At 36.3% G+C, this 55203-nt stretch overlaps 7 protein-coding genes and 2 pseudogenes across 8 annotated transcripts; 6 read left to right on the top strand and 3 right to left on the bottom strand.

Moving 5' to 3' along the window:
• Nucleotides 1-818: 818 nt before the first annotated feature.
• Nucleotides 819-2454, bottom strand: LOC114738468 (probable purple acid phosphatase 20). The gene is given in 7 exon segments (XM_028926527.1): nucleotides 819-1116; nucleotides 1119-1216; nucleotides 1321-1409; nucleotides 1516-1545; nucleotides 1547-1642; nucleotides 1644-2092; nucleotides 2166-2454. Coding segments are annotated over 7 exon segments (1110 nt in total). The 5' UTR covers nucleotides 2431-2454; the 3' UTR covers nucleotides 819-1033.
• A 3166-nt stretch (nucleotides 2455-5620) lies between these two features.
• Nucleotides 5621-8288, bottom strand: LOC114738467 (probable purple acid phosphatase 20). Its single transcript, XM_028926526.1, has 5 exons — nucleotides 8157-8288; nucleotides 7043-7331; nucleotides 6377-6951; nucleotides 6199-6287; nucleotides 5621-6047 (listed from the first exon to the last, which is right to left on the bottom strand). The coding sequence occupies exons 1-5, from the start codon at nucleotides 8286-8288 to the stop codon at nucleotides 5861-5863; spliced, it is 1272 nt and encodes a 423-aa protein (XP_028782359.1). The 3' UTR covers nucleotides 5621-5860.
• A 6518-nt stretch (nucleotides 8289-14806) lies between these two features.
• LOC114738469 (purple acid phosphatase 22-like) lies at nucleotides 14807-17884 on the top strand. Its single transcript, XM_028926528.1, has 5 exons — nucleotides 14807-14888; nucleotides 14995-15286; nucleotides 16804-17372; nucleotides 17480-17568; nucleotides 17654-17884. Exons 2-5 carry the CDS (start codon nucleotides 15025-15027, stop codon nucleotides 17865-17867), a joined length of 1134 nt encoding a protein of 377 aa, XP_028782361.1. The 5' UTR covers nucleotides 14807-14888; nucleotides 14995-15024; the 3' UTR covers nucleotides 17868-17884.
• Nucleotides 17885-19213: 1329 nt separating this feature from the next.
• Nucleotides 19214-20726, bottom strand: LOC114738461 (zinc finger A20 and AN1 domain-containing stress-associated protein 4). Its single transcript, XM_028926520.1, has 2 exons — nucleotides 20430-20726; nucleotides 19214-20130 (listed from the first exon to the last, which is right to left on the bottom strand). Exon 2 carries the CDS (start codon nucleotides 20011-20013, stop codon nucleotides 19513-19515), a length of 501 nt encoding a protein of 166 aa, XP_028782353.1. The 5' UTR covers nucleotides 20014-20130; nucleotides 20430-20726; the 3' UTR covers nucleotides 19214-19512.
• Nucleotides 20727-25186: 4460 nt separating this feature from the next.
• Nucleotides 25187-28476, top strand: LOC114738464 (transcription initiation factor TFIID subunit 12-like). The gene is made up of 4 exons (XM_028926524.1): nucleotides 25187-25744; nucleotides 25972-26124; nucleotides 26542-27030; nucleotides 28369-28476. The coding sequence occupies exons 1-4, from the start codon at nucleotides 25187-25189 to the stop codon at nucleotides 28459-28461; spliced, it is 1293 nt and encodes a 430-aa protein (XP_028782357.1). The 3' UTR covers nucleotides 28462-28476.
• A 9649-nt stretch (nucleotides 28477-38125) lies between these two features.
• LOC114738463 (uridine nucleosidase 1) lies at nucleotides 38126-42231 on the top strand. Of its 2 annotated transcripts, XM_028926521.1 has the most exons (9): nucleotides 38126-38447; nucleotides 39514-39629; nucleotides 39755-39814; nucleotides 40373-40555; nucleotides 40669-40773; nucleotides 41116-41212; nucleotides 41316-41423; nucleotides 41537-41672; nucleotides 41801-42231. In XM_028926521.1, the coding sequence occupies exons 1-9, from the start codon at nucleotides 38354-38356 to the stop codon at nucleotides 41907-41909; spliced, it is 1008 nt and encodes a 335-aa protein (XP_028782354.1). In that variant the 5' UTR covers nucleotides 38126-38353; the 3' UTR covers nucleotides 41910-42231. The 2 variants fall into 2 exon arrangements, with proteins under 2 accessions (XP_028782354.1, XP_028782355.1); XM_028926522.1 differs by lacking the exon at nucleotides 41801-42231 and having other exon boundaries at nucleotides 41562-41614.
• A 4215-nt stretch (nucleotides 42232-46446) lies between these two features.
• Nucleotides 46447-47160, top strand: LOC114738466 (uncharacterized). Its single transcript, XM_028926525.1, has one exon. It carries the CDS (start codon nucleotides 46500-46502, stop codon nucleotides 46812-46814), a length of 315 nt encoding a protein of 104 aa, XP_028782358.1. The 5' UTR covers nucleotides 46447-46499; the 3' UTR covers nucleotides 46815-47160.
• A 3826-nt stretch (nucleotides 47161-50986) lies between these two features.
• On the top strand, nucleotides 50987-53592 carry LOC114738465 (GDSL esterase/lipase At5g03610-like; annotated as a pseudogene).
• A 659-nt stretch (nucleotides 53593-54251) lies between these two features.
• LOC114738462 (GDSL esterase/lipase At5g03610-like) lies at nucleotides 54252-55188 on the top strand (annotated as a pseudogene).
• The last annotated feature ends 15 nt before the right edge of the window (nucleotides 55189-55203 follow it).

The raw sequence follows: 55203 nt of genomic DNA, 5'->3' as shown, positions 1-55203 counted from the left end.
CACAACTCGACGGACCACGGTACCATACTGCTATCATTGGAGAGAGTGACAGTTTCCGGTAAATAAAGAAACAAAGTATTTTAGCCTAGTAACATGCAGGGTGCGGGTTCAATTTTACTAGTAACCTTATCTAATTATTATGTACCATTTTAATTTAAAAAAAATAAAATAAGTGAAGCAGCAGAGAAGGAAAGTCAGTTGACATCAATGGCATTTTCCTACTTCAGAACTTTTCTTTTTCAGAAGAGGAAAAAAAAGCCAGAAAGCAAGTGTCATTGGAAGACACGAAGCTTTGTGATGGGAATTTGGAATTTGGAAAGCCAGAAAGCTCTACTTTCAGAGGAAGAGCAAAGCAAAGAATGTGATGATTTGTTGGACGAAGTTGCATTGAGGCTCCAAATTAAACTGATTCACAGTTATTTTACCCTTTTGGTCCACAACAACTTCACAGGAACCGTTTGGTCTGCGGTTTACATTCTGTTATACAATAACAGGTAGTTGCTGTAAAACAAAACTATATTTTAACTGAAAAACTGAGCCCTACGTACGGCATTGGTAAATGATTATGAGCACCGTCCCATAATCGTCATTTCAGCCTAATAAAAATTAAAACTTGCCGAGTAGTTCGTACGTACCTCATTGGTATCAAGACAATCTCTATGGATATGTATAATATATAGAATAATACATTTTGATCAGTACGCGATTTGACAGAATCGTAATAGATAGATGGGCACTTCACACAAATGTGATTGATATTATACACGTACACATACGCGTATGTGTGTGCGCGCGCGCTACTATTTTTATTTTGAGTTCACCATATTTTTGTGCATAGGACCCGTAATCAATAACTTATATTGATCATGCTCTAATCACATCTATGTATATACTATATATTCCTTCTGAGGTATTACAGCAAAACGAAAATAGAACTTCAACTACCATTTTAAATATTGAATAATCACACTCGCAGGGTGATGACGAGCCGCATTATGCAGATCTCTTCAAATGAGAATGTGTAGATGTGGTGCTAAACTTTACAATTAGGCACAGTGGAGAGGCTATTCAACCAGATAGAGTCAGCGACAACAGCCTCATCGTCGTCATTCCGAGCCAAGTCCATTGTGCATGCGTTGCGTTTACCACATTCAAGATCCCATGTCCAAAGCTAGCTTCCCTGAACAGCGATGTCTCTGGTTTTGGGTCCATGTATCTGTAAACCCACAACTCAACTCAGCATCTTAATGTTGTATAACAAAAAAGCCATTTACCCAATTAAATACAGTTTTAATTAAAATGTTCAAAAGATCGACTCACTTAGAGGCGAGGCCTTCTCGATTGCCGCCATCCCCTATCGTGATATGCACTGAACCGCAATTATCAGCTTTGTCCTTGTAGACTCGAGTCTGTACAGAGAGTTTATTAAGGAGCAAGTTAAATCAGGTGAAAAACAAACGGCACTTGAAGCCAAGGAATGAAGCGAGCGGCAAGATTGGGAAACATGGGACTTACAAAGCGCTCATACGCATGAACATGACCTGCCAAAAACGATATCAACACGAGCCTGATACAGCAAGTCTTCCATGGAGGCCTTCATGGCGTAGGACTCAGGCTCATTCTGGTGAGCAGTGTTGGTGTTTATACCAAGGGGCGTGAAGAAGCACCACAATCCAAGGCGTCTTGTTCCTGGCCACCTTCTGCAAGTCGCCGACAAGCCATTTATACTGTGCAGAATCAGAATCAAAGTCGGTGTAGGAGCCGAGCATGATGACGTGCACACCAGCAACGTCAAAAGAATAGTACAAGTTGGAGTCGGAGCCACTCTGCTCGAAGGGCATTCTCCACCTGGCATTGTAGGCTGTGAACGGCTCGCTGTGAACCACGGGAATCTTCTCGACCTCATGGTTGCCTTGAGTGACCATCCAAGGACGCTGGCTAGCCAATGGCTCAACGAGGCGACCGTACGAGTCCCACAAAGGCTGCATAGTATCCGCGTAAGATAGGTCCCCAGGCAACAGAAACATATCGTAGCTTGAATTAGCTATATGTTGCAGGGTGGATTGAGTCCAGTCCGTCTGGCCGAGATCACCTGCAAACACACACAATAAATACTAAATAATGGAGAATGAGGAGAGGAAGAGGGGACTGAGCAGAGGGCTGACCTGCAATGGCGAATTTGATAGGGAATTGAGAAGGAGGGGTTTTGAGGCAGTATTGTGGGGAGGAAGGGGAGTCACCCAGACGGTAGTAGTAAAGGGTGTTGGGTTTAAGAGGGCCGATAACGACGTCGTGAATTTGGCCGGACTGGTAAGTGAAGTAGGTGTAGGAAGAGGCAGAGCCAGTGGCGGAGGAACCGTCGGCCTGAGCAGAAGGACCGTAACGAACACTTGCAGGGGTTGGGCTCTGTGTGATCCATGAGATCCTCATGTTGTTTGGGCCCACGTGAGATATATGCACCTGCACAATGATCACCCCAGACATTATGTTACCCATTTTATCTTAAAACACACCCAATAACACACACAAAAACGTCACTCCACGTCCCCAGAGTCCTCATCACTGGAGCCCAACTTATTTTGGGCTTAACGAGTAAATAAATTTATCTTTTGCCTTATTTATGAAGTCAGAATTATGTATCAAGCAGCCTATCGGCCTCATCTGTAATTCTCAAGGATCATCAAACACGCATATATTTATATAATCTGATAAAAATTAGTAATAAATTTAAATTAAGTGTGAAATATAACACAAATTAATCTTGTGCATTACAAAAATAAATTGTAATATTCACAACCTGCGATTTATTTATTTAAAAAAAATAATGTATTCAAAGAACTGGATGAAATCCATGCAACTAGATGTGAGTCGTATGTATTGCGCAGAACATAAAAATAAAAATGAGCTATAATATTTATGATTTACAAATAATGTGATTTATGTTAATATTGGTATAGGTGTAAACAAATTATCCACAGATACAGAATATTAAACTGAGACTCCACTTAAAAATGTATGTCTGGTATAAATGTCTTATAATTGTGTGAATTGACGAATTTTGCAACTGTAGTATTTGTAAAATCAGTATTACATAAATTTATGTGAAATCATATTATTGATAAGTCCCATGGTTCGAAGAGTGCAAGAACATTCGGCGTGCAGAAGCAGGAATCAATAGACGCTGTTTGGAACAACAAACTTGAGTTTCCGGATTTGATACAGTCGGAGGTCAGACCGTCGTCAGATGAAACTAAATTGAGTAGGTTTCTTAGAACCAGTGGATTCAGTCGCGTAAAGCCACCCTTATCATTTTCTCACTAATGTCCTAAATTAGATGACAATGGGTAACCCAACTTACTGGGTCCTCCGCCCAACCAAACCCACCCACCCAAATCTAATTCTCTGGCAAAACAACAAGCGCGGATACCTCATGAAACAGTACAGGTTCGGTTCATCGGAAAAAAGCCAAAATTTTAAAATGAAGGGAAAAAAAACCTCCGTTTTCAAACTTTCATTTCTAGGGAATAGCCGTGAGTTATTGCGAGTAAATGCAGCGATCAGAAAACGGCGAAGTTTGGAGAGCATGATGAGTGCGTACCTGTTGAGGCGACGTGTCAGAATCGTCATTCATGGAAGGTTGGACGGAGATTGTCCGGCGAGGAAGAGGGCGACGGTAGGCCAAAACGACGCCGAATAATCCCACCATTATCACCACCGCACTCGCCCATCGGGCCTCCATCGTGTTCGTCGGTTCTTGTGTTCTTCGGCGGCCAACGCAGCGTCCGAGCGTCAAGGCAAATTCTACCTTCCATGATCGACAACCCGCCTCCCAGGCTCTATATAATGGCCCGCATAGCTGTCAATCTTCTTTTTTATTGTTAATTAATAAATTCCTTTTTTTTTCAAATGGCTCCTCTCGGTAATTTATTGGTCCTCTTATTTGTCTTCTTATTCTCACATACAGATAACCGTTCTCGTGAACCATTTGGAGGGCTCTTGGCTGGCAGGGGTACAAGAAAAAGAATCATTGTATTGGAGAGCTTCTAAATTTCGACGTGTTTTTATTAGAAACCGATTTAACGTTTTGGAATCATGAATCCTCTTGGTATTTAGTATAAACCGATTTCGTCTAATTTGTTGTATTAATATGTACATAGAATTATAAATTAATATAAAATCCTGACATTAATTAGCAAGAGAACATGGAATCTTATATATACAAGATAGGCTGATATATAGGCACTTCCGATTGTATGATGTGATCTAACGGAATAAAATATTGGGTTAAGCTACATTCAATACCCCGAAGTATTTTATTATGTATATTTAGCATCTTAAAATATTTTGTGATACATTCATCATTTTAAAGTATTTTTTAAGTGTATCCAGCACCATGAAGTATTTTTTAGTGCATTCAGCTCCTCCAAGTGTTTTTTTAGGTTCGTCCAGCACCCAAAAATATTTTTTTATACATTCGGCATCAATATAAAAAAAATACTTCAGAATACTGGACATACCTAAAAGATATTTCAAAGTGTTGAATGTACTACAAGGTACTTTAAGGTGCTGGATACACATAAAAAAATACTAATTCAGCATACTGGATCCTCTAATAGAAGTAAAAGCGCTTTTCTTATCCTTCCCCGTAATTAAGAAGGAAAATAAAAAAAATAAATGTCACTTATTCGCTGATTTGATCGTATAATGACTCATCGGAATACTTCCCTATTCAGCTATCAGATTCAGATGAAAGGAAGATGGAGCAAACAGGAAAGGAAACAAATTAAAGGTGGATTTATAATTTAATTTGTAATTTGTAATTACATCATAAACAAACAATGGAAGCTCAAAACAGGATATGTACTTCCAAATTAGGGAATTTCTCAGAAGTCAAACTACACGAATAAACCAAAGAATCACTCCAACATATTCCTAGTGGATAAAAGCAAAAGCGCTGATAAATACGTCTTTTCAAAATATTATGATTAATTTATCAGCACCACAAACTAGAATTTATAGTAGTATTTCAATATTATTTCATTATATAATTATTTAAAATTTATAATGAATAATTTAAAAAATTAATTTGATGTATCTGATTGATAATTATAATCTTAGTAATAAATATTACAAAAATAGGCAAAACAATATTAATTGTACTTAATTTTAAGAAGTCATAATAATCGTGTCATAATTATAAACATTTACTCCAAAAAGTATAAGATTATACATTATTATATATTTTCCGTTATTTTAATTATTGAATAGTCTAAATAAAAGTAAATATTATATTTTACTGTGTTTTGACAACTAACTGATTTGTAGACGAGTACAGATAAAACTGCTGATAGATATCAACGAATTAATACATTATGAGCTGTGTGGGGTCTATGTGTTTTCATTGGTGAGCAGCCACTACATTCTTTATATCAAGTTGGAGCGCAGCAAGGATTACTAGAATTAAGTGTTAATGGTCGGACTTCGAAATTAAGGCATATAAACCTGTGCTGGAAGAGTTAATGTGGGACCTAAAGCTAGTTCAGATGGAAAGGATGGCATGGAGTTCAGCAGGTAAAGGTCAGTAGCTCACTTAAAGCTTCAATTTACATACATCACAGCACACCAGAACTTCGAAATATTTATCATCTGATGCTCATGAGACATCTAAGGCAGTTATTTTCTTATCATTTAATTGACACTAATTAATATCCTTCAAAATCGTCTACAAACAGCTGAACATTAAACCCATGGGTCACAGGCTAAGTATTCCTTCGATCATAAACATGGGACCCATTTTATAAATTACACTATAAGCATTATATATCGGAGAAAGTACTACATATTATAATTACGCTTATTATCAATGGACTTCGCAAGCAGGTTCAATGGAGAGGCTTGTGAGCCAGAATGAGTCAGAGGGGACAGCCTCGTCGTCGTCATTCCGATGCCAAGTCCACAACGCATGCGTTGCGTTCACCACCTCCAATATTCCATGCCCAAAGCTCGCCTCCCTAAATATTGATATCTCTGGTTTGGGATCCAAAAACCTGTCACCACCCAACAATACATTATTATTAATTATTATATATTCCTAGGTTTGTAGTATATCCTGGTTGCCTTATAGATTATTAACAGTATACTGACAAAATAACATTTTGCAAGGTCTGAAAAGTGCTTAGAAGCTTATTCATTAATTACTTGGTAGCGAGGCCTTCACGGTTTCCTCCATCTCCAATGGTTATATGAACTGGACCGCAACTATTGGCTTTGTCTTTGTACACTCGAGTCTGACAAAATCAGCAGATAGCTAGATCGTTAAATAATTGTAGCAGACAGGGAATAGGATTGGATAAGATGAGACGAGAGAACAACTCACAAAACGCTCATAGGCATGGACATGGCCTGCGAAAACAACATCAACGCGAGCTTCATAAAGCAAATCTTCCATGGCCGCCTTCATTTGATAGGATTCAGGCTCACCCCGATGAGCAGCGTTGGAGTTAAACCAAGGAGCGTGAAGAAGCACCACCAGCCAAGGTGTCTTCGCTCTGTCCACCTTTTTCAGGTCGCCCACAAGCCATTTGTACTGTGGAGAACCAGAATCGAAGTCGGTATAAGAGCCAAGCATGATGACGTGCACGCCGGCAGCGTCGAAGGAATAGTACAAGTTAGAGTCGGACCCACTCTGTTCGAACGGCATTCTCCACCTGGCATTATACGCTGTGAATGGTTTGCGGTGAACCACCGGGATCTTCTCGACCTCGTGATTTCCTTGAGTGACCATCCAAGGACGCTGGCTGGCTAATGGCTCGACCAAGCGACCAAACGAGTCCCATCGGCTCTGTATGTAATCTGCATAGGACAGGTCTCCTGGTAGCAGCAACATATCATAGTTTGAATTGGCTATGTGTTGCAGCGTCGTCTTTGTCCATTCGGTCTGTCCAAGATCACCTGCATTATTATTACGTTTGTAAATTTATAACAATGACTATTGAACCCCGAGTATGGTGGTTTATATATGAGGTTTTAGGGAGGTAATTACCTACAACTGCAAATTTGATGGGAAATCGAGAAGGAGGAGTGGTGAAGTTGTATTGTTGGGGAGAATCTCCCAGACGGTAGTAGTAGAGGGTGTTGGGTTTCAAGGGACCCATGACGACGTCGTGAATTTGACCGGACTTGTAGAGGAAGTAACGGTAGGAAGAGGTCGTGCCGGTGGCCAAGGGTCCGTCGGCGTCAGGGGAAGCGGCGTATTGTACTTTAGCAGGGGTAGGGGTTTCTGTAATCCATGATATCCTCATCTGGTCTTGCCCCACCACAGATATGTGCACCTGCAATCTCATATCCAAACCTCAGCACCTCGTATTACAGGAAACAAGCTGAAGTAATTTTCAGATTAATCTAAACAATTTAAATGTTTCATATTAAAATATATTTTAGTTTTTTTTTGTTTTCAATCATAATTGGTCGGATGAGAATTTGTTATTTAAAACGTCATTATTTTTTTTTAAAAGGGATATTGTAGGTAAAAAGTAAAATAGAATCAGATAATGCAGGCCGGGTCTGACTGTATATAGACAACCAAGGATACGGGGACGACGGTTCAACGATTCCTAAAGGGGAAGGAATTCTGCGTTAAATGGTGAAATGATAATGCCGCCCACTGATTGCTCAATACGATAGACATTACCAAAATTAAATCGGGTAAGCAGAACCTAATTCGAAAGTGCATTTAGAAAGTATTCGCAATACACACACACCATTAAATCAGCGGCAACACCTCAATCAAGCAGCAGCAGGAAACGAAAAAACGAACTTATGAATAATATGGAGAAAAGATGGGAGGTAATGGAAACGTGGCGCCATCCACTTGCCTGCGTGCCAATGCCTGGAAGCGTCTGTGACGTGCACACTAACTAAATGGGCAAAGAGACACCCACTAGCTTCCTGATGCGCCCCAAAAACCTCTCCCCTCTCACCTTTCCAATTATACTCATCATCAGTACCCGAAACAATTCTATCTCGTCCATCTCCAGAACTTACATACCTCAACATACAGCTTCTCAGATCGATAACTAATAGGAACCTAATTCTGTTCATAAAGGAGAAGAAACGATGATCGAAGAGGTGTACTGAGGGATGGTGTGCGCACGTACCTGTTGGGGCCAAGAATCAGAATGGGAATGAGGGATGAACAGTGTTTCACGAGGCGGTGGCCGGTTGTATGCATACGCTCCTCCTGCCCACAGTCCCATTATCAATATCACTAATACATTCATTCCTTCCATATCCCTTCTTCGACTCGTTGGTTTCTGCAACACCCAGCCCTTCTTCAGGTCCAGAGTGGAAAATAATGTATTGCGTATATATATAAACCAGAGAATGAATCAAATTGATGAATAGCACCTACCTCGGAGATGTAACACTGCTTACATACGTATATGCGCCAACCATAAATAGTTTAATGACACCGAGGGGGCCGTGTTCCGTGATTCCTGCATCTTCGAATCGGACACGTGGATGTTTTAGAGGCGTTTAATGTTGCCCGCAAAGAAGGAATAAACTATAAGTCGCTGCTTTAGAAAACCAAAAACCCAGACGTTTCTGACTGACTGACTGGAAAAGAAAAAGAAAGCGTACAAGGAATCAACTTTGAGGTGAAGGATGTGGGTGCGCAGACGCAGAGAGAGAAGAATAGTCTAGTTAGTACTTATTGGTTTGTATTGATGAGGCTGGCAAGTGACTTTGGTGGCGATGAAGGCGATGGGACTGACCTTCCTGCATATGCCCCACGCACCAAAGCCCCTGCTTTGTTTAATTTATCCGGACTTGCCGGCTTTTTCGGTGCCAAACGTCACCGTTTCCAACTAATTGACCTCATATATATATATATATATATATATATATATATCAATCAGTTAAAGGACTTGCTATGTATAAACATGTACATTGCCTTTCTTTAGCTTCAGAATCACAACTCCAAAGAAAAAAGCAAAATCTGTATGGACACGGCTGTACCATATATATCCATCCTGCTGCTTTGTAGTTTGTAATGTTATTGCTCAATATCTTCAATTTCAATTTTCTATTCGTGTGTAATCGGCATTCATTATGGTACTCTTCTCCTCACACACACGCGTATTACAATATATACTTAGAGTACTTGTAACTTCTTTTCCAAGTAACATTGGCAACATGGAAGATCATCGCTAACAGAACATCATCATCGAGATCCCTCTGTAAACTTCCAAAATTGATATCATTCTTATGTAGGATGGAAACCGATAATGCAGAGGTTGAAAAAAATTGATATTAAATATCACTGGATCCCATGGATCGAAGACGTATTTTTAGTTGACAATGCCATTACGCATCAGTCCGCGATCCATTATTTTTTGTTTTGCCTTCACGCAGTCCATTATTGCTGAATGAGGCTTGATTATGTGATCATACAAGTTTAGTGGGACCCATCAATTGTTGTTCAAAAAATTATCTTGCAATTTGTGTGGTTATTATGACATTTGATTAATTGTCTGATATAATTATGGGTTGTGTTAGATTTTGCGACCTATGCAGCTTACAAGGATGTCTTTTACATTTCATTGTTGTTAAATTTTGGTGATTTTATTGTTGGCCAGCAAAAAAAAAAAAGATTTTAATGACTATCTAAGAATTATATATAACTATGATCGCAATAAGAGTTAGGACCAAGCAATTCTCAATCCCATCCTGGAATATGATCTTTTTTTCCCAATCAGATCCATGTAGTATACATTTCAATTCCCACGAATTTATATTGCAAGACGTTAGTTATTTTGGTAATTAATGTGATCATTCAGTTATAGATTAATTTTGGTTGCAATGGCGCACATGTTAGTGTACATTCAGTTATAGATTAATTTTGGTAATTAATGTGATCATGAACCAAAAAAAAAAGGTAGTTTCGGAACAGTGTTGTAGCTAGGTAAAAACGACTAATCAAATTTCATTCCAAAAAGCTAATAATTATGGAGAAGTAAAGAGGAAGCAAAGAAAGAACATGCAATGTCTAAGCTATTATGTTTCAGCTATATCCAAGAAGGAAGTTTAATTTATTAATGCAATATAAGATTCAACATTTGAAAAGGTCCAAATACTACCGCGGTTCTAATACATACATACATATGCGTGCGTGTACGCGCACGTGTGCCCAGCTATCTGTAAGTAGGTTTTGTGGATAACTTTGATTCCACATACCCCACACACGTGTGTGAATCTTTTCAAACATATGCATGGACGCGTGTGACTTCATTTGCAGCTGCAACATCATTGTTGCTTGCGTAGTTAAGGAAGGGGGAAAAAGGCATCACAAGTGAGAATGTTGAAAGGGTCTCCTGAGTCAAAAGAAGAATAATGCTAAAGATCAGAAGCATCTTACGTTTGCTGTTATTTAGTGACGACGAGGAGACCAGGTGGATGAGGATCGTATGTATATGCACTTAGAGTTCTCCAATGAAAAGGATTGCTTGAGATTAAGGAGATCAACAAGTTTAATTTTGTGGATATATATTCAAACAGCTCATCCAGACGTGCGCCAAACCCATGTCTTGCAGTATTAATTGGACGCGTGGCGTGCGTGTGGAGAAACTTCCATATCCCTTTGCTTCAAGCTTACACCACTAATTAGCTCGTTATACACAACAAAGATGAACGAAGAAGCTGCGCATGTATGCTCCGTATACAAATAGCTTTGTTCTTCATTTCACTTTGTACGTAATTATAACACGCTGCAGTACTGTACATATGCTTATAGGCAGAAAATATATTATCTGTTTATTAAAGAAATTGTGACTATTATATTATTCTATATCCGTTGATTTTATATGAAGGTTATGGGACATTAATATTTTAGAAAGGAAGATGAAATCATCTGACCAAGAGGAACAGTCAATCGTTATCTGTGTCGTCTGTCCTTCTCATCACTGGATATAGTTTTCAATTAATTATTTGGAGCCAGTAAAGTAGTTTCTCCGCTTTATGTATTTGTCGCTATTTTATTTGCTCTTATTTCAATGGAAGCATGGTATATACTGAACAACCATTAGCTCCCATGCAGAGAGATCGATATGTATAAGTTTTCCCAGCATTCAGGATTCCGTTGGATTCAATGAATAAACTTAATCAAATATATGACCGTTATAATAACCTGGAACTGCCAGGATCTAAAAGCTATACTTGAGGAAGGTACCCAGAATCTCCCGTCAAACATCGTCTTTGCAGATTATAGTTTATAAATCAAATAATTAAAGCATCGTGACGCTTTAATAATAATCAAGAAAATGATGGCTATAGAACTAATCATGCCAGGAAATTATAAAGGTTTTGAATATTGATGCTAAAAAATAGAGGGGGTGAGAATATGAGATGATGATAATAACGATCACAATATCGTATAAGTAACGACTTGTATTATTTTATAATTTGTACTACTTCCAGTCTTTAATATAAGATTTTGTTTGATTTTTATTTTAGTCCTAAATATAAGACCTCAATCCACTTTGTCTCTCATATTTATTTATTTTTTTTCAAAATAACCCTTCTAACAATAATAGTTCTAGCTAGTACATTTGATTAGTAAGAATATTTTAGGAAGGACAATACCTATTTATTATAAATAACTAACTTAACTTTTTTTCTTAATCTTCTCAAATTAGTCAGTTAGCTCTTATAAATAAGACTGGAGGTAGTACTCCTCCGGTCCTTAATATAAGACCCATTTAACTAATTAGATTAGATTAAGAAAGTTAGGTAAGTTAGTTAATTATAAGAAAAGTGACACATTTTTCCTAAAACACTATAATCATATTTCTTAATACCCCTCTCCCTCTTCTATTTGATTATGGTTGAGGGAGTATCCATAGGGGTAATTTAGAGAAAATTGATAAATATGAGAAATGGTTCTTATATTTAGAACTAAAACCAACTCAAGAATTGGGTCATATATTAAATACCGGAGGAGTATTATTTTATACTTCTTTTTTCGCGCCAACATACACGGCGCACCGACCCGCATGAATCTTAAACTTTTCGTATTATTAAAGCCATTTTATAGGACAAATAATGAGTCCCTGCGTCTCTCCGGCTTAGATCTCTTGTATTTGATATTAAATACTGAATTTATTATTTTGAAGTTATCCGTATTTAAGCATATTCGCTCAAATATTCCAATAATGCTTGTTCAAATGAATAATTTAGCCTACATTGAAATTCCAAGTCTTCTATTTTTTCTAAAGTTTCTAACGTGCCTTGAGCATCTGCCAATGGCCCGGCAACACCTGACTCGATATTTCACTATCATCCACTCCTCCGTGTTCAGCCAAGAAAATTATTGGTCAATATATCCCAAAAAAATTTCACATGAGGACCCGTGTTTACTATTATCTCCGGGCCTAAATATAAGAGCTTGTTGATTAATTTAAGTGTATTGAAGAAATAAGTTAAGTTAGTTATTTGTAATAAATAGATATTGTCTTTCCTAAAATATCCTTACTAATCAAATATATTGGTTGGAACTACTATTATTAGAAGGATTATCTTGAAAAAAATACATAAATATAATAGACAAAGTGGATTGGGTTCTTATATTTGAGACTAAAATAAAAGTTAAATGAGGTATTTTATTAAGGACTGGAAGTATAATACATTATCATTTGAAATAAAATTAACAACAATTATTTAAGAGTGGGTGTGTATTCTATATTTCTTGAATGGAAAACATCTTCGTACGTAGTTTAAGAAAACTACGATACAAAATGTGATTATGAAGGGAAAAATTCCAATTTTTAAGATTCTTAATGACTTATATTACGAGTCAAGGGTTGTTAAAGGTCATTTTCCTATGAAAATAAGATATTGAGAGAGGTCTACGTCTTTCTAGCAAATGCCATTCATAGCACCGTCCAAACATGTCGCTGCGCAGGCTAAGCCCTCTGGAAACATCATATCTGCGAGGTTTCTCTTTTCTGCACTTTATTTTGTTTGACCTGGAGTTTTCCATTAAATTAAATTAATACTACTCCTCCGGTCCTTAATATAGGACCCATTTAACTAATTTGATTAGATTAAGGAAGTTAGGTAAGTTAGTTAATTATAAGAAATGTGACACATTTTTCTTAAAACACCATAATCATCTTTCTTAATGCCTCTTCTCATTCTTCTACTTGATTGTGGTTGAGGGAGTATCTATAGGGGTAATTTAGAGAAAATTGATAAATATAATAAATGAGTCTTATATTTAGGACCAAAACCAACTCAACAATTGGGTCTTATATTAAGGACCGGAGGAGTATATAATATGAAAAGCTATAGTTTTTAATTATCGTTGCGCAGAAACAGAGCAAGATTATATTATCATCGTGCCTATTTAATGGTCGAGAAATTTGAACGAATTCAGGCTTGTTCTCTCATTCATAGTCGTTGAAGTCCCTCTAATTTGTTGCATGAAAATATACATGTGCCAGAAGGAAAATTAACTCATTCAATATCTCATTAAGTAAATCTACAACGCGTCTCTTAATATGCACCACAAAATATTATACTACTCTCAATCCTTAATATAACAGCTAGTTGATTAATTTGAATAGATTAAGAAAATTTGCTAAATTAGTTATCTGTAATAAATAGATGTTGTCTTTCCTAAAATACTTTTGCTAATCAAGTGTATTGGCTTTAATATTTGATAAAACCTTTAACATGTGTAACTATTATAAGGACTATATTGAGAAAAAGTGAACAAATATGAGAGACAAAGTTAATAGGGATTTTATATTTAAGACTAAATTAAAAGTCAAACTAGTTTTTATATCAATGATCGGTATAAAACAAAAGTCAAGAATTTCACTAACTCATTGGACCAAGTTGAATTGGGCCTTCAAAAGCAACCTATAAATGGGGTGTTGAAGAAAGCGGTGTGAGGGGTGGGGGAGGCCAACGTGCAAACATGATATGCTAATGCCAAAAAACGAAGGACAAGGAATGTGTCTAGCACCAGCCATCATCTATGAATGGGGTGTCTCAAATCACAAAGAGGCAATCAACAAACTTGCGAATCACAACATTTCTCTTTGTCATAGTATTTATATTGTTTCTGCCTCAGTTCAGTTCTCAGTTTGCCGGTTTACTTTTCATTATTAGCCCACATACTTTGGTCTTTTCGTTTTTGTTGTGATCAGGGTACTGTAGAACTCAAATTCAACTTCATTTCGCTTTTGCATTTCCAGTTCTTTAATTTACATTTACATCCCAACTTGATTCTTAGCGACACTGCGATAAGAAATCTCAGGACCACTCTCATTTGACAGAAGCCAGATCACATTAAGATCCTCGGCGACTCTGGCACAACTCGCACCCATTTTAGCACCAACATTATCCACCCAAACCAAAACGCCATTGGCGGGAGAAAGTTCCCGCTTGAATATTGATGTCCAAAGTCAACAAATATTATGATATCCAACATCTTTGAGACGAACTTAGGTATATTACTTGACGCCACAACACACTCCATTACTTGACCCAGTCCTAAATTTCAATTAATTAATATAACAGATTATCTTTTAAATATATAGATTCCCTCCCAGCCTTCCCTTGCTTCCTTTATACATATACACGTATTATCAAGCTCATTAGCACACCATCAGAAACCTTATTATATAAGGCAGTTCTATAAGCTGAAGCCAAAAGAAAACAAAATGAGATTACTTGGATCACTAATCCTCCTTGTAATCCTTCTAATCCTATGCTTCCTGTTGTTCCCTCAGCCCCTGCAATCACAAGGCAATAATTTTTCTCGTCAGCCTTCAGCCCCTCCAATCTTAACTCCTAATGAGCGTTCCGACTCCGACCCTCAGCAGGTGAATCTTTTGATCTTCAAGTATTTGAATTAGCAAATCATTATTGCTTGTTCAGTCATACATTATATATGGTTCAACATCCTTATTTAAACTTATATCTATGCAGGTGCATATATCGCTGGCTGGCAAGGGCCATATGAGGGTATCGTGGATTACAGAAGACGAGCACGTGCAATCTGTGGTGGAATATGGAACAGAGGCCGGAAAATACAGTGCAAAGGCCGCCGGAGAGCAGACCCATTACCAGTTCTTGTTGTACAGGTCCGGCGCCATACACCACGTCAAAATTGGGCCTCTCCGTCCGAGCACCACTTACTTCTACAGATGCGGAGGATCCGGACCCGAATTTTCCTTCAAGACGCCACCAGCAGAGTTGCCGATTGAATTCGTCGTGGTCGGTAAGTTGCTGTTCCTTCGGCCTCCTCTTTTGGCCTTTATGTTTGTTTTAGTTTCATCGTTTACAAATTTATCGTTGGGAGATATAGATTAGGGCTCCGGCTAAACAATGAAATGACACATGAATATAATATTAATGGCGTCCAGTATTTGTTATGGTTTTACGCGAAACGCCACGCGCGTCAGGAATCTTTTTCTGAGACTTGGGAATAAAAGAATCCATGTTCTTGGCCTTAGTATCGCGGTTTTGATTCATAACTTCCAAAAAGTCAACACTTTTTGTTGGCCAATCATTTGAGGATTGGCAACTGGATGACCAATGGAATTTACACAGACTCAGTTCTCCAACCCCACAAAAAAAAAAAAACAGCTTCCCTGCCATGCATGCGAGCTAGCTTCTAATTCGATTCCCATTGTTGTGTCCTTGTAAAAATACTAGCTTTGCACCTAAATAAAAATAGTTGAAAATTCAATTTAATTTTAAATGTACAACTTTCATTTTACTTTATTTTTTATATTTATTTATTTGAATTTTCTTAAAAGTAGTCCACATGGTGATTGCACATGTTAAAAAGTTTTCATTCTAATATATGTGATTAACAAAGATATTTTAAATAAAATAATATTTATTTACTACTAATAACTAATTTAACTAATATTATTAATATTCGTAAATTATTATTTAGTTCTTATATAAAGGATATAAGGCAGTATAATTTTATTTTAAAATGTCTCGTTCTCCATTTTTTACTTGTTATTCGTTATCGTATCATCCCTTCAACTCAAATTTTACAATAATACTGCTACTGCACTTGTTACAATGAATAACTCTCTATAGAAATTATAACACGTTCGTGTTTAATACATAAATATATGACAGATTATAATATGTGGGAGGTAATTGAAAATCCTTGTCCGACAAGACTAAACTTAAAATAATGAGTTGCAATAAATATATTAATAATTTAAACCACTATAATATTGGGTTGGCATGTGATGATGGGGAGATAATAAAATGTCTGGTATCGTGTCTTGAGGTGAAGTGGTTAATTATTGGTTTACTGAATCGACAAAATAAATCATAAGCGGGTGAGGGAGTGAGGACGCGGTGCCTGGGGCAGGCTAATCTAGAAGTTTTAAGCACTGTTTAGATGTTACGCATGAGTTTTTAAGGAAGCGGGCTAAGATTTATGTAAGTCCAGAAAGCTGCGTTTGCGCTTTGGTTCGAAATTGAGGGCCTGTACCTAACACGATGCTGTGTGTTCTTCCTTTCAGCAAACTAACAAACAAACACGGCCCATAAATTAGAACTGCTCCTATGCTGTTGGTTTCTCTTGGTTGTCATGCATGTAGGTTTTCCCCAGGAAAACCAAGTCTGTGTTAAATTCTGACGCATAAACTTGTGATTATATCTTACACATACCAATAAACATAAATTTGTTTTTGTCGACTTGTTTGAAGCGCATAATAAGTGTGAAACAGTGTAAGTGGGTAAATGATGAGAGGAAATAATGCGCAGGGGACTTGGGACAAACAAAATGGACAAGGTCCACCTTACGACATGTTGAAAGCAAAGAGTACGACGTGTTTTTGTTACCGGGAGACCTGTCGTACGCTGATACCCTGCAATTCCTGTGGGACTCGTTCGGTCGTTTGGTTGAGACGAGCGCCAGCGGAAGGCCCTGGATGGTCACCAACGGCAACCACGAGATCGAGTCCATTCCCATCATCCTCCCTCACCGCTTTGAGGCCTACAACGCCCGCTGGCTCATGCCCCACCGCGAAAGCGACTCTTCCTCCAATCTGTATTATTCTTTTGAGGTTGCCGGCACCCACGTCATCATGTTGGGTTCTTACACGGACTTCGATGCTGGCTCTGATCAGTACAAGTGGCTCCGAACTGATCTGGCACGCATTGATAGGCTCCGCACCCCTTGGGTTGTCGTGCTCCTGCATGCTCCCTGGTATAATACCAACGAGGCTCATCAGGGTGAAGGTGAAAGCATGAGAAAGGCCATGGAAGAGCTGCTTTATAACGCACGTGTCGACTTGGTTTTTGCTGGTCACGTTCATGCCTACGAACGCTTTGTATGCCACTTCTTATTTTCTTTCGGTGCTTATACGTTTCATTTGGCCAGATTCGTTGAATCACAGGCTTGATTAATATTTCTGTTTTTTATTCGGGTCAATTGCAGACTCGAATTTATGACAACAAGGCTGATTCGTGCGGTCCGATGTACGTGACAATTGGGGACGGAGGGAACCGCGAGGGACTTGCTTTAAAGTGAGCTGTCTCCACCATGCGCTGACTTTTGGTTTAGATTATCGTTGGTTGGTATTTTGAGCATAATTTTGGGTATGTGTTTTAGGTTTAAAAATCGTGGGAGCCCCTTGTCAGTGTTCCGAGAGTCGAGTTTTGGTCATGGAAGGTTGAGAATGGTGAATGAAACGCATGCTCACTGGGCATGGCACCGAAACAATGACGCTGATGCGGTGGAGGCTGACCAGGTCTGGATAACTAGCTTGAGCAGCACCAAATCATGCTGGCACGACACGTCATCCGCTGCCCGTGATGAGCTTTGATACGTTGGATATGTGGCTGGGTACTAAAGTATACTACATGTTTGCTTTGAATTTTGTTCGTAATAAATGATGTCATATAAATTTTCTCTCGGATGTGAGTTATCAGTGAACATTGACATTTTGAGTGACGGTTCTAACACCACAAAAAATTGTTAGCATTTGAATGATACTCAGTATTACTCCTCCGGTCTTTATTATAAGACCCAATTTGACTTTTTATTTTGTTCTAATTATAAGACCCAATCCATTTTCTCTCTTACATTTATGCATTTTTTTCCAAGATAATCCTTCTAATAATGATAGTTTTAGCCAATATACTTAATTAGCAAGGATATTTTAGGAATAACAATACTTATTTATTATAAATAACCAACTTAACTTACTTCCTTAATCTTCTCAAATAAGTCAATTGGGTCTTATAATTAGGACCGGAGGAGTATATTATTATTAGTTGCTGACTGGATTTCATGATGAGGGAGATCCGAGCTGGCTAGAGGATCTTAATAAGCTGAGGGGAAATTGGAGAAACTAAAAATAAGTCGTAGTTGCATCTTATGAGAGACTTTCGAGTTGCGTGGTTGCTTGGGGTAGCCTCCAGAATTATCCGAACTCCGTAGCCCAGTTTTATGGGCCTAAAATACAAAGGCCTGCTTTTGTTTCGCATGGAAATGGGGCTGGAGTTGGGCTTGGAGCTGTTCCCCATTCGATGCTGCTTTGATTGGAGATAAATCCAAATCACCTCTTGATTGGAACCCAAAATCGTCACATCTTCCATTTGAGTTTTGACGCATGGTCAGGTGGAATGCCAACGTGCATTTAAAAAGAGATCACATCCATCTCATTCTCAATAATAGCAGTAATTTTCCGTATTTAATTTAATTAATTTAAATTCACATCCTTTCTTCCCATTGTCAGGCTGGGCTGCATCAGCTTTCAGCTTGCTATCGGCGGCTCTTCCATTGCAGCTTACTATATTTCTCCCTAAATGGACTTGTATTCACTTATATGACAGTTTTTTTTTTCCTGATCCTCCACCGATCATTTTTCGCTCAAGCACATAAATGATCTGTCTATCTGTAATTTTGAACCTCTAGTTCTAAACCAATTTTTAATTCAACTTCTTAAATTTATAAAATGTTACTAGTCCTCCGACTGACGCCCTCTTCTCATTTTAGAACATTTGAAAAACAAATGATTAGCCCCAAAAAAAAATCAATCATGGCGGAATACAAAAGAGCCCGGTATCAAGCCGACAAGACGATGGCTTTCACTTCACGTTTATTTATAATGTAAAATCCACAGATACGCTTCCGCCAAATGATTAAGCCCCACATGCCTCCCAATTCAACCACAAATAAGATTCCATTAAAGTGGGTGGACGCCGTCCACCTTCCTGGATACCTTCAAAAAAAAAAGATGATTCTGTTTTAGTTTTTTACAGAGCAAAAGCCGAATTACACGACTTATTCAATCTTCCATTCAATAGTCAATACCATAACAGAAAAGTCAATCTCATCTTAAATTTTTGGTACATGTGATCAACGTCGCACGATGCATCTCAGATTGAAACGATGGACGGCCTCGATCAACTTCATCGAATCTCTTTTTGGTCACCGTGGTCCAACAGGGCAACAAACGGCCCAGATCAAATCTTCTGGAGCTTCTCCGCTATGACCACCGGATTCGCTCGACTTATTTCTTCTCGGCCCACCGCCTTGAAATCGAAGCTACACCCGTGTTTCTCCGGATACCTGTGGACACCACAAAACGTAATCCCGCACTTGCACTTGAACCCGGTAAACCCGACCCTTTTACGACACGTGGCGCATCGGTTTGGTTGCGTCACCGGCCCATCTGGTACGGCGGCCGCCGGCGCCGGGATCGACGCGTCCGCCACAACATCCGGCGCTTTCAACGCCTGCGGAGGAGGGAGGGCCTCCGCGGCCGGCGAAGGCGCAGGGACAGATGAGGAGGAGAGAGCGGTTTCGATGGTTGATTTCGTAGAGGCCTGCTGTTGCTCCTTGAGACAGAAATCTCTGTAGCATTTGGAGCAGAGGTTCATGGTGGCCGGACTTCCGAAGAAGCCGCAGTTGTTGGCGCAGAGCCGGTGGCCTTCGGATGTTTGGCATCGCTGCTCTTCCGCCATGTTGTTTCCCGCGCGCGTCAGGAGATGAGGTTTTGGATTTATTTTCTTGTGGCCAGGAACAAACAAAAGATGAATTTTGCCTGAAATTCTGCGACTCAGAATCCGCGAAGCTTTGACCTGCCGAAATTTATAGAAGAGAATGAAACGTGAGGGTCAAAACTGAAAAATCTGTCCGGATTCGTTAAAAATGAAGGAAAAATTGGAAAGGCAAACTTTCCATAAGCGGTAGAAAGGTTGGAACCAATTGCTGTGCAAAAAAAGAAAAAGAAAACAGATTGAAAACTGTTTCCGTTTCCCAGTATATCAACGTTTTAGCAGAAATCAAACAAACAAGAGTCTATAATAGGCAAAAGCTGCTGAATTAGACAAGAAGAAAGAGGAAACAAAATTGGAGAAGAAGGAAAAGAAAACAGTACCTGATCGATACGAAGAAGTAGTAAGATTGCCCAGAAGGGAGTAAGGTGGAGGGGCGGGATGCAGGAGGAGGAGGAGGAGGAGCAGTAGCAGGAGGAGATAGGAAACACGAAGAAAAGAGAAGATAATGAATCTTAACAAGGAAGATTATGGAAGGGTCAGAAGTGAGATGAGAGAGAAAGAGGAAGAAACGCGAAATTGGGGAAATGAACAAGGATCATTTTCAGGTCACTGTTAAAGGCATAATAATAATAACTGATGGGGATGAAAATTGTGGATCAATAAACGCTTGAAAATTGGTAGAAGCGATAGGGAGGACAGGCTGGCCGTGATTGCGAAGCGCGCATTTAACTCTTATTTAAAGAAAAAATATGTGTTATCCCATGAAATAAATGACACGGGAAATTCGTGCGCCGTTCACATTTTCGTATAATATAAAGAATGATCCTATGGGGGATGAACGTGGAAGTTACGCCCGGTGAAAGATACAACTTTCGATGACCACGAGAAAAAATAAGTACTAGTAGAGATGGAATGCAATACTCTCAGGCCCAAAAAAAAATGATGGAATAGAATACTCAAATGTGTTTGGTAAGCATCTGAAATGATTAGAAGAAATGTGGGGAAAAAAAAAAGGAAGAAGAAGAAGAAATGATTGGAAGATATTTTCAATAATTTTTTTGCCGGCAAGATATTTTTCAATAATTTGCTGCACGATGAAATTAATTAGCGAACGAAAACGAGAAAAACGAAAAAGAAAACCAAAAATATCCGAAAAGAAAGTTAGGCCGATTAAAAGATCAAACTTGTTGCTAAACATGACAGGACGGCATTGTCCTTCATCCTCCTCCTCTTCTTCTGAGTAGCCAGAGGTGACCCAAAATGTCGAGAATGTTGGCGCAAGTTGGTTGAGGCATGAGGCGGTAAAATAATTGAAAATGAAAGATATTGCTATGAAAAGGCAAAAAAAAAAAAAAAAAAAGCCGCTTCTCAGGGCAGGCACGGAAGCTCGTTCAAATTAACGGTCAGAGATTTTTTTTTGGGGGGGGGGGTTTGACATCAGAGGAGAACGGAAGAAAATGGGCTGCGAGTTTTCAATTATGATTAAAATATATTTTTTTGCAAAAGGAAATCATTTTCTTCTCTACATATTTATATCTTATATTATAAAATTATTTTTAAAATTATGATTTATTTTTTATTCAAATATTTTTAAATTATGTGTCACAGTTATCCTCCTCAGAATCCTAATCACTCCCAGAACTTCCCAACTTGCCTGGTGCACGATTCCATCTGTTTTGATGCGTTATTGCAGCCGACGCAGCTTGAAAGGGGAGCTTCTTTCCTCATCGTCCTCACGTCAAGCTTGCTCTGGAAATTTTTAATCTGGTGATGGAGGTCCCAAACTAGCCTGCCAGCAATATTCAGGGCTTTTCATCAAAAAACAAACCAAAAATAAAAAAAAATTCAGGGCATCATCACTTTTCATATTTCATCTTCTATGTTCTGGATATAAAACCGTCATTTATTTTATTTTTTATATTTATAATTTATTCTCAAACCAATTTAACTAGTTTATGAGTTGATACTAGTATACGATTCAATATTAGAGTGTTTTAAGGAAGTCATGTCTTATTTGTTATAATGAGTTTATTTTTTTAATTTAATCAAATTAGTTAACTAAATTTCATATTAAAGACTAAAAGTAGTATATTAAGATTAAATTATTCCTCCTTTTATGTCTAAAATATACATTTTTCTTCTAAAATCAGATTTACAATTCTAGGCCATTTTAGTTAAGACTTAATATGCTGAATAAAATACTTAACCTTATTGTTTACCTCTGTACATTTTCATTAAAAAATTGCTAATAAATAAATAAATAAATGTTACTTACTGTCAGGCTGTCAGCCAAAATAGGTCCGCCCCAATTGGGCCTGAACTTACCGCCTGTGTATTCTCATCCCATCTACCAAGCACTTCAGGTCAACGGTACCGGTAAATAGGAACGAATGGAATATATATAAGGAAAAATTAGAATGAAAAACATAAGGTGAATGTTATTTATGAGGGAGGGCCGTAAAAATTGGAATTATTTATAAGGATTAAATACTAAAATATACATTTTAAAATGCCAAATTACTTTTAACCAAATTTTTTATATTTTCTCCCACATTCTATTTTAAAAGTAGTACAAATTTTTAAATTTTTCTAAAATAAATGGAATAAATATCTATTGGAACAATGACATAAACATTGTTCAATTTTGTCAAAATTACAATCTTATTTTTAAAATCGATACAAACTTTAATTGAAATAAAAATTATATAATTTTAAGAAATCTTGAAATCTCTTATAATTTAATATATAGATGTGTGCGTATATATTAAAGCAGGGTTATGTATATAATTAAATAAAATAAAATAAAATTTTAAACAATTCAGAGAAATTTTTATAATTTCACTAAAAGAAGGAATTTTTATAATTTATTCTTATTTTAGGATAAATTTATTTTTATTTAAACATACCACTTTTTGTGTGTGTGGGAATTGGGTGGCTTTTCGTTTCCAAAAATAAGAAAAGAAAGATGGTTTGGTTTTGTTAAATGACCTTTAGGAGTAAGTCTTAAAATACATAGACACAATTCTAAACTTATAAATAATATGACTCATTTCGCATAATCTCATGAGATTTGCATGAAGTTGTTCATAATTTGTCATTTTATAGACATAATTCAATTTTTTATTAATATATTATGGTGTTTCAATTTTTGACATAATCTATGCAACATTTTATTTTAATTTCTTCATTTGAATATGCATAACTTGTTTTGATAAGATATAAAACGTGTTTAATTTTTTGTTTTGGTTAGTAGAGTTTATTTTATACTAAATCATATAAATAAATAAAAATAACCTGATGGTATAAACAGGTAAACACATGTATGTTGATAATTAAGTGATATATTGATGATATAATTTTGTGAATCTTAATGGAAAATAAAAGAAAAAAAAATCCTCTGGTGGAAGACTGATGGTTTTAATTTTGATAGAAAATAAATCTCATGTTATTTTTAAAACAAGATGTGGGAGAGATTGGGGGAGGGAACGTAGGAGGCTTGGTGAGGAGCAATTTAGTATGTTTAATTTTATATCTGGTCTTCATAAATGATTATAATTTTGATGGTTCTACTCAGTAACTATCACTCTCTACGGATTTTTCTCTCTGTTTTTTCCTATATGCATTTTCGTGGATGAAATTAATGATTGCCTGTTTGTTATTTGTTAATTATTAGTTATTAATTAATCAGTTGATTAATTAACTATATAGTTCAATACAAAGGCCAAAACAGACCAAGATAAATAAATGAATGACTTGATGACCTGCTGGTGCCACACAAACAGTGAAGATCAATACTCCTTCCAATTCTATTTATAAACTTTAGATTTGAAAAGGAATATGATTTATTTTATAAACTTTGATTTAAATTTGTCATAATATTTAATGCATTTTGCTCTTAATTATTTATCTCTTGTTAATTTTCCTACATCTATTTGTTCATTTATTACAGTGGCATGTATGAAAGTAAAAGTTTATTTCTAATCTATTGACTGTTTTTAACAAATTTTAACTTATTAATCCATGAATCATTTACTGATTATAAATACAAAATTAATTAAAAATTTATTCTCATACCAAGTGTTACTCCTCTAATCTTATTTATAGGATAGAAAGAAATTTTTTTGGGATCTTATTTGTAAGTCATTTTATTAAATTTTTATCATGAATGTACTATATCGTCTTTCATTTAATATAACGTAGACAATTATTTTTTTTAAAGGTGTACTCCTCTTATTCTATTTATAAGGCACTTCCAGCATGTTTCATACAGATTAGGAAAAACTTTAAATTTCGTTAACTTTCATTTAAAATTTGATAACTTTTCAACTTTATCCCTATTTAATATATATTATACTTTATCTATACAAAGTCAACACAATAATAAATAAGGGGTAAAATTGTATATATATACACAAAATTTCTCCCAGCCCCCTGTAAATAGGAGTAAAATTTTTTTTCTCTCTTTGTCATATAAATAGGACTAGAAGAGTACATATTTAATAGGGATAAATTTAAAAAAAATCTGAAAAAAATGATTATTGAATTTTAAAATGACAAATCAGGAATTACTACAAAAATGTATTGTTATTTGTTTTTTGGTATAGTCATTTTCTTTACAAGTATAGTAATTAATACTAATCTGAAATTTTGAAATTCAATAGTCATTTTTTTAGGATTTATTCTCAAATTAAAAATTTGTTTTATTTTAATAAAAAAAATATAATTTAAGGGTTTTTTTTTGTCTTATATGAACCATTTCAGAACTATCTTATAAATAAGACCAAGAGTACATCTTAATATATTTGTCTCTTAAATTTATAATTTCTAATCTAAATTATTGTTATTGATTGCACCTAGAGTATTAAAAAGAGTTTTCATTAACCAGACTAATTTTAATATCGATTATTAAAAAATTTATTTAAAAATTAATCTAATTCATTTTTAATATATATAAGTTATTTTTTTACCTCTTATTTTCAGAACCCGGGTGTTTTTTTGGGAATTACAGGCCAGCATAAAATAAACATTCCCAACGTTAACGGCCCTGGTTCGTGGTCGGCGCAAATCCTCCATTGAAGTATTCAACCGTACGTGGGACTTGAAAGGAGCAGCGCGCAATCTTCATCTAAGAAGCCCCATGGAGCCGCAAGCTCCCGCCACCGGTGCCTCCGCTTCTTCCCAGCCTTCTGAGCCCTCACAGTCTCACCCATCGCAGCCTCCCGCGACTTCTCTCCCTCCCAATTCCTCATCAGCCCCTTCACTCTCTGCTCCGCTGCATTCTTCCCCAAACCCTAATCCTGTCCCGAACCAACCCCCTAACACAACCTCCAAAGCGCCTTCTCCTTCCCCTCTTCCGTCTACATCGGCACCCCCACAATCTCGCCCTCCCACCGCATTCAACAGAAATTTACCGCAGCAACCACAGCAGCAGCATTATCCGCACTTCTCTTCGACTCTCTCTTCACTTCCTCCTGCATCTTCTGCTCCGGTTGGTTCTGGGTCTTCTTATTCGTCTGCTGGTTCACCGTCGATTTCCGGGCCTTCTGCACCAAGGGGCGGCATGGCGATCGGTGTTCCCGCCCACCACCAGAATCCGTCTCCTCCGTTTTCATCCTCTTTCGGGCAGCATTTTGGAGGGTTGGGACGAACTGGAGTCAACATCACTGACTCGACCCCTAATTCTACCGCTGCTCCGGTAGGTCGTGTGTATCCGGGAATTATACAATCTTCTTCGTTGGCTGCGAACGAAGAGATGCGATATCTTTTATTACTTATTGTTTAAGTATCTAAGAATTAAAAATATAAATAAACTATCTTTGAATATACTAATACACTTGTCTTCTTTTGACCCGCTGGTGACCATTTCTTAAGAGCTGGGAACATTTGTAGCTTTTTAAGCTTTGATTCGATGTCGCTGTTTAGGTCAGAGCGCCCACGCAAGGAATGGGCATGCTAGGATCTCTCGGTTCAAGTTCTCAAATGCGACCAGGTGGAATGCCTACACATCAACACCGACCCATCCAATCATCTCTTAGAGCACCATCTGCCCAAAGTAATCAGTCCACTGGTTCACAAGTTAGTATATGGGTTTACTTTGTTTCTCCATGTCTGCACTGGCTGTGAAGATGAAATTTTTGGTGAAGAGAACTAATGTTGAGCTGTATTATTCCGTTTATTGATAATTTGACGCGCATACCTCAAGGTAAACATTAATCAGGCATAAATTTGGGTAAAAGACACTAAACAGATTGCCAAGTCTTATTTAACTGTTCACGTGTGACCTAGTGTTTTTGTGAACCTATCAAAATGGTGGAAGACTTGCTATCTTTGAGTGCAATTAAATTATGCTGTTGTTGGCATTGCAACTTGGGTCTATGCATTTTCTAGTTAATTTGTAATTAGGTATAGATGTGTCGAGGTGTTATCATTGGCTTTTTAGACATTTGAAGGAAAAACGTGCTGTTGATTCACCTACTCCTATATTTTCTGTAGAGTTTCCAAGGTCCTGGACTCATGAGAGCCTCATCGGTGGGATCACCTGCTTCACCATCTGTAAGTGCATCACAAGGCATGCAGTCACTTAATCAGCCTTGGCTGTCTTCTGGAACACCAGGGAAGCCTCCTCTACCATCTGCTTCTTATAGGCAACACCCACCATCCCTGCAGCAAAGGGCACACATACCGGCCCAGCAGCACTCAACACCAACAGCATCACAGCAACAGCAACACCAACCTTTGGCATCAAACCAGTTGCAGGATCATTTGGGGCAGCAAGTTCCATCTTCAAGGGCGCTTCATATGTCTCACCAGCAGCAGAATACAAAAGTACAAGGACCTGGCAATCAAAAGCCTACTACTCTTGCGTCATCACAACCCAGTGCAGTTCAAGCAGGGATTCAGAATCGAACATCTAATGTAGATGCTGATGAATCATGTAATAGAATTCTGAGCAAAAGAACTATTCATGAGCTAGTCAGTCAGGTAAGTCACACTGATCTCTTAAGTTGCTTCATAAATGACATTGCTGAAATTCAAAACGAAATCTCTTTTAGACTAAGATGTTGTCCGTACATTTAAAATTTCGTGAGAAATGTGTTAAAGTGTCCTCATCAAACAGCATTATTTAATTGGAGTACATAAAGCCACTTTATTTCATGGTTACAGACTTCTGGCTGTTCTCATTGAGTTTGAACGGATCGGTAGTAAATATTCTAACCTCTGTGCGAATCATATTATTATCTCTGGTTTGTCCAGGTTAACTATCTCTTGAATTACTTAAAGGTGTATCCTATTGATTCTTACTAGTTAAGAGCGTGTTGAATGCTTAGATATGCACAATTTTTCTAATACAGGATACCAGGATGTAGAGGAGTTAATAAATTTATCAGTCTGTGGTTACCTGAATTCCCACATCCGATGTTGTTATTGGAACTGTGTTGTTCATGAGTTGATTAGATTGTCAAGGATGGTTTTTCAGATTGCCTATATGTATCAGGGGTAGCTGGAATTTGGGCTGGAATCACTAGAATTGTTCAACTTCATACCTGGGAAAGTGTAAAACTCTCACCCATTCTTTAACATAATAGAGAAAAGTCACAATTCACAAATATACAGTGTACTAGTCGTAGCTATCCCTCATTTACTCGCCCTAATTGCAATCACATTAATTAATTAATTAATCAGCACATATGTATATAATTTAATATATTTTACTTAATTTATTCGGAGTAGTAGTATGTTATAAGCCAACTCCTTTTGAACTCTATTTTTGACAAAGTTTTACTCTACCCTGTAAATTTCAGATCTTTAAATTTAATTATCGAGCTTTTTCTCTATATGCCACAATCCAGAAAACTCTTGAGAACTGAATCTTATTTCATTGATCTCTTCTAGGTACAATTCATTGTTGATTATCTGAGTACAAATCATCTATAAAATATAACTCTTGAATTCAGTCCAACATATATTCGTACTGACGTGCATGTCCCCCCGCCCCCCTCTCTGTGAAACGTATCTTATTTTATGGAAGCACAAGTATTTAGTTACACTAGAATCGTTAAGCTGTTAAAAATTCCTTTTTCTAGCTTTGCTTGGTTAAGGATCCATGAAAGAATCAGTCTTGGACAAAACGTGGCTCTGCATTCACTTTAACATTCTGAAATAGTCACTATTTTTTTATGATCTTGGGATCCCTTATGATTATCAAATGTACTTATGTTCATGGATTTTGAAGTTCAATATATAATCTGACGGGATTTGCTCCTCAAAACGCTTTCTGATTGATATATTCGTTTGATGAATTAACTACTTTATTGGCAGGTTGATCCATCAGAGAAGCTGGATCCTGAAGTCGCAGACATTCTTGTGGATATAGCAGAAAATTTTTTAGAATCTGTAAGCTTTTGGATTTAGTTCGTGTTGGTTTAAATTTTTGTATTTAGCCGAAACTTTTTAAATCCCCCTCTCTACTACCATGCCAATATAAGAGATTGAAATAATCGTTCTGTTCCTCCCACGTATTGTGTGAAATATGCTTTATGTAGTTTTCTATTTGGGTGCTTTCTCTCTTGTTTAGGCTTAGTAGGGTGGCTTTTTCCTTTACATGATGATAATTTCAGCTGGTAGGTTTTCTTCAATAAAACTCTTGTACAGTAATAGGGGTACATGACGAAGTACCCTCTTCTCTAATGCAACTGAATCAAGAGCAGTTTGCATCAACTTTAAAATAAGCATTGTTATTTAGTGTGAGTGTGTGCTTTAAAAAAAGCATTGTTATTTAGTGTGAGTGTGTGCGCGCGCGCGCGCGTTTTCCCTATTGATACTGAGGCTCCTTTGAGTTCCCATGTTGGTGGATATGGATAAAGCATATATTTCATTCTTTTGCTGCCTTAATGTATATGTTGAAGTGGCGCAAGAAGTGGGTGAGAGAAGAGCAATGTGTAATGCTAAACCAAAACCAAGTGTTCTAGCAATTATGAAGTTGAGGGTTCAGAATCAAATGAGGCCAACTTCCAGAGTATATGAAGAGATATAGAAGGAAGGAGGACACTTGGATCCAGATCTGTATTGAAATTCCATTTCAGTTTTACGTTACCCCTAAGCCAAATACACAATCAGTAATGGCTTGAACCGAGATTTGAAACAAAATTCGACTTCAGTTTTGCATTGCTCCTAAAACAATGACACAATCAAATACAGGCTTGAACCCAAATCAATTAACCAGCGAAGGATACATGATGTATTATGGAAGAAATGTGGTTTCCCCCCCCTCCAACTCACCTAGCAACTTTTTCTTGTGCGGTCAACTCACGTGACTAGGCTGCCCTGCATACAGTTAACCCTCCAGATCATCAAATCTGTTTATACCATATAGATATGCCAACATCAGTGGGGTTAGGATGCAAAAGTTTGAGGTTTTGAGGACTATGTAACCATTGAAAAATACAAGGATGGGCTTTTACAACCTTTGGACCTGTTTGTAATCGAGGTCAACTATAGGAACCTAGAAATGAATTTTCCCATTAAAAAGTACAATGATTTTCTTGGTAATATTAAAAATCTTAATGATATGATTGTGTTGTTATGTTGGTTATTTTCTGGCAGATAAAGAAGTCGATGGTAGCAACAGAGGCCGCACACCATAAGGGCTCTGCTGGCCAGGCAACTGGTGGTGTTAAGGGGACTCAAGGAAAGACACCTGGAAATGTCTTTAGCTCGTCTGCTTCTAAGAATTCATGAGGTGCCTGAGGTATCGGTGCTTTGTGCCGTAAGATTCTATCAGAGAGGTACCTCTGTGTGCCATGCATAAATGGCATCTATACCCTTCTGGCTATATGAAGTTCCGTGCAGATTCAGGAGTCCACTATTGTGAAGTTTAGCTTTGAAATTGCGCCATGCTGTGGAGTATAAATGCTGTGGAATGCAATGATTGCTACATTTAATGCTGTATAATGCAATGACTGCTACATGTCTTTGATACCAGGTGATTAAAATTATACAAGTGTAATACACTTATAGTGAAAAGTCAATTATTACTGTCATGTTACATGATTCTTCCACTATCAGACGCTCTGGTCAAGTTAGTTGGAAATGCTGGGACTTTCCTCTAATCTCAAAACTTCTCCAACATAAGTTGCTTGGAGGGTCATGAGAGTGCAAAATGTGTATTAGTTAGTTTGTTAGTTATTTGTAAAAAATAGGTTTTATCTTTCGTAGAGTGTCTTTTTTATCATGTGTATTAGTCAGAACTACTATTTAATAAAATTTTTAACATGTGTAATTATTATAAAGATTATTTTAGAAAAAATGGATAGATATGAGAAACAAACTAGATTGGGATTTTGTATTTAGAACTAAATTTAATGTCAAACTAACTCTTATGTTAAAGATTGGAGGTAGTAATTTTTAAGCATCTTTTAATATATTGTTCCCAATCTTGTGTAACCTTCACGCTGGGTTAGTTTGTTTCCAACTTGCAACTTTGATTTGCAAAATATTGTGCTATTAGATGTTTTTAGGAGATCTTGCAGGATAAGTTTTAGAGTAAGGGGGGCATAAGAAGAGTTTGGATGCACGGGGTGGTAGAACAAATGAGATGATCTTATTATTATCATGATCATCATCATCGTTGTTTAGAAAAACGCTCAAACGAGTCCTGTGGAAAGAAAATCACGACCTCCCCATACTTGGAAGGCATCTTTGCAATTAGTGTAATGGGCCAAACACAATGAGATGGCCTTGTGAAATTGCATGATTGCTGTCTGCCTGGCTCTAGTTGATATAGTCCGTGCCCGGGGTCAACAACTCATATGACATCAACCTCGGTGGTCATGTTGACCTGTGGAGCTGCCATTTCCTCTGGCACCCGTTGTCCCAGCCTCGTGGGGAAAAACGAGTCGGGGTAATTATTGGGTCTTGTTAGTGTAAGTGATAAAATTTGCTTAATGCATGTCTGTTTGTTTATTATTGGTTTTTCTGGGTTTTCCAGATTTTAAAAAGTCGATGTGTTTTGTCAGTCATACTTCTTGTGGTACAGAACCTCCTTCCTACGGTATTAACTCCAATTTAGGCCCCGTGATATATTCAATTTTGAATATCTTTGTTATATTTTTTCTTGAATTAAAAAATTCTATCATTTATTAGCTTGAATTATACGGAACTCAGAAACTTCTACGCTTGCGATAGTATTGGATATCTTAATGATGAAGATATATCGAGTTAGGAGAATCCTAACCTCATTCGTGCGACGTTTTAGGTTTCTATAGTGCACATAAATTTTTAATATTAAGAAATAAGTAGTTACGTTATATATATATATACTTGAATTATTTTTATTTTTTTGAATAATACGTTTTTTTTAATATTTTTATCGCAGGAATATTTTTTCATTAGGTTGGGGAAAATCAATAGGTGGTTGTATTTTAAAGGAGGCGCAATGCATCAAGCCAATGGGGCTTCATGAAAAGCCACGGGCGGCATTGTCATGTCTTGCCGGTGTGCATTACCAATGTGATGTGTTAAAATTGATGACAGATTTCGGAATATTTTGCAGACCCCAATTGAAATCAATAATTTGCTGTCGCTTGCCCCTTTGATCTTTGCTTCCTTCCTTTCTGCTCTCATTCTGTGGCGATAACATGAGACTAGGTGCATGTTTGGAGCCACGTTTAAGTGGCTTTTAAGTAGCTTTTGGCTTTTAATATGTTTAAGTGAGTTTGGAAGAGGTTAAAAAATTAAGAGCTTATGCCAAAATCACATACTAAGCCAAAAGTTAAAAATTGCAGCTTATAGAATTGGAAAAGTAGAGAGAGAAAGACAAAATGTGAGTCCCATTTTTTTTATTCAAACAAACTTATTTTTACTCAATCATAATCTAAACAATTTTTTTACCAATCTTACTTTTACAAACTACTCCTCCGGTCCTAATTATAAGACCCAATTGACTTATTTGAGGAGATTAAGGAAGTAAGTTAAGTTGGTTATTTATAATAAATAAGTGTTGTTATTCCTAAAATATCCTTGCTAATTAAGTATATTAGCTAAAACTATCATTATTAGAAGGATTATCTTGGAAAAAATGCATAAATATAAAAGAGAAAATGAATTGAGTCTTATAATTAGGACCAAATAAAAAGTCAAATTGGGTCTTATAATAAGGACCGGAGGAGTAATTTTTTTAAACTCCAAGCCAAACACAATTCATCTTATCCAATTTAACTTTTACTCTCAATTTTATTTTTTTTTAAAAGTCAGATTAGAAATAAGCTGTTTTTTTTTTATCACCAATCCAAATGGAGCCTAGGCATGCAACTTTCACGAGCAGGTCTTGCGCCACGTAGGCATTTCCCATTTGTTTCTCAATTAGAACCTGTCTGGACTTTGATTTGCAAAATATTGTGCTATTAGATGTTTTTAGGAGATCTTGCAGGATAAGTTTTAGAGTAAGGGGGGCATAAGAAGAGTTTGGATGCACGGGGTGGTAGAACAAATGAGATGATCTTATTATTATCATGATCATCATCATCGTGTTTTAGAAAAACGCTCAAACGAGTCCTGTGGAAAGAAAATCACGACCTCCCCATACTTGGAAGGCATCTTTGCAATTAGTGTAATGGGCCAAACACAATGAGATGGCCTTGTGAAATTGCATGATTGCTGTCTGCCTGGCTCTAGTTGATATAGTCCGTGCCCGGGTCAACAACTCATATGACATCAACCTCGGTGGTCATGTTGACCTGTGGAGCTGCCATTTCCTCTGGCACCCGTTGTCCCAGCCTCGTGGGGAAAAACGAGTCGGGTAATTATTGAGGTCTTGTTAGTGTAAGTGATAAAATTTGCTTAATGCATGTCTGTTTGTTTATTATTGGTTTTTCTGGGTTTTCCAGATTTTAAAAAGTCGATGTGTTTTGTGTCAGTCATACTTCTTGTGGTACACAGAACCTCCTTCCTACGGTATTAACTCCAATTTAGGCCCCGTGATATATTCAATTTTGAATATCTTTGTTATATTTTTTCTTGAATTAAAAAATTCTATCATTTATTAGCTTGAATTATACGGAACTCAGAAACTTCTACGCTTGCGATAGTATTGGATATCTTAATGATGAAGATATATCGAGTTAGGAGAATCCTAACCTCATTCGTGCGACGTTTTAGGTTTCTATAGTGCACAAAATTTTTAATATTAAGAAATAAGTAGTTACGTTATATATATATATACTTGAATTATTTTTATTTTTTTGAATAATACGTTTTTTTAATATTTTTATCGCAGGAATATTTTTTCATTAGGTTGGGGAAAATCAATAGGTGGTTGTATTTAAAGGAGGCGCAATGCATCAAGCCAATGGGGCTTCATGAAAGCCACGGGCGGCATTGTCATGTCTTGCCGGTGTGCATTACCAATGTGATGTGTTAAAATTGATGACAGATTTCGGAATATTTTGCAGACCCCAATTGAAATCAATAATTTGCTGTCGCTTGCCCCTTTGATCTTTGCTTCCTTCCTTTCTGCTCTCATTCTGTGGCGATAACATGAGACTAGGTGCATGTTTGGAGCCACGTTTAAGTGGCTTTTAAGTAGCTTTTGGCTTTTAATATGTTTAAGTGAGTTTGGAAGAGGTTAAAAAAATAGCTTATGCCAAAATCACATACTAAGCCAAAAGTTAAAAATTACAGCTTATAGAATTGGAAAAGTAGAGAGAGAAAGACAAAATGTGAGTCCCATTTCTTTTATTCAAACAAACTTATTTTTACTCAATCATAATCTAAACAATTTTTTTACCAATCTTACTTTTACAAACTACTACTCCGGTCCTAATTATAAGACCCAATTGACTTATTTGAGGAGTTAAGGAAGTAAGTAAGTTGGTTATTTATAATAAATAAGTGTTGTTATTCCTAAAATATCCTTGCTAATTAAGTATATTAGCTAAAACTATCATTATTAGAAGGATTATCTTGAAAAAAATGCATAAATATAAAGAGAAAATGAATTGGGTCTTATAATTAGGACCAAATAAAAAGTCAAATTGGGTCTTATAATAAGGACCGAGGAGTAATTTTTTTAAACTCCAAGCCAAACACAATTCATCTTATCCAATTTAACTTTTACTCAATTTTTTTTTTAAAAGTCAGATTAGAAATAAGCTGTTTTTTTTTATCACCAATCCAAATGGAGCCTAGGCATGCAACTTTCACGAGCAGGTCTTGCGCCACGTAGGCTTTTCCCATTTGTTTTCTTCAATTAGAACTGTCTGGAGTCAGTCATCAAATGAGGTTTGTTTGTTCTTCATTCGTTTTCAGGTCCATTCTATCATGCGTGTCATATATATGCATGGTTGATGTAATTTATAATTGATTTGCATTATGAAACTTATTCTCTGTCCTCAACTGTCAACTTCTACTATCAGTTCTTTTTATTTAGTCATTAAAATTAACAAGATTCATTTACATATATGAAAAGAAATCAAATGTTGGAGGAAGGGGTGGAGTTCGATTGGAAAGAGGTGATTTCAATGAACTTACTCCATGGATGATAATTGCTTTATTGCTTCTCCACCAAAGTCCTCCATCTTGAATATTCTACCAAAAAAAAAAAGTCCTCCATCTTGAATAGGTCTAAATAGTACTTTTTTATTTTAAAAAAAAAGAAAAAGAAATGTACCAGAGCACAACCATTATTTGTAGGTTCCTTGTCCCTTTAGCGTCACGGTTTGGTGATAAATCTTTGCTATCCTTTTCTTTGTTGACTTAATTTATAGCTAATTCATTTCGGAAAACTCTTGAATTGCGTATTTTGATGTCTTGCTTTCAAACTTCCACTTGTTTTTCTATTGGTTAATTCATCTGTTCGCACATCTGCTCATATTAAACATTTTTTATAAAATTTTTAAAAAAATTAACGCAGGCATTATTTTTTAATCACGTCCACTTGACTTATTTGTGGTCACTTGATCTTGTGATGTTATGCCATTTATTTTAATTGTTGAAATATTGTACAAAAATTTGTATATTTTCAAGTTTTATATTTTTTAATAAAAAAGAGATCATTAATTGATTCGTAAAAGAAAGTTTTACAAAGTACAGAGAAAAACGTACAAAACAGTTTATAAAAGAACCAACAAAAACAATAAGGACAAAACAGGGTCCACCAAAAAATAGAAAACAAGGTATAAAGCTTCAACACGTTCCAAGCCTTTGTCAGTGAGTTTTATGTAGGAAGCAACATTTTTATGGGAAAATACTGTGTCCTGGTTCAGAAATTGAGACAGTCTTTTAAAGAAAAATTACAATCAAATCCTATAAAAAAAAATAAAAAAAATAAAATAAATTCTAAAAGTTGTTATTTTTTACTGTAAGACTTGTCATTACAAGTTGTTCGGATTATTATTGAGATTTTTTAGTAATATTTTTTTTATTGTAATTCTCTCAAGGGAAAAAACCTTTAAAAAACCACTAGAGCCTAGGAGAATGCCAATTTTATTATATGTGTTTCTGCGGGTCTGAACTTATTCATTCCAGACCGAATAAAGCCCGATCAAATTTTAGGCCTGCCTAGATCAACTGGTGTAAGATATTCTGTTTTGTTTTTTTTTATAAGCAAGATTAAACTCCATCATATAGATCCAAAAAATTAGTTAAAGATAATAAATAGATAGAAATTAGAAGTTCTTTCTTTAAAGTATCTTTATTTATAAAAGAAAAAGAATATAAATGGAGAGAGATGATTGTTTTAGAAATGAGATGATAAGTATATTCGTTATTAAAATAAGTAATTAATAGAGGGTAAAATAAAAATTTACAATCAAAATTTAAGACAACTTGCAAATATTATTTATATCTAGAGACAAAAAAAACAGTTGTTGCTTATAAAAAAGAACAAAAAGATTATATTTTCACTTCATAATGCGGTGAGCTAATGTTCTGATTTTCATGAATAGAGATATCCACACTTAATATTTGATAGTGCCTTGTACAATCACCTTCAATAGTAAAATATCTTTGCTTAGAAAAAAAAAGAAGAAGAAGATATTTTAGTATATTGCCCATAATGCATGTGAGATAAAAAGGATGGGGACAAATTTAGGTAAAATATTTGAAGGGCAATGTGCTGGAAAGGAAAGAAAAGAAATTTAACCTTAAAGAATAATTAATTGTTAAGATTTAATGCAAGTGGTGATGGAGAGCTAAAAAGGCATCGAATTAATTAGTGAGTTGAGCACAAACATATCTTGAACGAAAAAGTAGATATTCATCTGTTCTATTTATAAAGTAGAAAGAGAAGGATTTTTTTGTTCTGTTTATATGTCATTTTATTAAATTTGTAGTATAAATGTACTATTTTATGATTCATTTATTACAGTCTAGATAATTATTTTTTTAAAATGAGTATATAATAAATATAGATAAAATTAAAAAGTTGTTATATTTTAATTGAAAGTTAATATAGTTTAAAAATTTTATTAATATGTGTAAAATATATTAAAAATGTTTTATAAATAAGATTAAAGAATAACAAATACGAATAGAGTGTCGTGCGCGTTAACTTACGGAAAGAATGACACATGATAGGTGAGAAATGAGCTGGGCCGATAATATGTCACGTGCACGCACATGCAGGAGACGATTAGATGAATGCATGTGCGTTTTTCTTCCGTGGGCCTCCTCATTTAATAAAATTATATTGCCTCATTCGATTCTTAACATAAAGAGACGTTTGATTTTTATCTAATTTTAAATATAAAATATTAATCTATCTTTTTTTATATATATATTTATTTATTTTAAAATAATTTTTATAATAATAACAATTCTAATCAATACACTTGATTAATAATGATATTTTGCTGAAAACAACATCTGTTTATTATAAATAACCAACATAACTAATTTTTTTAATTTACTCAAATTAGTTTACTAATTGAGGATATGGGGTAAAATGATTGTAATTTGATGAAAGGCCAAAAGCGGACGGATTTCAATGAATTATGCAATCTCCTAAGAATCTTAAATGCACGTGGCGTAGAAAATTAAACCGACATTCACGGACTACTGCGAATTAATATTTGATAATTGATGATTAAAGCAAAGTAACAGAAATGAAAAGGAAGAAAAGAATTAAACCGAGGTGCTCCCGGGCCGGGTGATAAGAAGGTGGGTGCGTGTGGTCGAAATGACGCGATTGATTGATGTGCAAATATGAATAAAACAAGCAGGATGAGACGTGGGATTAGATGCTGCGTCATCCACGTCCCCGGCTTCCAAATGAAGTTTAGAAGGGAATAAGGAACCCAACCAAAGAGATTAGGCTAAATCAGTTCATACATTATCTTAAACAAGTTATTATTTTCCGGATGAATACAAAGATGCTTGGCGGGGTTAAAAACTAAGCATTCACGGCTCGACATTGGTCCGTGTATGCATATATGCTCTGCTCTTATATTTGTACCGATTTTTTAATAAATGAAAAGAATAAAAATGCATCGCCCAACGTGGTTCCACGTTAGCTGGAATTCTTATCCTGTAATGTCTTTGTCGATTCCGTAATCCCCTAAAACAAACACACTGCTTACGCGTCATTGCTCTCTGCTTCTTTCCCAACTTAACGTTGCCTTCTTTGTTTTTAACTAACTCCGCCCTACGTTTTCATTTTGTCCCTTCTTTACTCACTCCGTTCATTGCCGTAATGACCCGGTTTCAATCCATTGAAGTTATAAATAACTGCCCACCATTATCATCATCTAATTAATCATTCTTTCCCAAAAACAAAGTACAAGTGAAAAAAAATATTTTGAACGATTAATTAAAAGCTCTTATTAATTGTTGTGAGAACGATAAAATAAATATAAATTTTACCTAAAAGGGGAAAAAAGTAGAAATCGCGGAATGTGGATTTATAACTGCAACACGCATTTCCGTCCTTCTCCGGGTGCAACTGCCAACTGGGCCATCAACTAACGATCCAGGGGGTCCAATGATAGCTAGACACATGTCCTGCGTTGATTGCTCCGGCCTTCTCCACCAAACCAAGCCATCATCTTTTATTTTTCCTGGGCGTGCTTCGGGGGGCGCTCATTTCTGCGTCGTCTTCATCGTCGCTCACATCTTTCTCTGCATATTCCTTCGTACCGTTCTGTTCATGTGTGTGTGTATGGGCTGTGTCCTTATACTTCTCTCTCTATATAATTGAGGCTTGCTTCATACACACACACATTCATACGTTTAATTTCGAGGAATTGCAGTTCATATTTTCTTCCTTGCTGTTCCCCCTTCTCTGAATCCCTACCTCTAATTCCAACCGGTCATGGCGAGTGGGCTCACGGGCGCTGATTCCAATGGGGTTTCAGGTTCTCGCGCCAATCCTGAGAAGCTCATTATCGATACTGACCCTGGCATCGGTAAGTTTGGATATTTTGGGCTCTGCTTGCATGCCTTTTGGGTCCTCTGAATAAAGTTAAAAAGCATAAGTAGTTTGCCTGATGATCTGATTGTTGCTGCATGCTCTCTCTCTCTTTTTTTTCTCCTCCTTTTCGTATGATTTTCCGGCTGCTCTCCATCCTGTTAATTTGATTATTGTATAATTTTCCGCCCGGCGAGTTGTTCGCCTGACAATCTGATGGCTGGCATGGCTTTCGGCGACTTAATTTTCTTTTCATCTGTCATTGAACTGAGAAATTCATTGCAAGTTTTGAAATGTTTAATATCGTAAAGCTCACGCTCGCACAGGCACCCTCACATATCTCAATCATGTTCCTTCACATCAAATGTTTGACTAGGCAAAAAGGCCAATCATATTTTTTCTCTTCAATTTTGTATAAGTGTACTTTCTTGCATTTATTTATGTTTTAAATTTGACCATCTATCCCCCTAACTTCTGCAGATCATATGCAAAGTAGAACACTTCTATTTTAATTTTTCTTCAAGTGTAAAACCGAAAAAGTTTATTGAAAATGCATTTAATCGGATACTTTGGAGATTCCTAAGCGGGCGTCTAAGAGAATAATCTATCTAGTTATTCACTCTATTTGCTGTTGAGAGGACGTATTTGATGGCAACTGCACTTGTTGTACCTGGAATCATTGAGATTGTTATAGTTTGCAAAATTACATTTTCTATCAAAGGAAGCGATGCTAAGTCAATTATAATTGTTGGTTATTGTCCGTCCTTGAGAAATTTAGTATCTTGTTATCAAATTTAGGCACAGCCTAACTTGATTTGAACAACCATGTTATGGCTTTCTTGTGGTGCATTATTTAAGTTCCAGTTAATCTGTGGTGCAATATTTAAGTTCCAGCTAATTTGTCATACTCATAGGAGATATTCAATCCATGGAATTACTTCAAGTCACTAACTCAAGTGGTTGAATAGTGGTTGTGGTTTTCTTGCACACTTCTTTATGAATGTTGCGTTTTACTGTGAATGTCATTTTCATGAGTTAATGTTTTTGTTATGGTAAAACCATAGATGATAGCATGACAATCTTGATGGCGTTTCAAACACCTGAGGTGGAGGTCCTGGGCTTGACAACAACATTTGGTAATGTTTCTACCGAAGATGCCACTCGCAATTCGTTGCTTTTGGTATGTGTTTATTTTTCAAATTCTAATCAACTTTGGCTGTGACTTTATGTTACAAAAGACTGTGTCTTTCATGTTCTTAGAACATGTTCATGATCAGTTTGTCTTTTTGTTGTGCAAAAGGATAGTGTGAGATTGCAGGCTGTCAAAATGTTCCAGTGGCAGAGGGCAGCCATGAGCCATTGAAGGTAGTTATTTAATATGCACCTTTGAAGTTGACTTGAGTGTCTCAACTCAGTTAGGTTATTTTTAAATGTTGGCCTAAAAGGTACTTGTGCCCTTAAACTATTCTCATTGGAACACTGGATATCCTAACCTAAACTATGAAGGGGTGCACTGTTACCCCCAAAACTCTTAAAAAAAAAAAAAATGCTATGTTGCCCTTCCTGTTAAGAGATAGTAGACGTCCGTTAAGCATAGATTTGTATGTGGTCCCCACAATACAGAGTTAATGGATGCTTGCTCCTTTTTAATGGTAGGAGCGACATTGCAACATTTTTTTAAATTTGAGAGTAACATTGCACCACTTGATAATTTAGAATACCCAATGCTCCTGCCAGTATAATTTAAAGGCGAAAATGCTGTTCAACCCTTTAAATATTTACCTTACACTGCTTGCCAAGCCTCATCTTTCGTCCACATGGCACTGTACATGACTTTACATGTTTTAAATAATGGTTTTATGTTCTTTTTCTTTTGTTTTTGCTTCATCTTTCGAGTCTCAAGTATGCTTTATTCTTTGAAAGGGTGGAATTCCACGAGTTGCTGACTTTATTCATGGCTCTGATGGACTTGGAAACATATCCCTACCCCATCCAACAGCTAAGAAAATAGATAAAAGTGCTTCGGAGTTTTTGGTGGAGAAGGTTTCTGAATACCCTGGTGAAGTGTCTGTGTTAGCACTTGGACCACTTACAAATTTAGCCTTGGTAAGCGCTACCATGCTTTCTTGTTATTCATGGTCATGGTCAATCATCCCTTCTTTTTTTTTAATTTGCATTTGCATACGCATATGTTCTGATAGTTTAATCTTCGTGATTAGGCCATCAGAAGAGATTCTTCTTTTGCTAGAAAGGTGAAGAGAGTGGTTATACTCGGTGGTGCTTTCTTTGCCTTGGGGAATGTAAATCCAGCTGCAGAAGCAAATGTAAGTGGTGGTTTCATGCCTTTGATTTTGACAGGAGACAGATAAGGACTAAGGGGCTTCAGGATTTTCCTTTAAGTTCTGGAAGAATTATATGTTTTAAAGTTAAAATGGTCAAAAGCGAAAACAACCTCCACTTTGGAAGAGAAAATCACACTTTCATTTTCCCTTTTTTTGGTTTTCAAAATCAAGAACATGCTTCACAACAGGCTCTAGACTACAAAGAAAATATTTTCTGCGAAGTTTGTAATCGTTGCAGTATATAGGTCATGTGTTACGTTATGCTTCATGATCAGATTTAATATTCAGTTGGTCCTATTGACTTCATTTCTTTTTATTTTGCAGATCTACGGAGACCCAGAAGCAGCAGATATTGTGTTTACTTCTGGCGCCAATATTGTTGTTGTTGGAATAAATATTACAACCCAAGTGATATTAACTGGTGGGATTGCAATTTCTTGTTTTCTCTAATTTCTAGGATACTTCTATTGGTCGATTGGGTTTGCTGTAATTGTGAGGTACTGAATATTGTCTTTTGATTTCAGATGCTGACCTCCTTCAATTGAAAAGTTCCGGAGGAAAGCATGCACAACTCATAAGTGAGATGTGCAAATTTTACCGGGATTGGCACGTTAAATCTGATGGTGTCTATGGTAATACGACATGCTATTTTGAAGTCTAAAATCACTCTGTTTTAAAGCATTTTTCTTTAATTGTTTACTTCGCTGTCAACTTGCCTTTGGAATGATATGATATCTGCTCTCAGGAATTTTCCTTCACGACCCTGTCAGTTTCGTAGCACTTGTTTGTCCAGAGCTTTTTACTTACAAGCGAGGGGTAGTGAGGGTAGAGACACAAGGCCTCTGTATCGGGCATACGCTAATGGACCAAGGGTTAAAGAAGTAAGTCCAAACAATGGATTTTTTTCTTTTTGCCTACCCAAAGAATGGATTGATATGCTGCTTCACTTTAGTTTTGGTGCTTCATGTTTAATTAATGTTCAGTGCATTGTGGTTTTCATTTCATATAGATGGAATTCGACCAATCCATGGACGGGGTTTTCCCCTGTTTCGGTTGCTTGGACGGTGGATGTCGATGGGGTCATTAAGCACGTCAAGGAGACATTAATGAAACCCTGAAGTTCAGACATCTTTTCTTCGACAGATGTCAATAATAGGGGCATAGTTGAGCACCCTCCTCACTTGGAAGTTGGAAATGTTATCAAACCGAATATTATCTTTATTGCACTCAATTTCAACCTTGACATAGGCAATCGAGGGTTCTTTGTCGATATCATTCTCCGATCCTGGCAGATCATGCTTCAATCTCATGTATTGTCGAAATGTTGCCTCTTCATACGGCTTTACTTTTACTAGAGTGAGCAGTCATTCTTTTCCTTTTTATAATATTTAAATTTCAGTCTCAACGCTTATTACCTCGCATTAATCCTTGACTTTTAGCGAACGCGAATTCCTCTCAAGTTCTCACTTTTTCGCTAACTCCTAATTTCCTCCTTCTCTGTTCTGGCGTTCCAATCGGCCTAGAGAAATCGGGTGTTCAGAATAAGTAAACTTCCATCATTAAGGTAGTTGATGTTCACTTAATTCCCAGTAGTCGCTTTTATTCTAATTTTGCGCCATTGTTTTTGAAAACAGAGATAGTAAAGTGACCGAACGTGAATAACCAAGTTGATGCCACTATTTCATTGTGGGTTTGAGTTTAGATAACCAAAGTACTCCCTTCATTCTTTATTATAAGAGACATTTGATGCTTATAGCATGTTCCCATATATAAAAGACACTTAAAAGTTGTCTCTATTTTTTTGTATTGATTTCCTATTTTACCTCTATTTATTTTGTTTCCAACTCATACTCTCTCTCCCACTTCTCTTTCTTTTAATAATTTAATTGTTCTTTTCATACTCTCTTTCCTTATTAATGGGGCATTGTTGAAAAAACATTATACTTTTTACATATTAATTGTCCTCAACTAATTTTAATTATTTTTTTTATTAATGTAATTTGGTTATTTATCTCTTATAATAAGAAACGGAGAGAGTATTAAAGTCGTGTGGTAGCATACGCCCCAACTGTGCAGCTAATGATGCTGACAGAGTGTACATAATAGTTCAGACTTCGGAGGGATTCAATAGATGTGTTTTATTTACTTTGTAGGTTTGATTTGGTTAACGTTGAAAGTGGGGAAATGAAAGTAAACTCGGCAAAATAATATTTTTATTTTCCTCTCAATAGTTCTTTAGTCCAACCTATACAGGAGTCACTAAGTGGATACAATTCGTCACAACACTTCAACTCAACAATTCACGACACAGGCAGTGGCAATCAGAACCAATGCATTAAATAATCTTTGACAGATTTGTTAGTTGTGTTATGCAAGTAATAGCCCCGACCAAATGGACGTGATGTTTCATTGCCCATGAGCTGCAATAATTTGCAGCCTCACTCTGATGACCATCTCCATAATTAACCGTTTCTCTGCCATGCCATTTCATCATCAACTTTTGCTGTCCAGATAGACAAGAGAAGAATATGGATTCGCTGTGCGAGCAATTTCATCTTAATGAAAGCTTCTGGCTCTAAAGCATAGATAGATGCCCCTTCTATTTTTCTTTTTTTTGTGGTCAAAAGATAGATGCCCCTTCAGCTAAGAAGTTATTAATAAACTCGCTTGTCTTCAATTACGGAGATATTGCCATATCACTCACAGGTGATTCGAAGATTCTTGCTTCAATCAGAAGATGTCATCCGCATACATCAGTTTTATTATGCTAGTTATTAGCAAAGGCCCAGAGTGGCATGGAATGTTGCGCCGGCTAGTCTACGGTGGCTTTGAGTGGGTTTGCTTTTCTCTCTCTTGAAACTCGCGCACGCGTGATCTGCTGTTTCCTGGCCTCCGATGATCGGAAGAAAAGGGAAAAGATTGAATCTCGCCCAGCCCGTATCATAGAGAGCCACCCACGAGTCTGGAAAGAAACGTGCAGAAGAGGCAACTCAAGAGAACCAGCCATGACGGCCGGTGTTCATAACCATGAACATCCTCAAGCCGCTACCCTCAGCAAACATCATACTGTGACTCACTAGCTACTTGTATACAATGGGTCCAGCATGGAAATCGACGACCTACTTTCTGATGAGAAAGAGATTTTGTGGGAAATGCCCGAGGCCTCTGAGGAAATCAAGAAACTCAAAGGACTCCACCCTGAAGTCCCAATGACGCCACAGGAACGTCGCCTTAGTTCTCACGGTCTTGGGAAAAGAATATGACCTTTACGTAAGCAAAACAACACACACATATATATTATTTAATCAATCCAGATTATATATGTATATGATACTTGAAAGAGTTACAGCAGAAAACTTATAAATACTTTTTATCATTAGCTCAATTAATTTGATGTAGAACTTAATCTGAATGATAAAGAGTTGTGAATCCAAGAACACCGTTGGAGAAAACAATACAGAGAATTTTCAGCTGGTAATTGGGCACAATGATGGCAAGTGGAATGTAGCCGTCACCAGTGGGAAACCTCAGAGAGTGAGCAGAGAGGAGATTAGGATTTCGCTCTAGATTCAAGATATCGTATGCTATTTTTCACCATCAGAAAATTAACTTTAATTAACTGAACCAATTACCCACTTTGAACTGGGCTTAAAATGACTATGGACAACACTCAGGATATTTATTAAATATCCTCATAATATCTAAATAGTTATAATAATAATAAATATATCACATTTTATACTCTGATTGACCTTCTTCAGCAACTTGGGGGGTTCTTAGATTTTGAATTTATTGACACACCCAACAATACTTTGTTGTTCGCTTGACAGCCATAAAACAATGGAAGGCTCACTCTCCACTTAAGGTCCTCTGATATTATTCGTTGATCGAGTTTCTTCATACCCAAATGTTTTAGCCAGGCACGCCCATATGATGGTGGACACCAGACACAGTCTTCCTGCCGGTGCTGACTCCCGGCTGCACCCCCTCCATTTTGCCCGTTAGGCCTTGCATGGCTGATAGTCTTTTTGTTTCTCTAGTGCAAAAATAAAAAGTAGTATTATACCAGTTATTGTTAAGTGTAGGAGTATTTAATTTAATGTGGCAATTTACCAAAGGATTACCCGAGCCTAAAAAAATTACCAAGGAACTAAATGAAATATCAACTAACGAAGCAGAATCAAAACGTCCCAGTTATAAATCGCTTTTTAAAAAGAATGACTATATTTATAAGTTTCTTGGTAGGATGTTAATTATATATTTCTATGATTGTCTGTATTTAAAATTTCATGCAATTCTCTTTTTTTTCACTTATGGAAATATAATTTATGATTCCAATAGTAAATTTGAAAAAAATTGTTTTTAAAAAATAAATTTAATGACTTGCTACCTTTGCTTGCAGTGAAGTGGGTGAAGGTGATCTCATTAAGTATTGGAGTAGTCAATACTATTTTTATAATTAAAACGTGATCCAAAAGAGTTAATGAAAAAAATGTACTTGTAATGGCATCATTCCTTATCATTATTTCTAATTCAAAAAAACCAAAAACCTGAATTTTATATTACAATGAAGGGTCTCAAAATATCTCCCCGCCATTTAGTTCGCCCTTAAAAGCTCATGAATGATAATTTAATTCGTATCAGTTATCACATTCTTAGCCGTTAATAGGAAAAACAACACAGACACGCACACCCCAGTTTTCTCGCGTCTTCATTATTATTATATCATTCAATTATATTTGCATAGTCGTAATTAATTTTTTTTATGCAAGACCGAACCTTAAAAAATTTTGAAAAATGGGATCTTAGGCACTCGTATACGTATTCACAAACAATTTTTTAGTAATAAAACTTTTCTGATCAATTCATATCTTTGTGTTAGTTTGAAGGAAGGAGTGGGTGATCGTGGTATAAATCAAGCTCGCATTTACTCCCTCATCGGCCATTTCGGCAGGACCAACCCCGCATTAATTATGCCTTCCCAAGCCAACGCTAGATTCTGTGCTAATTCGTCGCTTTTTCTAGGTAACCTACAATCTGACATTCCCTGATTCTCCTCATTGCTTCTTCATGGATCGTCATTGCTCGACAGGAACACGGAACCGATTTCAAGACTCATCATTTTGATTAGCATTTATACTTATCCAAATTTAAAGTTTTTAATTAATTATTTTTAAGTAGAAAAAATTATTTTTTGAAAGAATAATAGTTAAGAGATTATCTCTATTTTAGATTCTATACATATTAAAATAACTATTTTAAATAAATAAAAATAAAAAAATTAAATATGAACTGTCTAAATAAAATATGAATAATTTAGATCTGATGAACTTAAAAGTGACGAGCACCGAAACTAATACTACAGGAACATACACAGCACCAGATGAAGCACCTTCACCGTGAAAGGAAAAACTTGAATCAAATAGGAACCAGGTGGAAAGCCAAAAGCAATCTCATTTAATAAAGCAGTTAAACCAACTCTTTCCCATTTTTATTTATAGGTCATCCCCTTCAAGCACTCGACACTTACCTACTTCACTGAGAGATCCATTTCAACTCCCTCCTATATCTTTACCCACTCCACCAACCATGGATAGGTTTCTCCCTCCATTTCTCGCTTACGAAACCCCTATAAAAACAGACAGAAGGCAAGAAATTAAGAATCGTAAGAAGAATTCCATTAGTTTCCGACAAGTTAGCCAGTAGACATGGCTTGTGGGTGTTCTTCAACCGTAATGGCAGAGAAGATATCTTGGTACTGTGCTCTGTTTCTGGCAGTCATGCTGGTATTGAGCTGCTGCGAGTCAGGAACAAGCGAGTTCGGGAATATTGAGGTGATACCGGAGAATGTGATGAAGAAGGGGTGTGATGAGATATATGTGGTTCGTGTGGGAGAGACACTTCAAACCATAAGTGAGAAGTGTGGGGATCCTTATATAGTCGAAGAGAATCCTCACATTCATGACCCAGATGATGTTTTCCCAGGATTAGTCATCAAGATCAGTCCTTTCAGCAACCGATGAGATAACAGAGCAGAGTAGTCTCGATCGTTATTTCCCACCGGAGAATGTTACATGAAGCTGTACGAGGTAACATGGCTGTACTTGCGTTTGTACGTAGGTTGGAGTACTTTTTATGTAAATAACTGCAGATGGTTGATGAGAAGTGAAGCTGAGCTGCGAGAATTGAGTACATCCCATTTCTCGCGAAACATATCAATATCATGTGTAATTCCAGAACTTAGGACTGTGTAGATTTGTTTGGTTTCTTGTTTTTTACGTTTGGGACGTCTCTGTGAAATATGGTCCTTTTGCAAGTTTTATACTTTGCAGCGTGCATATGTCAATGCAGAGCTAGCTTATTCTTTTAGCAGGGATTGAAAAGATAAAATAAAATAGCAGGCCGCGCCAAAAAACAAACCAGTAAAAAATAGAATATCCACAAAAAGAAGCTTAAAATTATTAAATTTCAACCAAATTTGATAACAGTATTTTAATAAGTTTTTAAAATATTAGATTTGAAAATAACAACACATTTTTTAGAAATTCTTTATTTAAATTTAGTATTCTCCCCACAAACGAAAGGATGAGACAAAAGAAAACTCGAAACGGGCAAAACATTATTTGTTTACCGATAAATGATAATTTCTTAGTGGGCAACTAATCTGTTGCAACGGTTATATCGTTCACATAAATATGCATAAAATTCAGTTGTCGTCGGCCATGGTTTTTCAGTATTGACTTGAATTGCAATTCCTGTGGCCTTTCAAATAAAACATCTCTTAAAAGTTTTGTTTGGTGTTTAATATAGTAAGACACAACAGTACAAAATTTAGGGAAGCAGTATTTGTAAATTATTTTTAAAAATATTCACGTACCTGATTCACTCGTTGGTGGCATGTTTGAGTTTAAATTTCACAAATAGAAATTAACAGTTTTAATTACTTATGAATGATAATAGCAACTTTTAAAGAAATCAAAGCATTTAATTAATTTTAACTGCTTTTTTAATGCCTATGATCCAATTAAAAATATTTTTACAATTAAATAGGACACGTGAGAGTATTTAAAAAAAGATTGATAGTTAACCAGCTTGAAATCACTAGTATCATGTTGCTCTAATAAGCATATGTCGGCGGGGAAAAGAGAAGGGAAGCAGGAGGGGACTGGGAAGAACCATGTCTGTGTAATACTCCCTCCGTTTTTTATTATAAGGTTTATTTTTTTAAATAGGTTTGTCTTTTTTATAAGATTCTTTTTGAGTTTATTTGAACATTTAATGTATTATTATCTATTTTATTTCTAGTTTAATACATTTAATATATTCTCTTTCTTTATTTATCTCACTGTTATTCCCTCACATCTACCCATTTATATTTAGGGGTATATTTGAAAAAAAATTATATTTACTACATATTAATTGCTTTTAACTAATTTTAATTATTTTCTTAAACAGCATAATTTAGTTAAAAAGATATTATAATAAGCGACGAAATAGTAATGGAGTGGGAAAAATTTTATTGCTACAATAATTTAAGTAGGTGGGAGTTGTGGCCTTAAAAAAGTAGACATAACATGTAGTTGGGAGTTGAAACACGAAACTTGAAAAGTCTCCAAATATAGGAGTATACTCCGCGAGGTTATTATACCAGTGAAATTTAATTCTTGAAAACGTTGACTCAAAATATAGCGTGAAATTCCGGAATATGGATCTTTTGCCTCTAACGAAAATGAAAATAGCCAAACGCCATTTTCATCGCTGAGAAAGTTCAAAGAAGCCGGATGTAATTTCCTAAATTACATTATACTCTTTATGTTTCTTAATATAAGAGTTAATTTAAAATTTATTTTGATCATAAATATAAGACCACAATCCACTTTGTTTCTCATATTTTTTTAAGGTAGTCCTAATATGCACATATTAAAGGTTTTATTAAATGATAATTCTAACTGATACACATTATTAGTAAAAGTATTTTAGTAAAGACAACATCTATTACTGTAAATAACTAATTTAAATAATTTTTTTAATCTACTCAAATTAGTTAATTAATTCTTATATTAAATATCTGGGATAGTATAAGAATAAGCTTATTAAAAACATGACGATAGACATTAAAAGCTTTTTATGCAGAGACTATGAATCCTCAAAATTGAGTGAAGACTAGAGAGCTAGTTGCAGAATATAATCTCACATATGCATGAGTGGAATGGGGATCTAGACAATCTTATAGATAATCCTAGTACTCTGCCATCATTAACTCGTCGGTTAAATTAAACTAACACACTTTTATCTACACTAATCATTTTTAAGAATATCTAACCCAAAACAATAAACCCAGTTTTTTTTGCCAACAAAATAATAAAACTACTTAAACTGGCAACTTCCCCACCTGATTATAAATTATCCAGTCAGAATTCCACTCAAGGAGCTTAGCAACTCCAACGCATGAGGTGTCTAACCAACCCCTTATCGGTATGCCTCTCAGCCGTGGGACTCAGCATGTTAATTACCACGTGTATTAAGTAGGAATGGTTGACACATTATATTACTCGTCTATTCTATTTATAAGTCACTTTCAACATATTTCATACAGATCAATAAAAACTTTAAACTTCATTAACTCTCAAGTTCAACAATTTTTTAACTTTATCCCTATTTAATATATATTACATTAATATAAACAAAATCAATACAATAATAAATGAAGGGTAAAATTATATATCAATACAAAAAAAATTCTTTCAATAATCTATAAATAGGATAAAAAATATTTTATTTCCCGTAAATAGGACGAGTGGAGTATTTTTTTTTTTATTGCAATAACTAGACACTGATTACTGTTTAACAGCCCTTGTCTAATAAAAACCAATCATAGTGGTCAAGAAAACAGATGGCTAGTCTTCCCCGTAATAAATGTCTGCTTTTTTGTTCATCCTTGCCCAAGGACTATCCCCGCCCGCTTACAGGGAAAACAATAGGACAAATTTGGTATTAGGACCACGTAGTTTGGGATCAGGATGTTAAATTTCTTAAATACTGTATATAAGGATCAGCTCCATTAAATAGATTACCTTTAAACGTGAATTTTCAAAATTATTTTTAAAAAGACTTGTGACTTGACATGAAAGAAGAGGGAAAGTGGGATCCAAGCCTATCCAATCGATCATATGCCACATCACTCTTATTTTTAATTTAAATATTTTCCTAATTTAAGATGTAATGGAATTTACAACAAGTGAGAACCGATTACATTGTGTGATATGTGACACTTACTTTTTGATTCTAATAATTTATTTATTATTCAAAGTATAGTGAGATCCATATCAAAACAAATTAAAATTTGCGTGATTTTCCCTAACTTACAGGTAATCTTTTTTGGGTATTACCTCTTGTATTAATTATAAAATCTTATCTATAAATTATAAATAAGGTCTTATAATTAGAATTTAAGGTATTATTTTATAAATATTATTTCTCATTTTTCATATTACTTCCATTCTCCTTCCAAATTGAAAAGTTCCAGACATTTGTCTCCTATTAAAATTTTGTGAGTCTTTTCTTGTTCTATAATTAATCTTTCTTGTTTTATGTTATGAATATTATAAGTACGGTGTCCATTTTTTTTCTTCCCTTTCAACTTTATGAACTCCCACTGTTTCTATAAGGCATTATTTTTTCACCTACTAAATTTCTCTCCTTCATATTAAAAAAACTTTATTAAATAACAATCAACTAATTATATAATACGAGTCTTTTAAATCGATTTGCGTCCTTTAAAAATATCATTTTGTTCTATTCAGAGACAAACAAAAAAAATTCCCTACTTTATTTTCTTTATTGGCTCATTTCATAACATTTTAGAAACATTCTTCTTTATTTTTCATGTCTTTCTCGTCTTCAAAATATTTTGAGGTTTTTGTTTTGTCATTACATGCAGCGTCCTAGATGCTTGCCTCCACAGAAAAAAAACCCGCAAGATATTTAAACATGGGCATTTTTGTTAATTAATTTTTCTGAAGGAATTATCATTAAGAAATAATTAAGATCCTTACGCAATATTTTTTTAAAAAAATGTATGTACATTTGAAATGATTTTTCCTTTATTTAAAAAAAATGACGGTGATTTTGGGTCTTTGTCGTCTTCCGGCTTTATATATTCAGGCAATTCCTGATTCATCATTCCCGGGGCTCTCGTACCTCCTCACTCTAGCGACTCCGCCTTTCCCTTCTGCTCAAAGCCGTTTTCTCCTTCGCGGTCAAAAGCCTTCCCAATTCCTGCTTCACCCATGGCCTCACACTCACAGCACAAGCACCCATGGTTTCTCCTCTCCGTTTTCCTTATCCTGCTTCTCTCAGGTTTATACCCACTCTTCTTATTCTCTCTTCTCTCCTCCTTTTTAGTTTTGTAGTTTTCTCCACTAATCCAAAGTTCACATTTTTTAACCTTGATCAGTGTTCTGACAATACTGTTATCACAGAACAATGGATTATGCAACCGGAGGCTCGTCTCCATACTCGCCACCTTAAATTTTCGCCAAAGAAACTGTTCGTTTTTGGCGACTCTTACGCGGACACCGGAAACATCCGAAGAGGAGTATCTAAGGTCTGGAAAGAGCCTTATGGAACTACCTTTCCGGGCAAACCAGCCGGTCGGTTCTCCGACGGAAGAGTCATCACCGACTACATCGGTATGTGTGCGCTTGCTTTTTTCGTTTCTCTATATTTCTTCTTTCACTTTCTATCCGACGTTCTTTAGTTCTCTCTTTTGCCTGAAAAACTATTCATTACTCGACTGATTCAACTTTCCTTTTTTTTTTTTTCCTTTTTTTCCTTTTGCCTGCTGCTTCATAATGGTGTCCCATCTGTATTCTACACTATCTTTCTCTGGCCACTTGGAATTATTTGTTCAACAGCATGGTGCCATGGTGTGGCCTTTACTTTCTTGCGTGTGACAGCATGCTTTGGCCACTTTTCTCTTTATTAATACTATTAATCATTGCTTTTAGCACTCCCTGTGGTTTTTTGGTCCTCGTTGCTACATTTCGTGTTCCAAGAAATTGCACTATTACACAAGGGGGGAAGGGGGTCAATTCTCCTTGTATACTGTCTCGCTTGCAAGGAATTCTAACGTGCTTTTGGTATATTTTTATTTTGGGAGAATGACAATTTTAAGCATTTCAATGGCAGAAACACAACTCTCAATTTGTAACTATTCCTATTTATAATTGTATGAATCTATAGTTATAATATTTTGGGACTTCAAAATGTCTTTTTTTTTCCCCTTATCCCCATAAACTTTTTAATGGATCTGTACGCATACTGTTTTTTCCCAGTAAAAGTTATCAAAGACTGTCCTCCTTACTGGTTTATCAATCATTACAATCACAGACGAAGAAACAGAATCATCTATGCCTCAGATTAACCAACATCAATCAGATGGTCTTATGTAGTTTTCTGAGTTATTAACGAACTCATGCTGATAATTGGTGCAGCCAAGTATCTGAAATTGAAATCGCCATTGCCTTACGGAATGCTAAAAGAACATCCACATCATGTCAAATATGGGATAAACTTTGCTTTTGGTGGAACCGGTGTTTTCAATACCTTAGTTCCAGGGCCAAACATGACCACCCAGATCGAACAATTTGAAAGCCTCATCAATTACAATGTATTCAACAAATCCGACCTTGCCGACTCCGTTGCCCTCGTCTCCCTCGCCGGGAATGATTACAGTAACTTCTTGGCCACCTATGGCTCCATCAATGTAAGTATTAATTGTATGAATTATATATTTAAATATTAGAGTTTGATCTTTTCAGCTAGCTGGGTTTAGTATCATCCATTATTCAATACATGCAAGACCCGTTTTTCTCCAATTTCCATTGTTATATCAATATGCTTAGTTACTTCGCCTCAAATGTGGGTTTAATTTCTCTTTTCCTCGCAATATATGAAGATGAAGTTACGAAGCCGGTTAAGCTTAATCTGAGGTTACACTGATGGTTCTCTGCTTTCTCGTTGAATGTACATTCATATATATATATATCAGGGCATATCGTCTTTTGTTGGGCTAGTGGTGAATCAGACGGCTGTCAATATACTACGGATTCATAAGTTGGGAGTAAAGAAAATTGCATTGACTTCCCTACCACCTCTTGGATGCGTTCCTGAGATCACAGCCTCATCCTCATACAGAGCATGCAACGATACTTATAACATACTCGTCTCGATTCATAACAGCTGCTTACTGGATGCAGTAGAGAAGTTGAACGGAGAAAGCAAGAAGAATTCAAGCTTCGTGATGCTTAACCTTTACGAGAGTTTCTTGTCAGTACTGAATGACACCAAAAGACAAAATAGCATAGGATGGAGAAGACGTTTAGGCCATGTTGCGCTGGAGTGAGCAGTGAGTATTCGTGTGGGAGTGTGGACGACAAGCAGGTCAAGAAGTATAGGGTTTGCCAGGATCCCAGAGCATCTTTCTTCTGGGACACGGTTCATCCCACACAAGCTGGCTGGCATGCCGTCTATAACAGACTGCGAAACACCTCTGATCTTCGACAGCTTCACTACTGAACGAGGTTTATGTCGGTAGCCAGCTTGTGTCGGCCGTTTTTTAGGGGTATTTAATGAATTGCGGTTGGGTAATGGAACTGGTTTTGGTTTTACGGGTGATTTGCCTGTCATGCTTCATGTGCTGAACTTATGTAATGTGAAATCTAGTTCGCGGCAATTATGGATCAGACGATTGATTCGCATTCAGAGAGGGAAACGGATTCTCAGCTCGTCATCAGTCATCCGGATGATGCTCCTGCTTTGCAGGAAAATTTCAACCGTCCACTAATCTGACGCATACCATTGCGGCTTGCGCTGTATACCTAGAAAAATAGAAACGTGATATGTCATGATCGCAGTATTGAATTGGTGCGGCAATTTCTTTAAAATTATTTGATATAAATTCTAGTTAAGAGAGATGTTTTCAAGATTCTCAGGACATATTTTTAATCAAATTAAATAATAAATAATTAAATTATTGTATTTTAAAAATGACTAGGCCTACAAAACTAATGTTTTATTTAAAGAACTCAAAAGGTTGGCAAAAATTTAAAAAAAAAACTCAAGTCAAATCAAATTCGACCAATGTTTTAAAATATTAATCGTTTTATCCGTGACTGACCCGGCTAGCGGGTTTAGTCTTCCAATATCATCTTCATTTGCATAAAGAATCAACAAAAGAAGCATTAAGCTCCAAATAACAATAATAGCGCATATGTTGCAAGTCCTTAACTGGTTTTAAAGGTCGCCGCTTTATATTATGGATTTGATGCGCTGTTTTGCAATTTTCAAGATTTCTATTTCCCTCCACAATCGCCTCATCATAGCCAAGCTGACCGAAGCATTTTATTCGCTTTATTAAATTAGTTGCCCAAGTCTAAATAATTACCCAATTTCTCCCCAAAAGTAGCCTCAAACTCCAATTCTGCAGCTGCCTCAGGTGAATGCAGTTGCATCGCTCGTCTTCATCGCTCATGGACTCACCCAACTACCACTTGTCCCTCCTCTCTCTCCTCCTTATTGTGTTCATCTCCGTCTCGGTCTCAGGTACCCACAGCCCTCCCTCTTCTGTGGCCTTTTTTTTTTTTTTTTTAATCTGTATTTATTGATCATCAATTATTCTACACATAGCTGCAAGGGCTCGGATCATTTTCTTTCCTATATCATTTAAATCACAGAGCAAACTCAAACTGCTGGACAGAACGAGCAAGAGAAACACCACAGGCATGTCTTTCGCCCAACCAGTCTATTCGTTTTCGGGGATTCATATGCCGATACCGGCAATACCAGGAAAGGGAACTCAACTGCCTGGAAAGTCCCATACGGAACAACCTTTCCGGGCAAACCCGCCGGTCGATTCTCCGACGGCCGAGTCCTGACCGACTACGTTGGTACCTACTTGACGTGAATGTCTCTATTTTTCACTTGCCTGTCCCATTATACAGTAGTGTGTGTGGGACGAAATAATTAAAGGAGAATATGGGTGGACGCAGCTAGGTACTTGGGGATGAAGGCGCCGGTGGCCTACAGAATGAGGAAGATGATGATGGAGAAGAATACGGAGAAAGGAATGAACTTTGCTTTTGGGGTGCGGGAGTGTTCGATACAGATAATGGAGCGCCAAATGTTTCCACTCAGATTGATTACTTGGAGCAGCTAATGAAACATAAAGTGTTCACCAGCGCCGACCTCACCAACTCGATGGCCCTCGTCTCCCTCGCTGGAAATGATTATGCCCATTACGTGGCCACTAATGGCTCCTTTCAGGTATTTATATCTTCTCTCTACGCCTCTCCATCCTATATTTATTCTTTCCAGATAAGGATTTCTTTGCTTTAATTTCCTCCTCACCTC

The sequence above is a fragment of the Neltuma alba genome, unplaced genomic scaffold, assembly GCF_004799145.2.
Source record: "Neltuma alba isolate B1F8T4 unplaced genomic scaffold, ASM479914v2 tig00013593_pilon, whole genome shotgun sequence".
Lineage (NCBI taxonomy): Eukaryota > Viridiplantae > Streptophyta > Magnoliopsida > Fabales > Fabaceae > Neltuma > Neltuma alba.
This window is presented reverse-complemented; position numbering and strand designations above follow the sequence as displayed.

Bases quoted from the DNA above. Each gene is read 5' to 3' on its own strand.
- LOC114738467 (XM_028926526.1), bottom strand. From the start codon at position 8,288: ATGGAAGGAATGAATGTATTAGTGATATTGATAATGGGACTGTGGGCA. The intron at 6,952-7,042 runs GTAATTACCTCC...ATAATAATGCAG, and splicing joins CATCAAATTTGCAGTTGTAG to GTGATCTTGGACAGACCGAA. The intron at 6,288-6,376 runs GTGAGTTGTTCT...TGATTTTGTCAG, and splicing joins TCCATGCCTATGAGCGTTTT to ACTCGAGTGTACAAAGACAA.
- LOC114738469 (XM_028926528.1), top strand. From the start codon at position 15,025: ATGAGGGTATCGTGGATTACAGAAGACGAGCACGTGCAATCTGTGGTG. The intron at 15,287-16,803 runs GTAAGTTGCTGT...AATAATGCGCAG, and splicing joins GATTGAATTCGTCGTGGTCG to GGGACTTGGGACAAACAAAA. The intron at 17,569-17,653 runs GTGAGCTGTCTC...TATGTGTTTTAG, and splicing joins CGCGAGGGACTTGCTTTAAA to GTTTAAAAATCGTGGGAGCC.
- LOC114738461 (XM_028926520.1), bottom strand. From the start codon at position 20,013: ATGGCGGAAGAGCAGCGATGCCAAACATCCGAAGGCCACCGGCTCTGC.
- LOC114738464 (XM_028926524.1), top strand. From the start codon at position 25,187: ATGGAGCCGCAAGCTCCCGCCACCGGTGCCTCCGCTTCTTCCCAGCCT. The intron at 25,745-25,971 runs GTAGGTCGTGTG...GTCGCTGTTTAG, and splicing joins CTAATTCTACCGCTGCTCCG to GTCAGAGCGCCCACGCAAGG. The intron at 27,031-28,368 runs GTAAGTCACACT...CTTTATTGGCAG, and splicing joins TTCATGAGCTAGTCAGTCAG to GTTGATCCATCAGAGAAGCT.
- LOC114738463 (XM_028926521.1), top strand. From the start codon at position 38,354: ATGGCGAGTGGGCTCACGGGCGCTGATTCCAATGGGGTTTCAGGTTCT. The intron at 39,630-39,754 runs GTATGTGTTTAT...GCAAAAGGATAG, and splicing joins CTCGCAATTCGTTGCTTTTG to TGTGAGATTGCAGGCTGTCA. The intron at 41,424-41,536 runs GTAATACGACAT...ATCTGCTCTCAG, and splicing joins TAAATCTGATGGTGTCTATG to GAATTTTCCTTCACGACCCT.
- LOC114738466 (XM_028926525.1), top strand. From the start codon at position 46,500: ATGGCTTGTGGGTGTTCTTCAACCGTAATGGCAGAGAAGATATCTTGG.